Source organism: Rhipicephalus sanguineus, chromosome 10 (genome assembly GCF_013339695.2).
Source record: "Rhipicephalus sanguineus isolate Rsan-2018 chromosome 10, BIME_Rsan_1.4, whole genome shotgun sequence".
NCBI classification, from domain to species: Eukaryota; Metazoa; Arthropoda; class Arachnida; order Ixodida; family Ixodidae; genus Rhipicephalus; species Rhipicephalus sanguineus.
In genome coordinates, this window is record NC_051185.1 from 105,034,558 (window position 1) to 105,106,646 (window position 72,089).

Below are 72,089 nucleotides of genomic sequence, written 5' to 3' on the forward strand. Positions count from 1 at the left end.
TGTGTTGTTAATGGCTTTCGTTATTTGATCCGTGCCTTTCACGAGTGAGAGTGTAATTGTAATTTTCGAGGAAATTTTGATTAGAGAATGTAGCCTGACATTTGTGAATGTCAGTTGGGTGCTCTCTGTTTGCTGTGGCTTGAGTTTGGCTGGTTCATTTCTGCCACTTGCAAGCCGTTTTAGATGCGAAGTATCTTAAGGCGGAGCTAAGTCCGGTGGTGGTGGTGGTGGTGGCGGGGGTGTGCGGCGTGACCACCCTTACTGCGCATGCACATACCCTCTCCACACACCTCCCCTCCACTCACTCTCTCCCCTTCCCCTCTCCACTTTCCCTCTCCCCTCCCCCTTCCCATACCCCTCCCCCTTTCCACTCTTCCTCTGAAACGCGGGCTAGACATGCCGAAATTCTCTCCTGCGCAACGCCGCGATGAGCTCGAGCGCATGCGCGTCCCCTCCCCTTCTCTCTTCTCTTCTACGCTGGCCCCCTCGTCCGCCTGTCGGCCGCGTTCCCCGCTCGCCCTGTGAGAATTAACGGCAAGGCTAGATAGAAGATACGACGCGCGTAGCGTCCCTCTTCGCGTTCCACGACGCGAGGTCGGTTGCATGCCCAACGAACGCCAACGGAACGCGATCGTGCAAGTGCTCCGGCTTCGCATCGCCTCATGGTCCCCTTTAGCGGGAAATGGTGTAATTTTTTCTCAGTTACAAAGCTGGGGCTCAGCCTACGTGAGAACCAAAACAAGGCAGAAGGTCCGCGGCCTCACCGGGGTGCTTTGGTGCTGCATCCCCTTCAAGACCTCGTGGAGCGGCGGCCGGGCTGTTATGATCGGATTTCACGGCTTGGCGCCGCTGGATCGTGGGAATGATTTGACGGCCTCTGCCCTGCTTTCTGCATCGTCAACGTTCACCGAAGAGCGCCTGATACGGCGACAACACGGCAGTGGTGTCCTGAACCCTTTCAAGCTGTCAGTTCCCCACGTCAATCGCCTTGGACACACCCGGCCGAGTTGTACGGTTTTATGGCCCGGAAGTGATGAGCTGTTTGCCGTCATGGCTGCTCGGAAAAGGCTGTCACTTGTGTACTACTTTGTTCAGCATTCTGCGAGATGCACCGGACAGTTAGCCGAGCGCCTAAGATTCCTCGTCGTGAACATTTCTCACACTCCGCGATGCCTTTATGGCTTGGTGACCCGGCCAGGAGCTGGCTGTCGGCAGAGCCCGCGCCGCTATCGATGCAAGGAAAGACTGCACTTGACAACACGGCCAGTTTTCAGGAATTAGCGCCGCCGCGATCACTTCACTGTGTGTATGGTGCCCTATTGTGTCTTCTGTTCACCTCCCGAGCGCCATCTGTCGAGCCGGGCGCGTCCGCTTCTCTCTTTCCTAGGGTGGAAAGGAGGCGCTGCTTGTACTTTCTCCTTTGGGGGCGGAGACGAAGACAACTTGTTGATTGGACTGTCCTGAACTCAATGGTTGTCTCCAACAGGGAACCTGGGGAAGACCGAGGCTTTATAGCGCGAGCGTCGGGACGCTCCGAAAACACGCTAAAAGATAGTCATGTAAATAAGCATTCTTGCAATCAGCTCCAGCTCCTGAGCTCTATTTCTCCCTAAGGCCTGACTGGTCCCGGTCCGATGGGCAACGCCCGATCACATCAATGGATAGTTTTCATGTTTAGGTAGTAGCTTGTTGCACTGGTGCTCGCTTGCTGTAATCTGAACATCGCCGTCGTGTGAGGTAGCCCTTCTCCTTGCGAGGCAGCGAGTTGAGGAGCTGTCTCGCAACAGCGGTCCGCAACAGCAAGAGGAAACGTTGTCGAGATGCACCTTGTGGACTAACCCCAACATAACGCAGCTTGCAAAGCGCGGCGTAGTAGCGTATAAAGTCCCTTAATATATAAAGTAGCGACACTCTCCTCCATATCCTCTACAAAGTGTCCAGCCCTCCTCTCCCAAGTGTCCAAACGTTCTCTATATCCTCTCCCAAACGGCCACTGTGCGGGCGCCGGCCCCATAACCCGGCTTGGGCCACTTTCCTATCAAGAATGCTATGTCACGCTGATAACGCTCGTGTTTAAAATGGCATACGGTTCCCTGGCAAGAAGCGAGGCTTAAACATCACGAACGATATTTATTGTCAACCGTTTCGGTCGATTCTAGCTGCAAGTGCTCGTGAGCACGGCCTTTTCTCGTGGAAGGAGGCGCTTCTTCTTCTTCGGTCCGACACGGTGCTGCGCTTGATTAAACACACTCCCGGCCACCGAGTCACTCGTTCAGCTCGAGCGAATAAAGTTTTTGTATCGGCCTGGTGGTAATAACCCCTTGTTGTTGTTGAATCTTGCAAGAACGTACGTGGCCATCAGCACCTCTGTACACTTCAAGAACCCTTGCAAGTTTCCACATTTGTCGAGGTAATTTCTCAGCTTGGACTATGATGATGTCTCCTGTTTTAACTTCGTTGGTGGTTCTCTTACGCGAAAAGTGCGCTGATCGAAGTTGCAGCAGATATTCTTTCGTCCACCGGCTCCAAAAGTTCTCAGTTAGGCGTTTCCTGTATGCATGCCGTCGTACCGCTTCCGTGCGCGTCAGGTCCATTGGCATGTCGTTGCTGCCCTGTGGTAGCGTCGTTAGTCTCCGCCCAATGATGAGGTCTGCTGGGGTTAATGCACGAGGTTCCGCGCTGTCCGACTCAATGTATGTGAGAGGCCTCGAGTTCACGACCGCCTCTACTTCCGTGAGCACAGTGGTCAGCTCTTCAAAGTTGAGTCGAGCTTTGCCGAGAACCTTTCTCAGTGGAAGCTTTATCGTCCGGACTAGACGCTCCCACCATCCGCCCCACCATGGAGCGCTGGGAAGAATGAACTTCCAGGTTATCCTCTTCTCACCCAAGTATGCCGACACATCCTCTTGGGAAAACACCTGGAACAGCTTCTCTAAGTCTTTCGAAGTCTTCTTAAACGTTCTTGCATTGTCAGAATAAATTACGCGAGGGAGACCCCTTCGTGCTACAAAGCGTCGTAGACACATTAGGAAGGCTTCCGATGTCATGCTGGAAACCAGTTCCAGGTGGACTGCACGTGATGTGGCACATACGAAGAGCGCTATGTAGCATTTTCTCTCCCCGGCTGTAGTCACAACAAAGAGTGGTCCTGCGAAGTCAACTCCAGTGACTTCGAATGGGTTCGTCGATGATAAACAATGACGTGCTATAGGAGCAGTTGGAGCGTTGCCTGGGCTACTACTGAAGCGTCTGCACGTAAAACAGCCATGTATGACTTTCTTGACCAATGTTCGTGCCCGGCAGATCCAATATTGCTCTCGCAACTGCGACAGAGTGTCTCTCACGCCTCTTTGTAGTGTTTCGCAGTGTGCACGCATGGTTAGTAACGTAGAAAAGTGATGATCGTGCGGGAGGATGACTGGATGCTTTACCTCCTCAGATGCTTCAAGGTGTAACAGGCGTCCACCGACCCGAAGGATGTTGTTGACATCCAAGAACGGGTTGAGGTCTTTGATGCGAGAGGTTTCCTTTGCAGATGTGCCTTTCGAAATCGAAGTCATCTCTTCCCTGAAGGCTTGTTGCTGTACATGCCTGATCCAATAATTTTCTGCTTCTTGGATCTCTTCCGCTACTAGAAATCCAGTGTGTGCTGCGTTTGTCTGGCGGCAGCGTTTAATGAACCTGAATATCCAGGCTGTTACCCTGAGTAGCTTTTCAATTCTGCTGTAGCTGTCAACGTTCAGGAGCGATGTCGTCGTCGTCTCGCTGGATATCGCGACGTGAACGGCAATCATTTCAGAAGTGATCCTGTCGTCGGTGCTGATAGGTTCTGACGGTTGTAGAGGCCATCGGTCTTCTGATTCGCATAGCCAATCTGGACCATGTCGCCACGTGCTACTGGACAATAATTTATCTATCGAAACTCCACGTGTGAGAAGGTCGGCCGAATTCACCAGTCCCGGACAATATCTCCACATAGAGGGATCTGTTTTTTCCCTGATCTCCTTCACTCTGTTAGACACAAATTGCTTCCATTTCGTTATGTCGCCTTTTATCCAAGACAGCGTGATTGTAGAATCCGACCACATTGTGCAGTGGATCTCGAAGTCTGTGAGTGCGCTTGACACGTAATGAAGTAGCCTTGCTCCAATCAAGGCTCCAAGAAGCTCTAGCCGTGGCAGTGTCATCGTCTTGATAGGTGCTACACGTTCTTTTGCGGTCAGCAACTCGGGCTTCACTGAGCAGCTCGTTACGACGTAAAGCGCTGCACCGTATGCGGAAGGGCTTGCGTCGCAAAAAACATGCACCTGTAGCTCTCGGGGCGATTTGGGCAATTGAGATCCGCTTCCAAGATAACGCGGTACGGAAACATTCTGCAAGAGCGGTAGTTGACGCACCCAGTCATGCCACTCATCCTGAAGATCCCGAGGTGGCTGCTCATCCCACGCTATTCCACGTGTCCATAACTTCTGGAAGAACATCCTTATAGCAATGGTGAATGGCGCAACAAATCCCATTGGGTCGAATATTCTTGAAGCAGCTTGAAGAACGAACCGCTTGGTATCACACTTTTCTTTCATAAATTCTAGAAGGCTTCTCAATGAAAACGTGAAAGTATCCTGTGGGCGGATTCCATGTAATTCCAAGTACTTTCACACTCGTCTCGTGGAGGATAGCCAGTTCCTTGCCTGCTGACTGTTCTTCGTGCTCGAGTACGTGAATCAGGCTATCTGAGTTGGTCGTCCATTTCCGTAATGTCATTCCTGCTTGCTGCATAATCTCCTTGGCTTCTCGGCAGATTTGAAGTGCTTCTTCATCTGATTCTGCTCCCGCCACTGGATCATCCACGTAGAATGATTCACTAAGTAGTTTCGCGGTTCTGGTCTTGCTTGAATGCACACTCTTTAGATGGTGGAGTATAGTTGCCGTCAGTAGGTAGGGACTACAAGTTGCTCCAAATGGCACTCGCGTCATTCTCCACTCCTGAATCTCCCCTTCTGAGTAATGCAGTGTTTCTTTTTCCTTAAACCAGAGGAACCTGAAGGCATCTCTGTCTTTCTCTGCAATTGAGATTTGAAGGAATGCTTTCTCAATGTCGGCTAGCAGAGCTATACGGTGCGTTCTGAAGCGCAATAGTACCTTTACGAGATCTTGGTACAGGTTTTCACCCTTTTGTAGGCATTCATTCAATGAACGGCACCCTTTTTCGTGAGAAGAAGCGTCGAAAACGATTCTGACCTTCGTGGTTAGTGCGTGCTCTCGGATGACTTCCCTATGCGGCATATAATAAACCTTTGTCGAATCCAGGGGTGGCCCGTCAACTACTTCCGCATGTCCCGCTCGCAGGTATTCCCGGATGGTGGTGTCATAAGTCTCCAAAAGTCCTTGCTTGTTCGAGAGTCGGGAGAGAAGTTTCCAAAGTCTTGTCATGGCGACTTGCTTGTTGTCAGAATGCTCCACGTTTTCCTTCCAGGGCAACGTTACTTCGTATCTTCCGTTCGTAAGACAGACGGATTCTTCAAATTGTTTCAATAGTGGACTGAGCTTTCTCTCGCTGTCAACGGCGTCTGACATTCCTACGCTCTCGAGTTCCCAGAATGAACGCAGGAATTCGTCGCTCTGCTGTACACTTGTTTTCAATACGCAGACCATAATCCGCGAGTCTTTCACATCCGATGCTACGCTGCTGGTGTTGCCTTGAAACATCCACCCTAGTTTGGAGTTCATAGCAATAAGTGTCTCATTGCTTGCGCATCGAGTGACATCTCCCGTCATCACCGTCCACATTTGGTCGGAACCGATGAGAATGCTTATGCCTTCTCCCCCGACAACGGATCCGTATAGTAGTTGATCAGCGATGTCTTTTCCAGACCTCTGGATTTCAGCGACGAACGGTGAGTTGGCGGTAGTTGCCTCGATATCTTGGCATATGTGCGGAATTTCTATGGCTTGTAAGTCAACTTCAGCGTGTGAAAACTGGCTACGCAAACGGAGCTGCACAACACGCCGCTTTTGCGCTGCTCGACTTGACTTGCTTGCAAATGTGTTGAGCGCAATGACGGTGGATCCCACACATGGCAACTTCAGCTTCTTCGATAGCCTCTCTGTGACGAACGTGCGCTGACTGCCTCCGTCTATGACACCTCTGTCATACCGACACGTCCCATCTGTTACTGCCCAAGCCGGAAATGTCTGCAGGAGGACGCTCGTCGATGAATTCTCGAGGGTATGTCGATTCGTCCCCAGAGATGCACACATAGTCGTGTTTGTGCTTGGTTTACTTGTCGGTATTCTGGCATTTGTCCTGCCGGTTTCGCGTGTCTTCTGGCTTAATTTCTGCGGATCACACACGCTCGTCGCATGACGTCCTTGACAGGTAGAGCACGTAATCTTGCGCCTACAATCACACGCTCTGTGACCTTTAGTCGTGCATCGCATCGAAAGCACCTCATGTCTCCTGATAAAATGTGCTTCTTTTGCGGTAGCGGGAGATCCAACGGGCAGTCTTCTGTGGAATGTTGGCTCGATTTACAAAATACACAGTTCTCGGGTACTTTCATAGCATTGTTATGGAGAACTGAAGACGTGGGCTTTGAGCCACGAAACTGGCGCAATTTACTTTGCGCATTCTCCGTATGGCTGTCTCTTCCTCGAGGGTTCGCGAGCTCGCTTTTCTCTAAGCTCTCCAATTCGATGGACAAGAAATGTAATAGGCGTTCTAGCTCCGTGATAGAGGCTGCATTACTGCTGTCGATCGTCTCGCGATTAGCGTTAGACCGGTGGTACTGTACAACGAGATCGTGTGGTAGAGCCCGCAGCAATATGTCGCACAGCATTGCAGAAAAAGACGTCTTGCTCACCCCAAGGGTCTCCAGTCCTCGGATGTTGATGACGACCTGGTCGTACAGCTTGCGAAGAGCTGTCAAGTCGCTTGAACGGACTGAAGGCAACGTACGAAGCCTGGAGAAGTACTCCTGTTCGAGTCTCGTTTTGTCTCCGAAGCGTCTCTTGAGTATGTCGATGGCGTCCTTGTAGCAAGCTTCCGTGGTTGGCAGGCCCACAATAGCTGAAGCTGCGTCGCCTCTTAGGAAAAACCTCAGGTAGTTGAACTTGTCCGTCGCAGTGAGGCTTCCGTTCCGGTGAATCATCTGGTCAAATTGTTCCCAGAAGTCGTTCCACCGACACAGATCACCAGCAAATGGGGCGATGGTAAGCTTGGGTAGCTTGGTACCAGAGGCTCCAGCGGTACTGGCTACTGACGAAGTCTGAAGCTCCGGTGTTGATGAGATGGCCGCAACCATACGGTCGCGCTTGCTAAGCAGCTCACTCATGACGCTGTTAGCGTTGTCCTCGTATTCAACGACGGTGTTGTACTCTTGCTCAAATTCTTCATCCGCTATGTGGCTCTCTAGCTCCTGGTTGATTTGGTTCAGCTCATCGTTGTTCGCCTTGAGACGTCCGTAAATGGCGTTGAGCGGATCTACGGTGGCTGTAGCATCGCCGAGAAGAGCTCTTGCCTCGTTGATAATTCTTGTGTTGAGAGATCGTCTCGACGTCCGCTTCGATTTCAGCCGCTCAATGCCGGTCAGTTCACTCGTAGCCTTCCGTGGTCCCTGGTAGTAGTTCCCGGGTTTCGGCACCAAATTGTTTAAAATGGCATACGGTTCCCTGGCAAGAAGCGAGGCTTAAACATCACGAACGATATTTATTGTCAACCGTTTCGGTCGATTCTAGCTGCAAGTGCTCGTGAGCACGGCCTTTTCTCGTGGAAGGAGGCGCTTCTTCTTCTTCGGTCCGACACGGTGCTGCGCTTGATTAAACAGCTCGCGTTTCCCGGGCCACGGCTCGTGAAGCGGGGAGGTGGAAGGCGGGAGAGGAGGGTGCTTCCGGGCTCCCCCTCGAGAGCACAGCAGCTACTACTGTCGCGGTTCAACAAAATATTGCGAAAAAAGAAAGTGACGAAACGTTTTTATGGCTTCCTTATCTCACACAAGACAATAATAAGTTTCGCATATTGCCATTTATCTACTATGTAATGCTTTTTCCAAATTTATCCGCGCGCACGCAATAGTTTTCAAACGAGCAACCGTTACACTTCGTCGCGAACATGTTGGTGCTCCCGTCGCGACGCGACAGCGCGACGGAGCCCGTTTATCGCTGTCGCTCATCGCCGTCGCTCCAATGTCGCGTGCATGCGATTGGGCCTTCGTGACAGTTTTGCGGCACATGTTTTCACAGTCATCGAGCTAGATCTGTGTCCGGTCTCCTGCGCGTGCAACACCATGCATGAGTAACACTTGTCGCTGAGTTAGTTGGTTGAAATCGACGAAGTACATGTTAGCGCAAACAATGAAAAAGCACGAGTAAAAAGTAGGAGAAAGCAGAACTTTCTGCCCCGTCCTTTCTGTTTTACCCTACTTTTTACTCATGCCTTTCTTTCATAGTTTGCGTTAAAATGTACCCCTTCAACACCATGCATGCTCATTTCACTTGCAGTTGTTACAGTTGTTATGCTTATACGTGTCCTTATGACGGAGAACGCACGCACGAACCCGTGTGCATGTGTGCAAGGGGTACTTGACAGTTCTTGATCAAGGTCATCGTCACCGTGATCAGTAAGTCCCAGTAGCTGGACCGGACATGTTATTCGGATCCGTTCATAATCGCGGCTACGAGGGGTCTGGGTGCAGTGAAGTCTTTTGATGCCCTGTTCACATACAAGCCGTCTTTCGCACACTATAATGAGCAGGCGTTGTTGGGTCTTGATAAATCAATGTTGAAGTCACCAGTAATGATGAGAGGCCTGGTTGTCTGTGTTCAGCTTCCTCACTTTCCTTGCGTCCGCCGCGGTGGTGCAGCGGTTACTGTGCTCGGCTGCTGACCCGAAGGTCGCGGGTTCGATCCCCGCCGCGGCGTTCGAATTTCAATGGAGGCAAAGTGCTAGATGCCCGTGTACTGTGCGATCTCGGTACACGTTAAAGAACATCAGATGGTCAAAATCTCCGGAGCCCTTCACTACGGCGTCTCTCATAGCCATATCGTGGTTTTGGGACATAAAACCCCAGCAATTATTATTATCACTTTACTTGCGTGTGAATGTGTGTGTGTTCGCGGTCACTGTGTTGGTTGAGACTCTGTATCACCTGTGGCGCATACCCGCAAGACATGAACTCTGGTATGCGGGTATGTGCCGCACGCGACTGAGAGAAAGGGTTTCATGACGTACGCGACAGGTACTTTGCGTTATTCATGTCATGACCAGTGGATCGAGTTCGTGATACACTGATCCCCTGTTATGCCAATTTTGGTATATTACAAGTTATGGAGACGACTTGGGTAGCGCCCAGACTTAGGCAGCTAGATAGATAGATAGATAGATAGATAGATAGATAGATAGAAACGCCCAAAATGCCTGAGGTTCACTAAGAAATGCTTCGCATTTAAAACGATTAAGCCGCATGCGCCTGTCACAAGCGACGTTTTCCTAAAAGAAGGAGCATGCGTGTGTTTAGCAATATGCTACTGATTCGTAGTTCAACGGTCTCAATTAAGCGGGAGAGCACTGCGCTGTCCCTTAAAAGCAGTAGGCGATTTAGGGAAGTTTATTTAACAAACGAAAAATTACAGCCACTTCCCCGCAGCGAGAAACGCCGTACAGGCGGAACCGCATGGAGAGTTTTTCGCGAGCGAAAAACGCGACGCGCGGAGAACGCCCGCGTTGCCATGGTCGCAAGTGCACCTTCACGGAAAGAAAACAGTGGCGTTTTCGCGCAGCGTTTGCCAGGCTGCTAGATTTTCGTTAAAAGGGAACGCCAGCATCAAAAGTTTCCACCGAGATGCGTGGACATCAGCGTCGTCTGGCGGCATTGGAAGAAACCAAACAAGCATCTGCACTAGCGACACAAAAATATCGATAGTACTATCGATAGCTTATAGTAACTATCGAGCTATCGATGGTAAAAATACTATCGATAGCGCTATCGATAGTGAAAAATTCGATGGTACGATCGATAGTGTAAAATCAGCAGCACTAACTCACTGCAGAATAAACATGGTTACCCGCTCGCGTGGCACATAGTGGAGATGGAGGAGAAGGCTGAGGGGTAAAAACGTTGACTTATTTGTATTGTTGTCGTGAGTAAGGGGGCACGAGAGACGTGCCGAACGTGGGAATATGGCGATGGTGTGCGGGGCATATAAAATTCTCCGATGATGTGCACGCCTGCCACGTCCGCGCACGCGATTGGCCGGGGAAGAGCTCGTGGCCGTGGCAAAAGCCGTGGTAAAAAACCAGAGGAAGAGAAGCGGAAAAAATAGAAAGAACTAAGTTTGTTAATTGTTAGGTGTAAGAGGTTGCTTTTGGATGTTAATTTATTGATGAACATATTCCGCCATTTTCACTGCACAAATAATTTATATCTATCGCCAAAACTTCGGCATAAATTAAGCGAAGCTTACAGTAGGCTATCGTAAATATTTTGGCAATATTGCCGGCATCATTATTCACACCACTATCGCGAGTATTGCCACGTGGTTGTGAGGCTGAAGAATGCTGCAGCAAGCCTGCGAAATACGGAGCTCTTCATTTGGGTCAACTTGTGGCCAGAAAATCAAAACTCAAAATACAAAGCGTTACAGGCTGCGCACTGATAGCGGCGAGAACAGTCGTCGGCTATCGAGTAATCTGATCGTCGGTGGAACGCGTCGTCTCTAATACATTAGTCATCGAACCTTCCAGCGTTGTCGCTGGTGCTCCCGTAAGCAACGGAATAAACTTGATTATTCAATCGCGTCCGGCGCGTAATCTTAACAGAATGGTCTCTGTTCACTGATCTCTGTTGTTAACAGATTGATCTCTGAACAGTAATCAGCATTGTTTCTTCGTGTTCGTTCTTGTGAAACACAACTATTTGAATTGATGACTGATCTGCACGAAGCCATTCATGGCAGATTATAAATTGATAATTTGATTGATATTTGTTTATTTTGCAAAACCATCTTTTTTTAACAGCGAAGGTGTTCTCAGTCGAGGCTTTCACGACCGGGGCCGGCGTAGAACTGATCACGTGGTCTGTGGCCTTGCATTGTGGCGAGAGTCAGGCTGGCTAGGAAGGGGAGGGCTGCGCCGTAATGCGAGAGGCGAGGGCATGCTGCGATACGCGAGGGGGTGCTGCGAGATGCGAGGGCAACGGCGGAGAATTTCGAGGGGTGAACCTTCGAGAAACGCGCCAAGATGGGGTGACGGTGAGGCGCAATGCAGTGTAAAATTGCGTGTCAGTGTCAGTGCTCAGGAATTTGCGCTTTCAGAATGGATAACTGTTTCTCGTTCTCCCGATGAAGAAACCACCCGATTTGAGCGTCACCGACAGCTGACGCGAGAAAGGGCACGTCGTTGCCGAGCCAACCACGATGTTCGTGCAAGGCAGGCCTTAGCTAACCGCCAGCGCAAGGAAGACTTGAAAAACAGCTAAGTACGATGCAGCTGCATGAAGGACGGGCACAAGCCTCGCTGTTTCGACAGTGTTCGAGAAGTGGAGCTGGCTGGATTTACAAATAAGAGTATTACAAATAAACGCGCGCGTCCCTCCGACCACGTGTGAATTGCGCCTGAAATCGCGCCATGCGATTCCACCATACAGCGAAGCTGTAAGCGCGTGAGTGTATGCGATTGAGCAAGTAAGATTATCATCATTTTTCCTATCAGTATCACCAGTTACCTTCATCATCATTCCTGATAATAATCATCACCATTTAGCATCATCATCATTATTTCAAGCATTATCATTGTGTTTTATTTACTGATCTATTCGCCCCCCCCCCCCTCCCACTCTGGTCACGCGACCTGCGGGACGCCTATTACTGCTACTACTACGCCGCCGACGACGACGGTACATCGTAGAATTAGACAGTTTAGCTGTAGCAATACATGGCAGCAATACAACGAGAGTGACACATACATCAACAAGCCACATCAAAACCTACAACTAAAGTAAAAGCAGTCATTAAGATGACATGCCACCGTGGCAGGAGCTGAGGCCCATCTCCTGAAAGCCGTCGAAATAGCGAAGCTGATGCCCCTCTTCGTAAGGCTATTGCCATTCTATGTTTTTAAAGCTTTTTGTAAGCATTTCTTTGTTCTGCAAGGTCTTTAAAAGTATTTATATGTTCTGAAAGTATTTTCCAAGTATTTGTATATTGTAACATTATTGAAACGCGGCACGCGATTCCTAGCATTAGTTGCTAGTACCATAGATGGGCGCGTGTTCGCAGACGGAGATCCCGACATAGCTGCTCGAGTAAACGTAATACTTCCAGTAGAGATGACGAACTGTTTATTATTAACCAGCCAAAATGGTCAAGCTGGTTATGGCGATTGACTGCTGCCTAACCACAAGAATAATGGTGATGGCACTGCTGCTGGAGCCAAAGAATACATGGCATCTCCTACTTCTGCAAAAACAGAGCCACAGTAATCACTCTCACAAACCTTGCGAGTTTTACGCAAGTATATCGCTAACTTCTGGTCTACCAAAATGCTGAGGCGACATTGTTAAGTCGTTATCCGTGAAAACGTTATCTTTAATCTAATGTTTGTTTGAAATGCGTCTTGAGAGGGCAACAACGTAGTATTATGGGTTATATATTACGTTAAGGGCCTTTTGAAGATGTTATTCCAGTGCAGACTTGCGCCTTTCTTAAGCATGCTCAAGGACTCACCATAGGCGAAAATTAAAAATAAAATCGAAATATGTTTATTGTTTGCTCAAAATGGCAGGACATTTCTTAACGATACTGCTTACACAACACATTTTCGCGAATTTCGATTGAGTGAGCACTACTAGGTTCGCGACACCAACTGACGAGCAACGGCACCCCCTTTTCTCAGGCCGCGCACATCCTGAGCTTTCTGCCTTAAGTGAATGTCTTATAAACGAAACCTCCCCGCGAAAAAAAAAAGTGTGGAGGCGACCCTAATTCTTGTCTAAGGTGTCTGGTAGTGGCACTCGCACTTCGGAATTCGTGTGCCTTAATTGCTGCATTAGAGTGGCCAGTTTTGTTTTCTTGGTACATATTGTTGACAAAATTACAGCGCAAAACACAAACACACTTGCACACACAGACACAGAAAGAGACGCAGACGCAGAGACACACGCGAAAATTTTCAGAAGTCATAGTTTCACGCTGAAAGAATCGTTAACGCTGGGTATACACAGCCCCTCCTCATTTCGGTCACAGATAGTCTTCTCGAGAAAATGCGCAGTCACCCTTAAACGTGTGAAGCCAGCGCACCAGGTAGGCAGAAGGTAGCTGTGGTAACTTATTCTGGTTGACCTCCTTGCATTTTTTTCTCATTTTATTACCTCTTCCACTCTCTCTCTCTTTCTATGTGTATGCGCAATCTTTCACGGAACCTGGAAATGGTGGTCCACCGGTATAACGCGAGTCATACTCAGAGCACTGCACAGGCTGTATAACCTCTGCAGAATGGCTGACCCGGAGGCAAAGATGCAGCAGGTCAGCGGCATAAAACACTGGCGGCCATTTGTGGGATGCGCAGACGGGGTGATGTATGCAATTCCCTTAAAGTGCTGAAAAGTGTATGCTGGCCAAACTGAAAGATGCGTGAACGATAGTTTGAGGGATCATGCCAACAACGTGAAAAATGCTCGCAATGGCAAAAAACTTTCAGTTTCCTGGCTGGCAATCGTATATAAACTGCCAGGATTGGTCATCCTACCTAAAACACTCCTGTGCTTACGAGCTAAAACCCGCATTACTCGAGAAATCGTAGAAGCAGAACGTATTTCCTATGTCAGGGAAGGATGTGTAAGCCTGCCATCCTTACACCTCTCAGACAAACACACAGCGTACTTACGCCTTTGTAGTTGATGATGTCCGTTTCGGACAGCAAGTACGAATGTCTGTGTAATTTTTTACAATAAAAGTTGTTGCAAGTTCAGCCCAAGTCCTTGTCGTTTTCGTTGCGTCCGTGTGTTTTTTGCGCTGCAATTTCTCGAGAACCCTGGTGTATTCCTTCGTTTAACATTGTGCTTCGCGCGCTGCCGAAACGGATCTCAGAGGCCAAGTACAAAAAAGCAGCTGGTAGAGATCTCCTGTGTCAAGTGGTGCAATGATTCCAGCTGCTCACAATGTTCAATGAATTAATGCCCATCAACTCTCCGGACAAATACTTGGCCCCAAGGAGGTTTAACCTCCTTGCTTGGCCCTCATAATGAGTTAAGTTTTGCCACCATATCAAATGTATCTAATATAACTCTTAACTCAAATCAGAACCGTCATTTCTATTTAGAAGACATATTCGGGATATTCATAAAAGAGGAATGCAGTGTTCGACCGGATATGCTTGGCAGAGGAACTAGAGCGGCACTCTGTGTTGGGGCCATTGTGAAGGCCACAGGAAGCCGATTGCGCAGAGAGTGCATTGTCGGGCGGAGCTTCAACCGGGTGAGAGCACAGTGCTGCTAATAATATTATTCATTTGTTTGTTTGTTTACTTAATTATTTGCATACACCGCAGCCCGATTTGTGGACTGCAGCACATAAAAATGTGTACGTAACTATGGAACTGCTTTTGTCAAGGGAGCGATTGAGATCACTGTCTAGAATGTATGATTTGCTAGAAAAACTGAAATGAGCTAGCTTAATTTGTGCCTTACTATGGAAGAGGTCTTTGCGGGTGTATGTAGAGTCGTCGCAGTTGAATGCCGCTGTACCTATACACAATTATCAAAGAGGCGCTTGACTTACATACGATTCAGAGAAATATGGGGGCTCTACCATAGGACACTGTGAATAATGGACGATTGAAAGTACGGTTGGCTGTAACAGCAGTAGCACTAAACACGGCACACTACTGCTGGAGCCAAAGACGTACCATCTCCTACATCGCATCAAAAGCACCCGCAGCAATCACTACAACAAACAATGCGAGTTCCACTCAAGTATTTTACGTCTGATCAACAAAAATGCCAGGACAGCATTATTAAGTCAATGTTCGTTAAAAAAATCCCTTTATTTAATTTTGCTTAGAAGTGCGTCTTGAGAGGCATAGCCGTCCGCACAGTGGGGTGGGGCAGGGGGGCGACCGCCCCCTCTAGTCATCTAAGAGGGGGGTGCAAAATGTGCCCCATATATTGAGCCCCCAAGTTATCTAAGAGGGGGCGGCGCATAATCTGCCTCGTAGGTTGACTTAGTAGGGGTGGGGGGCGTTGCGATGAACCTTCACCCCCCCTGATGGAGAACGCCGCGCACGCCTATATTTAAAGGGCAACAACTTAATATCATGGGTCAAGTTTTGCTCTAAAGCACTTTTGAACACTTTATTTCCGTGCCCATTTCAAACTTTTTAAAGCATGCTTGTATACTCTTATGTTTCTTTATGAAGCCTATAATATAGCGTTCATTTTTCTTTGCCATGACTTGCCTCGTTCCACGCGGATCACTTGTCGTTTTTGACTAAGTAGGCCTACATGAAAGAAAAAAAAACGTGTCGATTTGCTCTTTATTTCTTTTTTGCCAGCCCAGATACAATGATATGTTAATAAAAACGCCAGGCCTGCGCTGAAACCGCAGCACAGTCACAGCGAAAGCTGGAAGAGCGGCGTTTCTAGAGCCCGTTAAGCTCTCTTGGGGCTACAATACAATTACACTAGAAAGGTACCCACTACGCCATAAATCACAATTTTTGTGAAGTTGGGAAGCACCTACTAAGCCATTATTCGTCATTCTGCGGAGAAGCCAGGCACCATCTACACGTCTGTAGGCATTATGAGCACTTTGTTGACGCGACGACTGATGACGATGAAGAATTATGGCCCAGCCCTTTGTAATGGGTTGGAATCTTGAAACGGCCTACCAGTTACGTAATTTGCATTGGGTGACGCCCGGTCGCTATTTCCCTCTCCCGTCATGCTGTATAACATACGTTGAAGTGGGAGAGAGACGGAGGGTGGCGAAGAACTTTACTGAGACCCCGAGGAAATGGATCATGCACTTATGGGCTTCCTTGGCAACCAATACAGGTGCACTTGCGAGGAACCCACTATGCTATAAATCAGTGTAATTTTACTGAGACCCCGAGGAAGTGGATCATGCGCTTATGGGCTTCCTTGGCAACCAATACAAGTGCACTTGCGAGGAACCCACTACGCTATAAATCATTGTAACTTTTTAGAAGTAGGGCAGTAGGTACTGTGCCATTTTTCTTCATTCTACGGAGAGCGTTTGTACCTGCTAAACGCATGTAAGGCATTATGCGCTCTTTGTTGATGCTGTGCCTGATGAAGATGAAGAATTGTGGCAGAGCCCTGTGTAATGGGTTGGAAGCATTCAACAACCTACTCGTTACGCAATTCGCATAGTGTGACACCTGGTTACAGAATTCGCGTTGTGCGACGCTTGGTGATTATTTTACTCTTCTACCACGCTTTATTGCATATGCTAATGTGGTTCCTGCCCGACATGAAGCCTGTATAGGACCTTTTTGCAAAGCACTTTCAACCACCGGCATGGCTAAGAGGTTGAATACTGGACTCCCACGCAGAGGGCCTAGGTTCGAACCTCGTTCCATCCTGGAATTTTTTTCATATTTAGTTTTTTTTTCTTATTTCGAGCGATACTGGTTACGGACACCGGCAGCGGCGGCGGCAACAGCGGCGGCGGCGGCAGCGGCGGCGGCGGCGGCGGCGGCGGCGGCGGCGGACAACTACGGCGGCGGCGGACAACTACGGCGCCAAAAACGGCCGGTGAAATGATCTCATAACAGCTTTCGCTGTAATACTTCTTTAGAAAAATTCATTTACACTATGCACAAAAACGAAAACTTGATAACGCTATGGTAATCAGGGATCCATACACATCGGTATAGCCACGTCAAACATCACTATCTTGTAGCGAACACATCCATTACACTAATATGCATGAGTAGATGTGACATGGAGTACAAAACAACTCAGTGGAATACCATGACACAATAGATACGATGATACAATAGATGCAATGAAACACAGTGGGTTACAGACGAAAGTGATAAACACTGATCGTGATGGTAGGCAGACAAGAGCATCAACAACGACTGTATGGGCGCGGTCTAGCTCCAGGTCGGTCGAAAAGTAAGTTTTACCCTTTCGTGTTCGACGTCGAGAAAGGGGCACGACCAATGCCGCAGAAACTCGCACTGCCCTAGAAAGAACACCTCCTCAGAGAGGAACGCAAGGATATCCTGTCTCATTCGCCTCAATATCGACGACAAAGCATGCCGGCGGCAATTACCAGCCGTGGCATCGCATCTATTTCGCCAAAAGCTGAGCAGCCCCGCATCTATTAAAAGCGCTGAGAAGCGCCCGCACGGAAATCGGCCGTCTGCCACGAGTGGTCGCACACCCTTTCCACGGAAACCTGCAGTGAACAGTGCGCATTCAGGGGTCGCATGACGGTTAGTTTCACCCGCAGTGCAGTTGCGGCACGTGGAGACGCGCACCACTTGTCAACGCTGTAACCGATGTCGAGCGGGGAGTAGGCCCCAGCCCAACCACCAAACAAAGTCACGGAGATGGCCTGGCAGCGCAGCTACAGTTATCCGTTCCATGGGCGGTTCATTATAGATTGACGGTGCTGGAGATCCAATGGCAGCAGAAGGGCGGCCATTGCGTCCACCGCATGAGCTTAGGTGACCTCTGTGTCTGGTCACGTAGCCTCTAGACGTCGGTGAAACGCCAGAAGGGCTCGATACATAAACGGTAGTTGAGTTTACCGGAAATTGCGGTTTATGAGGTTAGCCGGCATCAAGACAGGCAGCAATGGCCCAAGGTGGTAATGAGCCAGGGTTTGTGCGAGCGTACCTTCACTACTTAGTATTCTGAATAAAGTGCGCAGGCACAAGATAGAAGCGGTAGAAGAAACATCGGGAAACGCAAAGCCGCCACGGATTCGCGGTTGAGCTAACGTCGGACGAGATAATAATTATGTGCCACCAGACCAGAAAAACAAATTGATGCAACTTTGTACATTCTTTGAGACGCGGAGCGGGGGTTTTACAGCATGGCAAATGTACCAAAATTTTCCTAGATAAACCGATTGAGATAAGTACCGGCGTTCAAAGAGGAGAAATCACATTGTTTGGCAACTGTGACATTATTTTCGAGAGCTTGTTCAACGAATGACCAGGTGTTGTCATGTACACCGAATGGATTGAATGTGGCGCCGAGGATCGTAGTGGTAGGATACTATTCTGAAGGCGACGTGATAATGACATGACCGTTGGGATTGCCAATTAAGAAATCATGGCTTTTAAAAAAAGTTTAACCTTGCACCTGGGATTTTGCCGAAATGATGAAAAGTATAAAGGGCATCCTCCAGCGACTGTTCATTATGGGCATATAGAGTATTATCATCAGCATATGCAGTGACATTTACTTGCGTATCACCAGATATGCGTAAGCGTCGAATCCGTGGGTAACGTTCTAAGGCCCTTAAGAAGGCTTCCAATGCAAGGACAAATAGAACTGACGGATAGAACACGCCTCATGGACCCCTCGCGTGACTTGAACGGTTTGACTCTCATGGGAATCTAGGTAAAGGGTACTTTCTGAATTGGTATACATGGCGTGAATGAGGTGAATGAATTTGTCCGGGAAATCGAACGCATGTAAAATATTTAGTAAATAGTCATGCTCAATGAAAGCAAAAACCTTTTCCTGATCTAAGGAAACGAGCAGCCGTTGGGCACATCCACCAGTGGTGTACTGGACGATGTCGCGCGTTAACCATGTATGAGTGTCAATTTCTCGCCCTGGAATGGAACAATTTTGGTGGGGAGCGATTATTAATGGAAGAGACGGATTCGGAGCAGCAGGATGTTGGCCAAGAGTTTGTAGTGTACATTACAAAGTCTTGTTTGTAATGCTGGCCGAACCCTTTTTCATTGCGTCTAACGCGTCGTTTATTTCTTCGTCCAATGGCGGCGATAGGTGAACGTCGTATGCATTGCTGGTGTCTTGTAGTACATCTTTCAACAGGGGATGTGCAGAAGCAGGTCCCGGATAACTGAAACTAGCAAAATATTGAGCCACTGACTGAAAGTGTTAAGTGAACGCCTGAAAGTCGCGTAAACCAGCAGCAGGTGGTGCGGTAGGGTCTGCTGAATGGACAGGCGAGCCTGGCGGACGTAGTAGAGCTCGGCGTGCATACCTGAGCACCTCAGGGTGTACACACGGCCCACGACTACAGCTCCAGGCCGCAGCCGAGATCAAAGAAGGGTGCATGGTACGTTGGTATTTTTCATCGAGCTGATCCATAGGATGACAGCCGTGTGGAGATTGAGGTACCGTTCGGGCTGTTCGCCAAGGGGGTTGCCGTGTCACAAAACCTGCCCAAGCATAATCCCTCTTCGAATGACTCGAATATGCTTTTGAACAAGAAGGGCCTTTGTTTTGGTGACCATACGGTTGAAGCTCTGACGCGTCCGGTACCTTGTAAGTTCGGTCCTGAGCTGAAGAGAAGTGCGATTCAGGAAGTGTTAAACGCTGCTGATCCACAAGTTGACAGCCACGTGTATAGTGAGGGACCTGTCGGACTGCTCGCAACGGACGCTGCCGTGTCGCAAAACCTGCGCAAGCATTATCCCTCTTATAACGACTCGGATATGCTTCTGAGAAAGAAGGCCTTTTGTGCTGGTGACCATACGAATGCAGCTTTGACGCGTCCGATGGTTGAGAGTCCTCGCCTGAGATGAAGCGCTGCGCGATTCAGGAAGTGTGAAACGCTGCTGACCCGCAAGTCGATAGCTGCGACAAATGCGATGGCGACGAAATTTTCAAGTGCACTAGGAACCCCCGTAGCGAGGCTCAAGGAAAAATGGGAGTCCGGCCTAGTGTTGCCTCATTCAGAAGGGTTATGTGCTCTCCGCCTGACAGACTGAATGCCTGTTTGCCGGCTACTCTGTTTTCCTTGCTTTCAGTGCCTTACGAGGCCACAGGGCCGGATCTTGTCCTTACATTCGTCTCTAAGTACGGTTCGTTCTGCTTCCGAATTATGGACCTTGTTTTTGAGGGCAATCAAGGTTACGCACCCCCTATCTAATAGCAACTGCTGTCTTTTCCTTCAGCTGGGAGGAGCGTTTGAGCTATCTCAGGCATATTCCTGGGCAATTGCGTGCCGCCGGCTACATTCTGATGGGCAAAATTTGCCATGTCGCAAAAGCCGAGGTGTGTTGTTTGGACCACGATGTTGGGCAAGATAGCGGAAACGCTGCTGGTCTCAGCCGTGCCTCTCCACTTTAACACCAAAGTAACTTTACATACCTTTTTTGTGTTTTGTGTTCATAACATGTATTTAGCGTATTTTATAAATCACTTCCTCTCATTTTTGTATTACCCGTAGCACCTGCGTGCCTTAGAGGATGTGGCTTTCTCTGGAAGTAATACAAAAACGTTAGGCTATGGATTTCGTTCATGTTTAGTGTGTCTGTGTTGCTTATGACATTTGTTAATTGATCCGTGACTTTCACGAGCGAAAACGTAAGTGGTTTATTGCGGGCCCTTGCAAGCCGTTTCTCAGTTCCAAAGCTGGGGCTCAGCCTACGTGAGAACCAAAAGAAGGAAGCAGGTCTGCGGCCTCTCCGGGGTGCTTTGGCGCTGCGTCCCCTTCGAGACCTCCTGGAGCGGCGGGCGGGCTTTTATGATCGGATTTCACGGCTTGGCGCCGCTGGATCGTGGGATAGAGTTGACGGCGTCTGCCCTGCTTTCTGGATCTTCAACGTTCCCCGAAGGGCACCTGCTACGGCGACAACACGGCAGTCATGTCCTGAACCTTTTGAAGCTGTCAGTTCCCCACGTTAGTCGCCACGGACACACAGGGCTGAGTTTGACGGTTTTATGACCTGGAAGTAAGCTGTTTGCCGTCATGGCTGCTCGGAAAAAGCAGGCACTTGTGTAATACTTTGTTCAGCCTACAGCGAGATGCACCGGACAATTAGCCGAGCGCCTGAGATTCCTCATCGGGAATATTTGTCGCACTCCGCGGTGCCTTTATGATTTGGTGACCCGGGCAGGAGCTGGCTGTCGGCAGAGCCCGCGCCGCTATCAAGACAAGGAAGGACTGCACCTGGCAACACGGCCAGTTATCAGGAGATAGCGCTAACGCTATCCCTTCACTGTGTGTATGGCTCCCTATTGTGTCGTCTGTTCACCTCCCGGGCACCGTCCGTCGAGCCGGGCGCGCCGTTTCTCTCTTTCCTGGGGTGGGAAAGAGGCGGTGCTTGACCTTTCCCCTTTTTGGGCGGAGATGAAGACAACTTGTTGATTGGACTGTCCTGACCAAGGTTTAGAGCGCGAGCGTCGAGACGCTCCGAAAACGCGCTACCGAATAGTCATGTAATTAAACGTTCTTGCAATCAGCTCCAGCTCCTGAGCTCTACTTCTCCTTAACGGTTAGTTAGCGGTTAGTTTTCATCTTTAGGTAGTAGCTTGTTGCACTGGTTGTCGCTTGCTGCAATGTCAACATCGACGTCGTGTGAGGTAGCCGTTCTTCTTCCGAGGCAGCGATGTGAGGCACTGCGGCTTTTCTTAAACGCTAAATGACAGCAAGAGGAAACGTTATCCAGAAGCGCCTCGTGGACTAACCCTCACATAACGCAGCTTGCAAAGTGCGACGTAGTAGCCTACGCCTCCGGGCTCCCCCTCTAGAGCACAGCAAATAGTGCTGTCGCGGTTAAACAAAAGATTGCGAAAATTATGGCTTCCTTATCTTACGCAAGACAATAATAAATTTCGCATGTTGCCATTCATCCACTATGTAATTCTTTTTCCCAATTTATCTGCGCGCACGCAATAGTTTTCAAACGAGCAACCGTGACACTTCGTCGCGAACATGTGGGTGCTCCCGTCGTGACTCGACAGCGTGACGGAGCCCGTTTGTGGCTGTCACTCGTCCCCGTCGCTCAAAGAACGCGTGCATGCGGTTGGTCCTTCATGACAGCTTTGCGGCACATGTTTTCATGGTCATCGAGCTAGATGGGTGTCCGTTCGCCTGCGCGTGCAACACCATGCATGAGTAAGACTTGTTGCTGGTGGGTTGGTTGAAACCGACGGGGTACATTTTAGCGCAAACTATGCAAGAAAGGCACGAGTAAAAAGTAGGAGAAAGCAGACATTTCTGCGCCGTACTTTTCTGCTTATTACTACTTTTGCACGCATGCTATTACTTCGACACCATGCATGCTCACTTCTCTAGTAAGCGTATGTTTCCTGCAGTACATGCAGTCGTATGAATCTACGAACCTCACTTGCAAACGTTTAAATATTCGTAAATTTGTCAGCGCTGTCATTGTCAAACGCTGTCATAACTGTCAATGTTTCGCTTGGAGGGCAAGACTTTAAATTTTTCAGAACCCTGCGTTTTTATAGGCGTTTCGACACGCTATTTCAGCAATGTTGTAACTGAAGTCATCACATATTTGCGCGCGTACTTCCGCATTTCAGGATCGCAATCTATATATTCTCAACCGGTAGCTTTCGGTATATCATTTTATGCACGCGCCAAACCAGCGCACTGTATTTTGGTCGCAGACAGTAAGGCTTTCATTTTAAAAAAAATCACCCTGCATATGCATGTTCATGACTGACTCCCTTGTAGCAAGGGAGTCATCTATTTCATGCAGGGGCGCCGACCAGAGTATTGCAATTACCTTTAGGAAAAAAAGGCGATCATCGGCTGCCACAAAGAGTCAGGTAGACGTGAGTCTCTTTTGACTCTTTTTTTAAGAGTGTACTGGACCCTTCGTCGTTTCATGCTGACTTAAAATTTCGTTATTGCAACCTCGCTTCTATCTTTCCACAGCTGCCTAAAACATAGCAGCATGCGACGAGAAAAGAACTGGTGATCTGTACCAACCTGTAACGCGCCAGTGAGACTTTGATTTACACGTATCTATGAAGAGATCTTTCCGGGAAATTATTTAAATCCTCTTCGCTAATTTCCGAGTACAATAAGACCTCTGATTTCAATCACACAACAGAATTCGGGGACTTTCGCGCTAATAGAATGATTAAATCTCATATTTACTTCAACCCTAAATTTTATTGTCTTTCTTTACTGCTGCGTTTTGTTGCGGTTTTACTCTCGCTGGCTTGTGCCAGCTAAGACCCGGGAGTGCAGCTCGCGCTCCTGGAGCGAATCCTGCGGGCGGCCGTGGCCAGTGGAACCCTAGACGTAGGACCCCAGCCATAGTGCGTCTAAGATTCCCCTTTCCTTTGAATAAAGTTCCACTTGCTCTCTCTCTCACAGGGTCTCTCTTGGAGCTTGCGTCTGATCTCCCGCACCGTTTGTCAAGAAAAACGTCTATCATTAGCGTGTCTCCTCTCTTATTTGGGAGGCAGTTCTTACCCTTTTAGGCGTCACCATTCGGGTATAGAGAGACTTTAAAGTGTAATATTTTAATGCTTATTTTATAGTTCAGTGCTTATGTCACTGATGCCTTCTCAGGACTTTTGAAAATGATGTTGGTATGAACCTTAGCCTCCTAGTTTACAAACAATTGATAAGGGAACCGGTGCCACTCTTGTCGGTAAAACGAATAACCTGACTTGATAACCTTGGTAGAGTTGGCTCCATTTGCGCAGTGTGGAACCTCCGTCTTGCGCTCTTAGTTTCTTTGAGCGGCCGCAAGCGGGAAGGCCGCTTCACACTTCAGTGACAGCTTACCACTCTAACGTAGTGCAGCTCGTAATACTTTGAATCATTGTCCTTATTTGCTGCGACGGCCGCCGCATTTCTGATACGGCAAAGTACAATGAACACATGTGTGCTCAGATTTTGTATTCACGTTACAGAATCCCACTTGGTCGAAACTAATCCGGAGTCCACTGCGATGACGAGTCGCATAATCATGCCGTGGTTTCCCCTTGAACCCCCAGCAACTGTTATCAATGAACCGCTCAACTTTTTGCGAAACACAACCCGCAACGCTTCCAATGAAAAACTCCAGTGTTTGGATGGCTTGTGCTCTTTCCTCGTATAGCGCATTGTACGCTGAATTGTCAACCATTGTTGGGGTGGAGCACCTTATGGTATCGGCTTGTCGGTGTCTCATGTCGTTGACATTGTACATCAAGTTCTCAAACTACGGTCTAAAACGCGTGTGTATTTTTTGTCAAAACCGGTTCAGAATAAACTAACACGATTTAAACGAATGGAAAATAAAGGAATAACTAGAATTTAGTCGCATTATTTACCAGAAGTGCGTTAAATTCCATTCCGAAATTGGTTTCAAATGCCAGGTGTTCTGCTGTAAAGCATATTTCATCACATATTGCGGGGTCTAAGACGAATACACCTTACGGCAAGTCTGCCTCGCATTTAAATTATTAAAACAGGTTCAACGCAAGAGAGGGCGCCACCACCTCAGCAATTGCTCCTCCTACCGGCACTTCACCGGCGCCAAATCAGCGCGCGTCAAGAGGCGCGAGAGAGCGAACGGCGCGCGTTGGCCCCGGAAACGCTCTCTCTGCGATAGACACTAAACTCTAAGCAACGAAAGAGTGAGAACGCGCGCTCACCCGCACTAGGACACGTACGGATGGGCCTAGGTGGTAACGCGCGAGTGTCTGCGCAGGCGTACCATCATTATTTAAAACGCGCAATAAAGTGAGGAGGGACAGGATGGAAGCCGTAACGGCCACGTCGGGGAACGCGAAGCCTCCTCGGCTGCGCGGTTGCGCTAACGTGGAGCGCGATAATAATTCCCCACCACCTGACCAAAAGAACGAGGGTGATTAAACGCACTACTTTCTGTTAAACGCGGAGCGGGGGTTTGATTGTGTGACATAAGTACCAAAATTTGCCGAGGTAGACCGACTGCGACAAGTACCGGCGTTCTTAAAAGGGAAAATCGAAGCGCTTAGCAGCGTCTATGTTTTGTCTTAAAGCTTCTATAACCGATGTCCAGATATATCCTTGTATACCGAAAGCATTCTATTTGACACCTAGTATCTCCATGGTTGGAACCAATGCAAAGGCAACGTGATGTTAATATGTCTGGAACGGCTTCCATTGAAGAAATACTGACTTTTTGACAAGTTCAAACGAGCTCCGGAAATCACATCAAAGTGGAAAAAGGCATTCAGGACGCGCTGCTGTGAGTTTTCGTTGTCTATGTACAGAGTAATATCATCGGCATAGGCAGTCACTTTAACTTCAGTGCGGCCCGGGAGGGGTAAGCCACTAATATGTGGATCCCGTTCGATAGCCCTTAAAATTCTTCTAAAAAAAGGACGAATAAGACGGGGGAGAGAGGACAACCCTGACGGACTCCTCGTCTAACCTGGAATGGGCGGCTCTCGCGCGAATCTAGGAAAAGGGTACTCTCGGAGTTAGCGTACATAGCACGGATGAGGCGGATGAACTTGGTAGGAAAACCGAATGCTGGTAAGACGTTGAATAGATAGGTATGTTTAACGAAGTCAAAAGATTTTTCTGATCTAAGGACACCAGTAACCCCTGGGTGCATCGTCCAGTGGTGTACTGTATTATGTCACGCGTGAACCAGGTATGACTATAAATGTCACGGCCTTGAATAGAACACACTTGGCGGGGAGATATTACCGATGGAAGAGACGGACTGATGCGGCGTACCAGAATATTAGCGAGAAGTTTGTAAATCACCATTGAGGAGGGTGATGTGGCGCAAGTCTCTGGGTCGCGTGGATTGGGAGTCTTTCTTGGGTATCCGTGTGTTACGGCCGCTACGGAAAGAGTGCGGGAGGGAAAGACCGTGGAAACAGCGCCTGATCACACGCGACATAAATGGGCCAATAATGGGCCAAATTTGGATGTAGAATTTGACGGGGAGGCCATACGGCCCAGGGGCCGAACCCTTTTCCATTGCCTCTAAGGCGTCTGTAATTTCAGAACTCGATGGTGGCGATATTAGAGTGTCAGAAACCGCGTTGGAGTAACGTGGTAAATCTTGTAGGAGGGGGTGCAAAGAACACCCGGTGGCAGAACCTACGCTAGTAGCTGACTGAGCCATAAGTTCATAGCGGCGCGTGAAAGCCTGGAAGTCGCGTGAGCCAGTAGCGGCAGGCGCTGAAGGGTGCCGCGTGTGTGCAGGTGATTCGCACGGAGGGATGAGCGCCCGGCGTGCATATCGGATGACCTCAGACTGTGCAATGGCCACTGAGAGTGAAGAGGCGCGCATGATACTCTGGTACCTGTCTACAAGCTCTGCTTGCCATGCACGCAGGACGGGAGAGCGGCAAGGGTCTCGGTGGGCAATGCGGATTTTCTGCATTAAAACGTTAGCGTCCTGCATTACACAAACGCGAAGTGCCCTACTCCACGCACTACAATGGTGACGCCATTGTTCTTTCAGATGATCCCAGTCAGTGAGATTTGCGCCAATAAGTGATCTGGGCCGTCTGAAAGTCTTGAAGGACGCGGCAATCCAGGCGTCAAAGCCTCTGAACCGCCGCGTCCCCGCAGGCAGGTGTAGGGTCAGCGCAAATGGGCGGTGGTCACTTATATACACGGGCGTAGGTGGTAATGACAGCACCTCGACCTTGCGTACAAAGGCCATGAGGCCGGGGGATACATATCATCGATCAAGCCGACTGCTCGACGTCGCGCGACACCAAGTATAAACATACCTCCCACCATACGTACGGTCATGCACATAAGTCAGTGAGAACTCTTGTGCGAGACGCTCAAGTTCGCTAGCATTCCAGTTAGACGGGCCTCGACCTGGACCACGGACGTCAGTGTGGGAGTCTAAGACACAGCTGAAATCGTCTACAAGTACCAAATGTCGAGAATTTAAAAGGTGTCGAGGGAGCGAAAAAATGTGGCAGAGTTTGCGGACACCGTCGGCCCATAGACGCCAACAAGTCGGATGCGCGGAGAAAAGAAGGTGCAGTCGAACGCCAGCACGCGTCCGAAGGCACCGAAGGTGATATTGTGGTCACGCAGAATGCTGGAGTTAAAAACAATAAATCCGATGCCAGTCGAACGGATGCTAGCGAAAGAAAAGTAACAATCAATGTTGAATGCCCCTTTGAACGTCAGAACATCTGAGAGCTTGAAAACGTTAGTTTCCTGGAGGAAACGTAGGTCACAAGATAGTGAACGCGCAAAATTTATAACTTCAGCCTGTTTTAGGGGCGAAGCTCCTTATAGCGGCACCCGTTCGTCCCTCGTAGCGTAGTATGTAACCAGTCTTACGCTCTGACCTGCGAGGTGGTGCCGGTGGGAGATTTTTCCTGTGCGTTGTTGAACAATAAAAAATGCGCAGCGTTAGCTAAAAGCCGACTTCTTCTGTCTTTCATTCCCATTAGCAGCCATTCTTTACCTCCAAGGTAGTGCCTGGTGAGATTTCTTCTGTGCGTGATTAAACAATAAAAATTTTGTTCAAAACGCCGTTGATTGATGAAATAAACCAACAAAAGACGCCAGATGTTTTGTAAAAGCAAAACGAAAGAACGCCAGATGTTTCTAAAGCAAAACGAAAAGACGCCAGCTGCTTATCGAAAGACGCCAGATGTTTTCTAAGCAATGGTTTTCTAAACAATGAAAATTCACAGCGTACATGTAAAATTAAAGTGCGCTGCAAGTCGTCATAACTCATCGAACCTTTAGTATAAACGCGCCCGATCTCACATCGATGATGATGTACTGGGCAGAATTCACGAAGAGAGAGAGAGAATAAACTTTATTGAAGAATTAGAGTACGTGGCTAATCCCGGGTGGAGCCCTCTTGGAGAGCCCCACTGGCCACGGCGGCTCGCCGGGCCTGGTCTAGGGTCACCAGTTGGCTCCCCAGTGCCAGCTCGGAAAGCCGTGCCTCCCAAGACCACGTTGTGAGTATTTGTAGTGAGCGCACCAACCTAGATACTGCATTGGCTGGCCGCTCGGTACATTGGTAAGTGATGTGTGTAAGTGTGGCTGTGTGGTCCCTACACCAGGGGCATACCCCTGTTGTGTATATCTGTGGAAAAATTGCGTGTAGTTTTGATATGTGGGGATATGTGTTCGTTTGGAGGCGGCGCCAATCCCGGGCTTGTTGGCTGCTTAAGTTGGGATGTGGAGGGGCGTACTGGCGTCTTATAAGGCGTTGGTTTTCCAATATCTGCCTGCTTGTTACACTTTGTTCTTCATGGTGCCCTGTGAGATGTCCGGAGAGTCCTGCGTCTCGGCCAGTAAGTCCGCGAGCTACGCAGTTTGCCTCCTCGTTTCCCCTCAGGCCGTCATGCCCTGGGCACCAAGTGACGCCATGTGCCTCCATCAACGTGGGCCCCAAAATATCGGTGACGCATCTTGGAAGTGTGCCTCTGAGGTATAAGCGACATGCAGCTTGCGAGTCTGTCAAAATATATGCTGGGCGCCCCCTTCTTTCGGCTTCTCTAATTGCCAAGGCTATGGCTGCTGCCTCTGCGGTGGCACTTGATCTGGTTGGTAGGGACGCGCAGGCCACGACTTTGCTTTGGTTAGTCACTGCCAATGCATATGCTTGTTTCCTGGGCCTTGTGGCGGCGCGGGATAAAGACTGGCGTCGGTAAAGTAGGCGTCTGGATCATTACGTCTCTGCAGGAGTTTTCGGGCTCGCGCTTGACGGCGCTTTTTTTGTAGAGCGGGTGCATGTTTTTTGGAACTGGTTCCACGATGATTTGTTCACGTATTTGCTTGGGTACAATGACCGTCTCATCGCCACAATATTGAGGGGTGAGAGGGTATCCCAGCCTATGCAGCAGTTTTCTTCCCTGGTGCGTTGTGGTGAGTCGTTCTCGCTGTGCGATTAACGTGGCGGCTGCCGATTCTTCATACGTATTATGCATGCCGAGTTCCATGAGTTTTTCTGTGCTTGTGCTGTTCGGAAGTCGCAGTGCTGCTTTGTATGCAATTCTGATGAGCCTGTCAATCTGCTCTATTGCGGGCTTGCGTGTTGCCTGAAAGGGAAGAGCGAACGTGACTCGGCTGAGAACGAAGGCATGTACAAGGCGTACCGTGTCGGCCTCTGTCATCCCATCGTAACTTCGCGCAATTCTAGCTATACGGGATGCGATACTCTTTACGGTATGTTTGAGTTTGCCTATTGCAGTCTTTGCGCTGTTGTTTTCTTGCACGTGCATGCCTAGTATTCGAGCTACTGGGGTCCTGTTTATGATCTGTCCGGCAATTTCCAGCTGCAGCGCGGGTGCACAGTTGGACTGAGTGCGTGGGGGTCTTATTTGCAAATATTCCGATTTGTTAGGTGCGCATGACATGCCTGCTGCAGTGAGGTAGCCTTGAATCATGTCTATAGCGGTTTGCAGTACATCTTGTCGTTCTCCATAAGAGCCCTTTGTTGCCCATAGCGTAATATCGTCCGCGTAAAAGGCACAGCCCAGGTTTGGTACAGTCTCCAGCTGGAGGACTAGTTTCCGTAGACCGATATTGAATAAAAGTGGAGACAAGATGGAGCCCTGATGTGTGCCTTTCAGTGGGAGGTCGTATGGTGATGATTTGGTACCTGCCATGCCAATCTGCGCCTTGCGATTTCCAAGAAAATCAGAGGCATAGTTGAATATGCGTTGTCCACATCCTATGGCGGCAAGACCGTCTAGTATGGTAGAGTGCGCAATATTATCAAATGCTTTTACAGCGAAAGCTGTTATGAGATCATTTCACCGGCCGTTTTTGGCGCCGTAGTTGTCCGCCGCCGCCGCCGCCGCCGCCGCTGCCGCCGCCGCCGCCGCCGCCGCCGCCGGTGTCCGTAACCAGTATCGCTCGAAATAAGAAAAAAAAACGAAATAAGAAAAAAACTCCAGGATGGAAGGAGGTTCGAACCTGGGCCCTCTGCGTGGGAGCCCAGTATTCAACCTCTGAGCCATTCCGGTGCTTGGAAATGCTTTGCAAAAAGGTCCTATACAGACTTCACGTCGGGAAGGAACCACCTTAGCATATGCAATATAGCGTGGTAGAGAGTAAAATAAGCACCAAGCGTCGCGCAATGCGTCGCACAACGCGAATTCTGTAACCAGGCGTCACACAATGCTAATTGCGCAATGAGTAGGTTGTTGAATGCTTCCAACCCATTACAAAGGACTCTGCCATAATTCTTCATCGTCGTCAGGCACAGCATCAACAAAGTGCGCATAATGCCTTACATGCGTTTAGCAGGTACCACGGCTCTTCGTAGAATGACGAAAAATGGCCCAGTGCCAGCTGCCCTACTTCTCAAACATTACAATGATTTATAGCGTAGTGGGTTTCTCGCAAGTGCACTTGTATTGGTTGCCAAGGAAGCCCATAAGCAGATGTTCCATTTCCTCGGGGTGTCAGTAAAATTACAATGATTTAGAGCGTAGTGGGTTCCTCGCAAGTGCACTTGTATTGGTTGCCAATGAAGCCCATAAGGGCATGATCCATTTCCTCGGGGTCTCAGTAAAATTACAATGATTTAGAGCGTAGTGGGTTCCTCGCAAGTGCATTTGTATTGGTTGCCAAAGAATCTCATAAGCGCATGATCCATTTACTTGGGGTCTCAGTAAAGTTCTTCATCCCACCCTGTCTCTCTCCCACGGCAACGTATGTTATACAGCATGACGGGAGAGGGAAATAGCAACCGGGCATCACCCACTGCAAATTACATAACTGCTGGGCCGTTTAAAGATTCCAACCCATTACAAAGGGCTGAGCCAAAATTCTTCATCGTCATCAGTCGCCGCGTCAACAAAGTGCACATAATGCCTTCCAGACGTGCGGCTGGTGCCTCGCTTCTCCGCAGAATGACGAATAATGGCTTAGTAGGTGCTTCGCAACTTCACAAAAATTGTGATTTATTGCGTAGTGGGTACCTTTCTAGTGTACTTGTATTGTAGCCCCAAGTGAGCTAGCTTACAACGGGCTCTAGAAACGCCGCTCTTCCAGCTTTCGCTGTGACTGTGCTGCGGTTTCAGCGCAGGCCTGGCGTTTTTTCGATGTCGAGTGCAACGAGTAGATTGTTGAGACTACCTGGCGCTGGATTAAGCATTTCCTCTTTGAGCAATACAAAGATATCCTGGGTAGACACTCCTCGCCTAAATATGTACATAGATGTTGGTGGAAGCCCCCGTTCTTCGGTGTATTGGTCAAGGCGAGTGAGTATAACTTTTTCGAAGAGCTTGCCAACGCATGACGTTAATGAAATGGGTCGTAGCTGATCAAGGCTTCGCCGTTTACCTGGTTTAGGTATGAGTACAACCTGTGCCAGTGTCCATTCTGCAGGTATCTTCCCACACGGTGTTAGACTTCCTGATTAAAGTGGTCCGTGATGGCTTGTAATGCTTCATTGCTGAGGTTCCGTATCATGGCATTTGTAATGCCATCCAATCCGGGCGCTGTATTTCTTTTGAAGCTTTGCGCCGCTGCATAAACCTCCGCAAAGGTTATGGGTGCGTCGAGCTCAGTGTTGGGTTCTCCATTGTATTCTTGACTTGGTGTTGGGCTAACGTTTCGCTTGCGTTCTCCTGTGTAGCGTTGTTTCAGCTCTTCTATTAACTGATCCGGATCACCTTGAAATTCCCCAGCTAGCCGTTGAAGGGTAGCGTTTGTTTCGGTTCTTGTTGCGGAGGGATCCAAAAGACTTCGTAGAATGTTCCACGTCTTCTTCGTGCTTAATGTGCCTTTTAAGGAATCGCAGAAAGTGCGCCAGTTGTTGTTGTAAAGTTCCTTTGAGTATGCGTTTACTTACTCCGTGATTTTCGCTATACGGAGTCTGAGTTTCTTATTTAGCTTTTGTCGACGCCACCGTTTCGTGAGGCCTCGACGAGCTTCCCAAAGATGCGTCAAGTGGGTGTCAATGGCAGGTGCGTCGGTAGTTGTTTGAAAGATCTTGGTGTTCTTGTCATAGAGACCCTTAATGTACGGTGTCCATTGGGCTATGGTTGTTGGCTTGGGCCCGTCTACTTCTTGTTGCTCTCTATATTTAGTCCAGTTAGTCAGTCTGGCTTTTCCGAGCGGGCGTCGCAGTCGAGCTGCTTCATATGTTATTTGCACAAATTTTGTGATCGCTGCCCAGATTGTCGTCCAGCACACTCCAGCGCATGGTCGCGGCATTGTTGGTTAGGGTAAGATCGGGTGTGGTGTCCCTGTTGACACTGTTTCCTATACGAGTCGGTATGCCCGGTGTCGTGAGGAGTGTGTAGTCGTAGCGCTGTATCGCTTCTAAAAGTCGCGTACCTTTGGGTCTGTCTGCGCTATAACCCCATGTGGTGTGCCAAGCGTTGAAGTCCCCAGTGATGATCTTTTTTTGTCTCTGCATCTTCAACTCTCTTTCTGTGTTTCCCTTTCTTTCTCTTTCTGTATCTTCTTTTTATGTTTTTATTCCCATAATTTCTGTCCATTTCATTACTCTCTTTCCCTTTCTATAGCTTTCTCTCCCTCTCTCAGTGAACCAGTGGTGAGTAGCTGGATATGCCCAATTTCTGTGCCACATACCCGTGGAAGATGATAGTTTTCTCATAGGCCGCACAAAACGGCCAGCTTAAATAGCTTTGCTGTCAAGCGAAACTGTTCAAAGGAAACAAAACATGCTGAATACATTCAAACGAAAGAAAACATTCTGAATACATTCAAGCGAAAGAAAACATGCTGAATATATATATCAAGCTTACTGCTAAAAGAGCCGCGCGACATATTTCCAAACAGTAATAGGATAATCTCAATATCAAAATTTATTACCTGAAAAATGGCTTAGCGTACAAGCTTTTACAAATAAATCAAATACTAGCGTAGTTTACAGCGATATGTCGCACGCTCGGATCGATTTTAAATGCGTAATCATTTGTATGCAGACCCAACGAGAAAACTGTTAGTGCGCCAGACGTTCTGTCATGTAATGCGAATCCCTATAAAGAAATAAATGTATCAAACGAAATCACATGTCTTGGCGGTTGCGAGTTTCAAACCTAGGACCTCACGCGTCTAAGGCAAGTGCCCTACGTACTGGGCTACACGCGAACGCTTGGAGAACGTTAGTACACCGTAACCAGATGAATGCGCTATACCGGCGGTAGAAAATAAAATAAAGATAAAATAACACTCGCTATGGAAGGTTCGCTGAATTTCGCGGTAGGGTAATAAGAGCCCTCTGGAGGAGAAGGTGTTAGGGTGACATGTAGGACTGCAATCACGTGGGAAATTGCGTCTTTGGGGAAATTAAATGCCCGACTCGAATTTCGGTGGTGTTAAGATGCGCCTTCTGTGCGCTCTTTTCAGACGTTTATGAATGCTAAAAAGGAGATGAAAGACGCCATGCCGATGCCGCTCGACAAAGTTCCAAGGAACGCTGCAACTATAGCTGCAACCTACCATGAAACTCTGTGCCTACGCGTTAACTACCAAAGGAGATTATGCGTGCAGTTTTGTTTTTCTCTTCGTTGGTGACAAAGAGCAAGCTGGAAACTGCTCAGATAGAGATGAGAAAGGGGCAAGAAGTTCCGTCAGCGCGCGTCATGACCTTCCGCTATCTCTATTAATTTTTTAACACGTTCGCACACTTGAGGTATATATGATGGCAGGAAATAAAGAAAAAAGACACGAAAAAACACACTAACAAAATAAAAATAAAGAATGCCAAAAAATAAACTGACAGTCAGGAGCTGTGCACGACGTTAAATAGCTTTTAATCTTCTTCGAGATCTTTCAATATTTTCACAAATTTCCTGTGACTGCAGTTGGTGCCAGAGAAAGAGAAAAAGAAGTAAAAGACAAAAATGAAATACAACACGTAAAACTTAAAGAAGAAAAATACTAACAATTAAAAAGTAAACAATAAAAAATTCAACACAAGGAATAGAGATAAGTTGTCTGTAACTCTCCGCACATACTTGTCGGTCAAATTCTTTGCATAAATATTTCGCCAAATGGAAACTAGTGTACAGCCGCGCTCACATTTCGTGCTAGGGAGTGTTGGCACCATCAGTATTTTAACGCGAAATCGTTAAAGAGCTCTATTGGCAGAAATGTCGGTGTCGGCGTCGCCGTGGGTGTCGGCATCGTTGGCTGTGAGCGAAATATCATCTAATCCGTGATCGAAAAATTGAGAAAGATGCAAACAAAATAAATTATAGAAAACTTCAGACCGAGTGATAACCGAACCGAGGCCGTCTGCGTGGCAAGCAGGTGTTCCAACACAGAGCCATGCTGTTGCTTCAAACTGCTTCGAAGAAAAACACTATATGATTGTCATGTGCTGTAAGAAGACTCCGTAATGCATGTAATATTGCATGGAAGAAGCGTAGAATCGCGCCCCGCGTAAGAACATGCGAACTGCGCAACGAGGGCGTATTATAAAAGCCCACCCATTACAAAGCGTTCAGACATGTTCCATCATCATCGGTTGCAAAAGCATTAACAATCTGAGCAGCTGCGTAGCTTGGAGTGTTCTTTACGGACGCGTAGTGGGCCCTTCGCTGATTCGCATAAAGAAGAATGACGGCTTAGTGGGCTCTTAACAACTATACTTACAGTAGATATCCTAGGATAGTTTCAAACGGCCAATGTTACGTGCACAGTCGTTCGTTTCCATAAGGCACGGTTGTGGCATGCACCGAAAAGCGAACGCGGGCTTGCAATTGAGAAGACGATGCGCATGGGGCCCGGTTAAGCTATAAAGTTCTACACTTGAAGGCGAAGTTCAAGCGTCCTGCAAGATATATATATATATATATATATATATATATATATATATATATATATATATATATATATATATATATATATATATATATATATATATATATATATATTGGAATGCAATTTCAGAGTTCCCGCTGCTGGCAGTGCAATATTTCACTCACAGGTACACGGGAACCTCGACCCCTGCTCGGCAGTGTTTTGCGACTCTATATAAAAAGTGTTGCAGGGAGTCTTCAATACTAAATCATGTCTGCGGAATCCAGCAAGGTTGCGGAAGAGTTATAAAAAGGAAAACTGACAACCACCAATTTTTGCAGCCAAAAGCTAGTAGAAAAATCCATACTCACAAAGAAAGCGTTCTCATTGGACTACGAAATCGTCCTGGTCCGGGTATTGAACCAGGGACCAATGTCTTTCCGGGGTGGTCGCTGTGCAAACGGTTTCATTGAGAAACGCGTATGACGTTTCGTGTAGCTTTGCACTGGTAAACGGGTGTTTGTCAGTTTTCCCTTTGATAACGTTTCTGCCACCTTGTGGGTTACCGCAGAACCGATATTGCAGTAAACATTGTGCATGTGCACAGAGTTGCTGAATAATGTGCGCTCGCACTGCCATTTGCTGAGATCCTGGTTAGCTCAATTGGCAGAGCAACCACCCCGGGAAGGCGTTGGGCCTGGCTTCGTCCAAATCCCAATTTCGTGTGGGCTACGACAAGTCGTATACACATGCCGGATGTACTACACACCACGCAGTGAAGAGATGAAAACTTCGTGAACACGGGTTGACCCTGGAGCTAACGTTTCGACAAGTGTTTTGTCTTCTTCAAGGCTGAAACTGACCATGTATTGTCATTGTCGTATCATGCATTGTACTTGTCATACCATACATTGTCATTCATATCCTGCGGGGCCATTGCCAAATTGTGCGTTACTTCTTGCATCGCCACGCCTACCTATTCCGCCACTGAGTCCAGTTGAAGCCATGTGCGGTTTCATGAATTATTAATTTTTTTGTTTCATTACCGTCAGGGCCCGAGCGCCTTACAGAAAGGAGTTGGTTACATTCGTAAGATAACAAAATAATTTCAAGCTAAAGAAGGAGGCTACATGGATATAATAAAAAATAAGAATAAAGGGCGTATATTATAAGGAGGAAAAAAACACTTGATTGGGAACACATAGCATAAAGAGATATTTGCACAACAAATACACAGAACAAGACATGTAGTGCTCAAAACAACTAATATGTGCCAACCAACCAAAGAAGGCATCGTTACTGTACAGAGCGTTTTTTTTTTTCGTGTAACCTTGTGTGACCTTGCTATACTACACTACATGGCTATGGCTTTGCTGCGTGACGCCATATGAAAGCATGAGATGTCAGGGGATTACAGCTGATGACATGAGAATGATGATATTACATCAGATACTAGGCCGGGCCAATAAAGTTGACATCACTTAAAAGGACGACTATGCGGAATACTACAGGAGAGCTCTACGTCGCTAAACTAGAATCAGTGCTTAGCCACATCGAAGATACATATATCTTAGATATTATCTTAGATACTGTTTGAGTAACTTGTACCCGTATCGCGATACGTCTCGGAAAACGAGTATCTGTGTCTGTATTTCTGATCCATTCAATAATGTATCGCGTATCTTAAGATACAAGATACTGCTATCGCAACAACGCCGTGCGTAACAATTTTGGCTGGCTGAACTCCGTTTCTCAAGCTGGAACCAGCGCCACTAAGCCACCTAAATAAAATTAAGGGCAGAGACATAATTTCACCTTTCTGCGAGAGTCCTTTAGGGAGGGCAGGTGATGAGGTCTGCGCGTCGCTATTGGTGGAACAGAGCACGTGGCAGCGCTCGCACAGTCTTGACACAGACAAGCGCCCGAACGTCTACACCCAGAGCACTATCTTTTGCTCGCTCGATTTTTTTTTTTCATTTTAGTCGTGTCAGTTCCATGACACTTGCTCTTACCAGCGGTCCTGTGCCGTGTACTCCAATGAGTGCAGCATCTATCACGCAAATTATTATGCGCTTTCGTGTCGTTAATAAATATTCTCTTGCGTGGTGCTTCGTTGCTAAATCTGAAGCATGTAAGTATGGAGTTGCTTTGCGTCTCATGGCTTTCACACACCGGCGATTTGAAGGACATTGTTGATGTAAGTTTGCTTTACATGTGATGATATTGGCTGATATTCAAAAAAAACATGGCTGATCCCTCCGTCATAGGAATCGGTATAACATGAAAGTGAAACGTGTCTTCACAGAAGTAGTGCTCATTGTGTAGTGATATATGAGAGCTTTTACAATGTCTATTCGTGTTTGCCAGCTATAGCACCGTTTGACGTGGATGCACCCATGTTGACAGCATGTCTCTATCGCGACGACTAGCGCCCATGATCATGATTAAACCGTTGTGGTAGCTGACGGTGTGAACATATATTTGGACACAGCGAATCGTGAATCCCGCGTAAGGATGATATCAACAAGCTCAAAATCAACATTGGTACCCGGTATGCACTTCTTCAAAGCGTCGTCAATTAAGGAGAGAAACGGCACGGTGTGCACTTTCTAGTAATGGCTAGCCGACGCCTGTGCTCATGCAAACATAACACACACTGCGCTTCAGCAACACGGGAGGTAGAGGTTCGTAGCCTGAGCCGCAAACGCATGCGTCCCGCTGGCCTCTGTCTCGCCGGCGCTGCTCTCGCTCCACCAAGGCACGACATTCGCCCGTAGAAATTGCGTCCTTTCTGCAACGCGTATCGCAGCAGTTTTGTTAGTCGGTGCTCTCGCAATTGAAGCAGTCGACGGCTGGAGAAATCTCGTTGGTGCACGTGTAAGCTGCACTACTCCGATGAGCCGACGCACTGCTAACACGAAGCCAAAGGCAAGGAACGTAACTGCGTCAAGGGTGCCTCGGCGACGCCAGCGCGGCCAGTCTACCTCTCTGGTATCGAGGCGCTTTCACCATGACCTCTGATATCGCGTGCAATCTCGGAGTAAGCGCTAGTAAGTGTCGATCGTGAAGCATTACTTCTTTTCACATCTCACAGACGGCGGCACCGCCCTGCTCCCCCCGCCGCGAAAGAGAATGTGTGAAAGATATAAGGCGCGTTCGCGCCCTATCTAGCATTTCCCGAGGTAGCTTAGTCGTTAGGGCGTCGGGCGCTTCCCGTCGCGGCCGCAGCGTCGTGGGTTCGGTTCCCGGCGGGGTATCTTTTTCTTCGTTTTTTTCTTTCTCAAGCGTTGGCGTCCATTTTATCAACGTAATATCCGTGACGGATGTACTTGGTGGACCCCAGCATAAAACACTTTCGTGTTAATAAGCTTCTAAGAATTACAGGTGCACAGATACCGATGTTCGATCCATTAGAACAAGCCTTTATCTTACAAAAGATATCTCGGTGTACCGTATCTATTTCTTTCTGCTTTTTGAAAGGGTTTTTGAAATCGCAATTTGATTGTTAGCACAAATACCTTCTTAGATGTCCTTCTTTTGACTTTGGTACATTACCTAGGTATCTCTTGTTTTAGCTGGTGTTGTCGCTGCAATACATCCTTTGTAACGGGCTGCCAAAATAAGCTGTCTGCTTCATTGTTACTTTTAAATGTCTGCGTTATTTTCGCTACTGCTTACACATCTATACTTCACTGAAGTGTTACTGTTCTGCTAAAGAGATTTTGAAAACAAATATATTGTTACATGGGGGTGCCTTGAGTATAAAGTAATAATGTTTGAGGTTTAACGTCCCAAATCCGCGTTATGATTAAGAGAGATGCCTTAGTGGAGGGCTCCGAAAATTACGGCCACCTGGGGTTCTTTAACGTGCACCTAAACCTAAGTATACGGGCCTCAAGCATTTCCGCCTCCAACTAAAATGCGTCCGCAGCGGCCACGATCCGACCCTGTGACCTTCGGGTCAGCTGTCGAGCACACTAACCACTAGACCACCGTGGCGGGTCTTGGGTTTACAGTAACAAACATTCTGCTTAGGACGGCCAGCGCAAACGGAACACGAACGAGAAAAAGAAACGTCGTTTCTTTTTCTCGTTCGTGTTTCGTTTGCGTCATGAGTATTTTCCAGCTCGCCCAATTCGCTACCTACAACATTCTGCTTACCGCTTAATAAAATGAGTGAAATTGAGTTTGCATTGTAATAATGGAACTTATTGAAGCCACCCTAAAGGGACACTAAATAGAAACAATGAATTGGTTTAGATTGATAAAGTGTGCTCGGAGAACTAATGCGTAGTTTATTTCATCACCATAGGTTTATTACTAGAGGAGAAAACCAAGTTCAAAGTTTCATTTTTAAATTTCGCGCCGAACTTTGTAATTCGTGACGTAAAAGGTTTCAAAAAGCATTTAACGTATTTTGGCGCCACTGCAGCTAGACGAAATTTCCACATACTCGCTATGTCAAGTCTCTGGCTCCCTCAGAGGACAATGTACTTCGATTTAACCGATTAGGAACTACGTAGGTCCAAGCAGGTGCCGTCAAAAATATGTGACGTCACGGCAAATGGCGCGGGAATTCCAACGTGGCGTCGCCACCTGTATTTTCTTCTTGCGCGTTTTCTCCCTTATTAAGAGTCATCTCGCAGCAAGCGTGGTGTTCTTGGTATCGTGGAAGACTACTTCACTAATGCGAGAAAAATCGTTTTGCTCTTTAGTGTCTCTTTAAAGATTTTATAGATGGGGGATTCGAGAAAGGCTTATACAAAAATGCTCCGTTTTTCTCATCAGCGTCCCAACGAGTGTTTTCAGGCAATTTTCAACAGGAAATGAATTTTCTCTTGTCTTACCTGAACACGTAAGTTGATGATGCTTCATCCTTAATTCTCATAGCTATTAGGGGTCCCGCCTGTATCGGGTTCCTATTCTTATTCACTGTGTATTTGATACAGAACCCCGTTTCTGTGTTACTTATACTTTTTTTTTTCCTTTTTTAGGCCTCCCTGCGTTAATTTTACAATAGCTAATCGCTAGATATTCGGAGCTGTAAGTGGCAATAGCGCGATTAGCAGCGGTGTCCTGCGACGCTTTGTGCAACTAGACTGCCACGCGCCCTTATTTCGTCATTTTGGTGTGGGGTTTGCCCCGCCGCAATGGTCTAGTGGTTATGGCGCTCGACTGCTGATTGGAAGGTCGCGGGATCAAATCCCGGCCGCGGCAGCCGCATTTTCGTTGGGGGCGAACATGTTTGAGGCCCGCTTACTTAGATTTCGGTGCACGTTAAAGAACCCCAGGTGGCCGAACTTTTCGGAGCAATCCACTACGGCGTCTCTCATAATCATATCGTGGTCTTGGGATGTAAAACACACAAATGATTATTCATATTGGTGTGCATTGAGTTTAACTTGCAAAAAAACTGTTCACACCGGTCGGCGCAATCCGCGCCGCATTTTTCGGAAGCTTCGCGATTTTTTCTTATTGTTGTGCTAAATTTTCGCGCGGCACACGAGTAGTCTAGTTTATTTGGGAGCTGGCGCGAACACCAGCGATAACGCTAAATGGTTTGATCCCTCATGTATGAAAGACGACGCTTTCAGCCGATGATCGGATTATCGACGCCCGATGACTATGATCACCGCTTTCAGCGTGCTGCGTGCTTAGCTTGTACTTTCAGTTACTTAGTTTTCTTGGCACAAGTTAGCTAAGTGAAGGTTTAATTTCTACAACTGCCGCCTTCTTAATCAGCACTATGCCACGTGACAATACAATACGTCTGAGACGTTTCCTGGTAGCACATGTTCTTTCGTTGAAGAAATTTTTTGAAAAAGTGCACGTTCGTGAGTATGTCGATAACGAAAGTTTTACGCCAGCAGATACGTAGAATGTGAACAGCTATTGCAGTTTTATATGTCCCCTACGAATACACTATGCGTCACAAAAAATTGCGCTATACCAGCTTTGTTGCTCCTGTACGCCTGTACGGTGATCCGGTATTGCGTAGCGGTGATTTACGTATACAAGGTAAGCCTCCAATGGCGTAACCAAGGGGTGGCACACCGGGCCCGTGCCTACCCCCCCTTTGAAACAAATTTCGGCCTACGCCGCTGTTCAAGTCCATGCCGGCATATGCACTATCGTGCGAAGGCTTCTTATTGACGTTCTTGTGATTAGATTGCAACCCACTAGCCAGTCGGTAAGCTAAACAGCGATTTCTATCAATTACAAAGAGACAAGCAAGAACCGCTGTCAGCGAAGTGTATATAGAGATGCCCTATTACGCAGCCTAAACAAACCCTGGTACGATGCTTCGGAATAGAACTAATGTACTTTGAGCAAGACGGAGAAAAATTTTAAGGTACTGAGAGACATTTCATTCAAATGATGCAAAACTTGTCGCGGTTAAGAAATTTCAAGCCGACGTTTTTGTGCATAGTCGTTTGCTACTACATCATATGAACCTATAATAAGAAATTTGCGAATGTATCGAAGTATCTTAAGATACAATAGGCAAGTATCGTAGCGGATATATTTATTGCGGCAGTATCTTGTATCTGTATCTCAAATACTTCTTGCCTGAGTATCTTGTATCCTATTGCGATACAAATTCAAAATATCTTTGCCCAGGTCTGTTTAGAATACTAAAGCATTAAACCTTCTGTGTTCAGAACATTTGCAGGGTGCTTTAGCGCATGCTAAGACAACTGATGGGAAATTTTGTGCGCAAAAACAGACAATTCACCAGAACGAGAGAGGTGGGTCCTGCCTCTCTCGTTCTGGTGAATTGTCTTGTTTTTGCGCAGAAAAATTTCCAATCAGCTATGCACCATTTCGCCGAATTTCAAGTTTTGTTAAGATAACTGCACCGCGAGATCCTTTACGCTGCACTCCTAAACGCTTCCTCTGGTTATTATACCATCAATTACTTCTTAATTACTCTCGATCACTTGTTACTTCGCTTTGTATTGCTTTAGTGGACATAGGCGTCTTGTATGACGTATTGAACTACGAGACGCGCTGGTTGCTTTCTTGCTTTCTTCAGCCATTCTTCATGAAGCCGACGGCTATTTTACGCGTTTCATGAGGCATCCAAGGCCTTCACCATTTAAAAATCGCGGGCAGCTCCCCTCTAAGTCAGTGTGCACCCTGTCCTCGTGTTTCTCTTTTCACAGCAATTTTTTCCGGCCCGCACTTCGGCATCGGCTCGATAACGGCGTTTCGCTTGTGTTTCTCGGGCTCTCACCTCGGTATTTTCCTTGCGTTGTTGCGGTTTGGCTGCTGTGTCCTGTTTTCCTAAAGTAGGGTTGAGCAATCGACGTAGTTGTTCTTCCTTCGCTCGCTTAGCCCTGACGGCGGGATTCGCTCTTCGTCGGCACTGCCGTTCTAGGCGAGCCTTCTGAGCGGAGTCCATGGCGGGGAAGACCAAGTGCGCAGACCTTGCCCAGGGAGAGGGACGCTGTCGACCGTGGGGCAGTTGGCGCGTTCATGCAGTGGCAGCACCGTACACATTCGGTCAGTCGACGCTGTAAACGCGAGAGGGACGCCACCAGCCAGGCCGTAGCCATGGGCTCGTGTGGCCTAACACGGCGGCTCTTTCGTTTGTAAGTGCGTGGTAACGGATGGACGCCGTTTGAACTCGGTCGATGAATGCATGGCACTTAAAAATGGTGGACCATTCAAATAAACGTGTATCCCACAATGGGTCCATGCAGCTGTCCGTAATTACTACGGAAAGAGGAAACAAAACAAAACAGCGCACACCACTGTCACCACAGCGGAAGCCGATTAACGAAGGCTAAAGCCCGCCCCTCATGAAACATAGCCGCATCATCCGCTAAAACTAGTCTTGGGAGTTTTTTCTCGCGTGCTCAGCTACCATTTGATTAACAGGGAATCACAGGTTAGCGAACTTGAATCTTCCACTACGAAAAAAGATATCTTAATTTAGATTACTCCACAACGATTTGAAAGAAAGAAACTGCGCAGTATTATGCATCTTGTTTTTCTTTCCCGTGCTCTCGCGTGCGAGAGAGAGAGATAACAAAACCTGATTGTCGTCCGACATTAGGCAGTTTTAGGATATTGTACGCAGAGATAGCACTCGTTGCGTACGATATGCTATTGCCATAACCGAACGTGGGCACCCAATAGAATACCGTATGACGCATGCGTAGTGGCGACGAGCACGACCGCAAAGCTTTGCATACGCTATTTTAAAACTGTCTATTATGGGGGTAATATTTTGCCTAAGCGAAAGCTATAGATGCCTCTTCAAAGGCGAAAAGTGACCGGTCGTCAATACGAGTGATGCAAAGAAGCATCGTTGCTTAGTGACGACACAGGTCGCAAGAGTTGACGTCCGCATCGGGACGATACGATGACGTCACATCACATGACATTACATGACTACGTCATCACCTGACATCGCCACTTGGTCAACGGTAGGCCGATCACGGCGACTGTGGAAAACCGCGTAAGGTGCAGAAAGCTTCCAAGTCCTCCGATACCGGAGGCCGTGCCAGAACGACGTCTCGTGCGGAAAGCATTTGAGCGGGTCATCACAGTCGAATTTCAAGAAATAGAAGAATATGGCTTTCGCCTACCAGTCGTCTTAGGCAAATGCATAAGGGGCTGCATGACAATATATTACTTTTTCACGCCGCTGTTAGCTTATGAGTTGTCCCGCTCTACGATGACGCCCAAAGACGGCATTATATGCTGCACGCACTCTCAGTGTTCTGTTCTGACGACTAAAGCTACAGCGCGCGTATGGATGGTGGAAGTTACAATTGTATTTGCAGATTCGGTTCATATTGTTATGATGAAAGATGTTTATTTGAAGATGGGCTGATGGGCAAAAGGGGCTGAATGGCTGCCGCCTGGCACCGACACACTCGCAAGACAAGCGCTCTTCGTCCTCCTCTTCTTTTCGCCCTGCCTGTCGCGTTAGCGTAGCACTCCTCCCTCCACAGACGAAGCCCGCCGGGCGAGTAACGGCTACGTGAACGAGGAGTCGCGCGGATGACAGCGCTTTAGGCGCGCGACGTGAACAAGTTGCGTCTGCCGAGAACGGTAGCCGTGGTTTAGGAGACGAGCTATCGAGTACGTCAAGTCACTGAGGCGATCGACGATGACGAAGGGGCCGGTGTAACTGCCAGAAACTTTTGACACAGGCCACGCTTGCGAAGGGGCGTCCAGAGCCAAACTTTGTCGCCTTTGTCGTAAGATACGTCCTTGTGCCGTGAATCGTAGGTGATCTTGGAACGGTCCTGGGATGCCAGCGTACGAAGCTGAGCTACACGCCGTGCCTCCTCTGCGCGGCAGAGAGTCTGGGCAATAGAAACGTCCACATGAGTATGAAATGGCAGAATGGTGTCAAGGAAGAGTCGAGGTGGTCGAACGTAAAGAAGATAGAAGGGGCTGTAGGCAGTGGCTTCATGCCTCGCCGTGTTGTAGGCGTACGTAATAAAGGGGAGGATGTCATCCCAATTCTTATGCCTTGAATTGACGTACATAGAAATCATATTGGTGAGCGTTCTGTTCGTGCGCTCGACGAGACCATTTGTCTGCGGGTGATAAGGGGTCGCGTGGCGAAATCGACAATCACAGAGACGCAAGAGTTCTTCGACCACGTCGGCAACGAACTGGCGTCCACGATCACTCACAATAATGCGAGGTGGTCCATGGCGAAGTATGACTGTAGACAGGAGGAAACTCGAAACATGGATTGCCGTGGCTGTTGGTATTGCTGCGGTCTCCGCATTCTTCGTTCTTCGTTATGATCGAAGACACCGGTTCGGCAATAGCAGCAAGTGCATCAATGTCATCACTATCAGCAGCTACTCGAACTCTGGATACGGAATGTGCCGGGAGGACGACATCTTCAAGGACGGCGAGGGTGCGCGAACAGGTAGAAGGTCGGTCGGCAAGAGGGGGCAGGAAAAGCTCGCCGGTCCCGCAGTCAAGCGTGGCACCGCACTGCTGTAAGAAGTCGAGGCCAAGAATTACCTCATGTGTAGACTGAGCAAGAACTGCAAATTCGGCTTGATATAACTTGTCGGAGAAATAAACGTTCACTGTGCACACACCAAGGGGTCGGAGCAATTGTCCACTTACAGCACGAAATGTGTTAGCGTTGTCCCAGTGAAACATTACTTTACGACCGAGTTTGGTTTTGAAATCCAGACTGATGACAGATACACTCGCTCCCGTGTCTACTAAGGCTGACGTAGCAACATTGTCCACTAAAACACTAATCTTGTTGTGATGCATGGTGACTGGCGGAGGCATAGGGGAATGTGGCTGAAGATGACCGGCGACCTCACCTCCGTCGGTCGCGCCGCCTAGTTTCCCGGCGGTGGGGACGTGAGACGTCGTAGAGGAGATGGAGACCTGTGTTGCCGTCCAGGCGGTGGCGTCAAGCTCCGCACGGAAGCTGGCGAGTCGCTGCGGTAATTCAGCCGATAGGGCGTCCTGCTATCAGGGCCGGGAGGCCAGTGGCCTCTGTCACCAGGGTTATTGTTGCGCCGATAGAAAGTGCGTGGTCGCTCAGTTGATGGGGCTGACATGCGGCGTCGCTGAGGACAAAATCGGGCGACGTGGCCGCGGACGCCACATTGGAAGCAAATGGGGCGCTCACGAGACATGCTGAAATTGCCAGCGGGAGGATACATGGCGCGGCCGTCCCACGTTTGAGAAACTGCAGATGGGCCGCGTACGAAGCCGTCGTGGCCCTCGTAACCGAGATGGGCGTTCACTGCAGTGCTTGGTACCATTGGACGCGGTGCGAAGTTGTATGCATCAACGGAAGCAGCGTTGATGGACGTCACACTCGGATCGCACGAAGGAAGAGGCTCCCGAGCCCGAGGAGACGGAACAGACGCCGCTTCACGTCGGTCGAGCTCTTCCCGCACCACTTGGCGGATAATTGATGCGAGGTCAGACGGGGCTGGAGCGACGTCAACGCTGGCGACAGTCGTTACGTTGGCCAAGCGGCCGAACTTCGGTGTGATGCGCCGAGCTCTCAAGGCTTCAAATGTGCGGCAGTGAAGGATGACGTTACTCACGGACTCTAGATTCTCCTTCGCGATGAGGTACTGATAGACGTCCTCTGCAATTCCTTTCAGAAGGTGACCCACTTTGTCCTCTTCGGTCATCCGAGGGTCCAGGACCTTGCACAACTTGAGCACTTCCTCAATGTACGTTGTGCAGGTTTCCCCAGGAACCTGAGCGCGTTGCATCAGCGTTTGCTCGGCACGCTTCTTTTTGGCCGCTGGATCTCCAAAGCACTTCCTAATCTCGTCGACGAACTTCGGCCACGTTGTCAAGCTCTCCTCGTGGTTTTCATACCACACAGACGCGGTTCCCTTAAGGAAAAGGCCGACATTGGTAAGCTGACCGGTGGCATTCCAGCCATTGAACCGACTTGCCCGTTGGTAGAAGCTCAGCCAAGCGTCCACATCCTCACCGGCTTTTCCTGCGAAGGTTCGTGGCTCGATGTAGGGTTGCCATGGGTGACCTGAGGCGGCCGGTGTCGGGAGACCGGAAGCGGGTGCCAGATGCTCGTTGTCCGTTTCGGAATCCATCTCTGGCGGCAGACCAGCAATTCGTCTACTTCGGCGAATCACGACGTACTGCGTCTCTTCAGTCGGTGCGTCGTCGTTCGTAGGGAGCGCCGTTATCGTACCCAGCACCTCCACCAAACTGTTATGATGAAAGATGTTTATTTGAAGATGGGCTGATGGGCAAAAGGGGCTGAATGGCTGCCGCCTGGCACCGACACACTCGCAAGACAAGCGCTCTTCGTCCTCCTCTTCTTTTCGCCCTGCCTGTCGCGTTAGCGTAGCAATATGGTTCCTCTAGTTTATCGTGCTAATATTGAAGCTTCATGCTTAAGTAGATTGGCGCGGTGTTTGTAAGCATTTGTAAGCTCGCGCGTTGATGCATGCGAGACAAAAACTAAGCTTTAGATGCCGGGCGGGTTCAATTCCTGAAAACGGCAGCCAAGCTGCCGCGGTGGTACGGCTGTTACGACGCTCGGCTGGTGACCCGAATGGCGCGGGTTGGAGCACGGCCGCGGCTGTCGCAGTGTTCATAGAGGACGCCAAATATTAAAGGCGCATGTAATTATATTTAGGCGCATGATTAAGAAGCCCAGGTGGCCGAAATGGCCGGAGCCCTCCACTACGGCATGCTCCATCATCATATTGTTACAAGCCGTGACAAACAAGCAGGAATGCTCCATGGAGTCGATGAAGACGACGATCGCAATGGCGCTCGCGTTGTTGTTGTTGGTGTTCCGCCGTCTTGGCTGAAGGACTCCCCGTGTATATCCTGTAAATATATTTCGTTCATTCTTTCTTTATTGCGGGTATTCCCACTCCCGTGACATTTTGGTGGTGGTGCGGGGTACCAACACGGTATAACGGAGCTCCGAAGCGGCCCACACTTGGTTGAACCCACGATGGCAGAAGAGGGTTCGGCCCCTGCATCGGCAACCGCCACGACTACAGTTGTCCTTCCACAGCTGAAAGACCCAGGCACGTTTTGCGGGACTGACAGTGTAGACATCGCAGAATGGTTGCCGATCATGTACGAACGCACCAGTAAGAATTATCGCTGGGACGACACTCTTATGTTGGCGAACATCCTATTCTACCTGAGAGGGACAGCCAAAGTGTGGTTCGAGGACCACGAAGCAGAAATTGGCAGCTGGGATTCGTGCAAAGAAAAGATGCGTGCTCTGTTTGGCAAATCGACTGGCAGAAATATAGCGGCCAAAAAGGAGCTGGCGTCTAGTGCTCAGACATCGAATGAATCCTACCTGTCATATATACAAGGCGAGCTCGCCCTTTGCTGCAAAGCGGACGACAGCATGGAGGAGTCTGAAAAAGTGGCTCATGTCTTGAAAGGTATCGCAGATGACGCATTCAACCTCCTGATCTGCAAGGACTGTGACACAGTAGATGCCATCATCCGTGAGTGCCAGCGTTTCGAGACCGCCAAAAGCCGACGTATTGCCCATCAATTTACTCGACTTCCTAATAGCAGCAACATGGTCGTGCGAAGACGCCCCCCTACCACAGGCACCACTGACTGCGGAGCACGTGACTAAGATATTCCGACGTGAACACGAAGCTATCTCTCCTGCCTCCACGTGCTCTCGTTCCTGTGATTCCGACTCGCAAATGGTACCACTAGTGCATGCCATCGTTCGTCAAGAGCTTTCGAATGTTGGCCTGGACTGCGTGTGCACGGCCGCTCCCTCCCGATAGAATGACCGTCGTCAGCCACTTTCGTACGCCCAAGGCCAGAGGTCGGTGCTTCCTCGCAATCCCGCCGAGTGGAGGACTGCTGACGACTGGCCCATTTGCTTCAACTGCCGTCGTATTGGCCACGTGGCCCGCTATTGCAACAGCAGGTGGTATTGGCGTCAGGCGTCCAATGAGTCCAACCGTCGCCCAGAGACAAATGATGGTCAATTCCGACCCCACCGTGAGTCACCTCAGTCCACCAGTGATGACGTTTCTTCCATGCCGTATCGTCGGTCACCATCACCGTATGGTCACCAGTCCCGCTCGCCGCAATCTCGTCGCCCGTCGTCTCGCTCACCCCAATTCCGCCGTCCTGCATCGCCTACTTCCCACCTGTCTCGGGAAAAGTAGACGATGCAGCTCCCGGAGGTGACGCTGCATCAACGATTCGCCCGCTAAATCCTCTGACCACACTGCAGACTCGACGCAACCTTATTGACGTTAAAGTGGAAGACGCACATGTTGTTGCTCTTGTGGACACAGGCGCCCACATATCAGTGATGAATTCAGAGCTGCGTCGCCGCCTAAAGAAGGTTTTAACGCCACCCACGGTGCCGCTCATCCAGGTAGCCGACGGCGGAACGTTTCCCGTGCTTGGGATGTGCTCTGCACGTATTAGTGTTGGTGACCGCTCCACAGCTGTACTATTTGCCGTGCTCGAAAAGTGCTGCCATGACGTCATCCACGGTATAGCACACTGAAACGCGGTTCCGAAAACACAGCGCGGTTTATTATTGTATCTCCGCCATTGTTCCAACTACCTCTTCCTTCTCCCCAGCAGACTACCCACTACTAGTTTATGTCCCAAGTGCGTCGTGCCAGAAGAAGAAGAAAAGTATGCCACAGATAGGCCCCCCCTGCAGACAAGTGGCCGTGGGCACTTGAAGAAAAAAAAATGGTCAGACTGAGCTTGTCAGAATGGGTGCCGGCTTGATCCTTTCAATGCTGACTGTGTCTTCATGCCCATTACGCAGGATTGTAAAATGATGTTCAGAACGCTTGATGACTGGGAAAGGACCGTCATAGCGAGGCTGAAGAGCACGGCGAGACGCATCGACACGAGCAAAAACGTGTGAAGATGTCTGTAGGTTTGCCGGCAGAAAAACGTCGTTCTTAGTATGAGCTGAAGTTGGTGATGGGCGCAAGTTTTGCATGAAGACCCGCAGACGCTGGACGAAAGAAGATGGATCCGAAACACTGCGTAGTAACGGGGCTGACGAGGTCACCAGGCAAACGGAGTGTGCAGCCATAAACCATCTCGGCTACAGAGCAGGCAAGTTCTGGCCGAAGTGTGGAACGCAGGCCGAGAAGCACGATAGGGAGGTGTGATACCCAATCTTCGGCGTGAGGCTGCGAGGCGAGTGCTGCTTTTAGATGACGGTGGAGTCTCTCCACTAAGCCATTTGATGCTGGATGATACGCAGTTGTGCGAATACGCGCACAACCCAGTAGAGATGTGACAGAGGTGAAAAGCGCTGACTCAAACTGTCTGCCTCGATCGGTAGTCACCGTTGATGGTACACCGAAACGGCTAATCTAGGTAGCAAGAAAGGTACGAGCAACTGTTTCTGCCGTGATGTCAGGCATTGGAGCTGCTTCAGGCCACCTAGTGTACCTGTCAATACACGTAAGCAAATACGTATTTCCCCGACATGGAGGTAAAGGCCCGACAATGTCCAAATGAATGGTGTCGAAACATGCATCAGGGAGAGGGAATTTTCCCCATGGAGGCTTGGTGTGCCGTTGTACCTTGATACGCTGACACGCTGTGCAAGTGCGAACCCAGTCACGAATGTTAGCGCGTATGCGCGGCCAGACATAGCGTTCAGTGACCAGGTGTTGCGTAGCTCTTACGCCTGGATGGCAGATGGAGTGGAGGGTGTCAAAAACAGCACGACGCAGCTGTGAGGGAACATAGATACGAGTGCAGTTGTGTGAAACATCGCACCAGAGCGTAACGTCGTCGTCGGGAAAGTTGACTTGTTCCAGTCGGAGGGAAGTAGAGTATCGGAGTCGTGGAAGCTCATCGTCTAATGCCTGTGCCTCCGCGAGCGAAGACAATGAAAGGTCGGTGGTGCCTGTCGTGGCATTGATGGTAATACGACTGAGAGCGTCCGCTGCACTGTTAAAACTGCCTTTTACATAACGTATGTCTGTGGTGAATTCGGCAATGAAAGCAAGGTGCCGAAGTTCTCTAGGAGTGTGCGTGGCACTGCAGGAACGTAAAGCCGAAACAAGTGGCTTGTGGTCGGTAAGAATGGCAAATTGTCGCCCTTCAAGGAAGTACCTGAAATGCTTCACCGCAAGGTAGGCTGCGAGGAGCTCCCGTCCGAAAGTACTGTATCGGCGCTCAGTGTCGCGTAACTTGCGGGAGAAGAAGGAAATTGGAGCCCATGCACCATTGATCCATTGATGAAGAGCGGCTCCAACTGCTTCTGAAGAAGCGTCCACCATGAGGCTAGTGGGAGCAGTTGGTGAAGGGTGATGCAGGAGGGTGGCCTGGGCGAGTTTGGTCTTAACGGCGGAAAAAGCTTGATCCGCGACCGTGTCCCAGGGAAGTGCGGCTGACTCGGCTTGAGAAGTCGAGAGTAGTGCTTCCAGAGGCTGCAGCAGTGTAGAGCATGTAGGGATGAAGCGGCGATAAAAATTGACGAGTCCGAGAAAACGTCGCAGACTACGTATGGACGTGGGAGGCGGGTACTCGAGGATAGCTTGAACCTTGTCAGGTAGAGGAGTGATGCCATCTTTAGTGATCTGATGTCCGAGGAATGCTATCTCCGAGACTCCAAACTGACACTTTTCTACATTGATGACAAGGTCGTAATCACGCAGTCGAGTGAAAGGCTCACGTAGATGTGCCTTGTGCGTTTCAGCGTCCTTGCTGGCAACGTCCTTGCTGGCAAGATCGTCGATATAGGCGAAACAAAACGGCAAGCCTCTTGTGACTTCGTCTATAAAACGCTGAAATGTCTGAGCTGCGTTTCTCAAACCGAAGGGCATTCGTAAATACTCATAGAGCCCAAATGGGGTAATTATTGCAGTTTTGGGAATGTCAGAAGGCTCAACGGAGATCTGGTGATAAGCTTTCACGAGATCAATCTTCGAGTATACTGTTGTGCCGGTTAAAAAGGCAGTACAGTCCTGAATATTGGGTAACGGGTATCGATCTGGAACGGTGACTGCATTGAGAGCCCGATAATCACCACAGGGCCGCCAGTCATTGTTCTTCTTGGGAACCATGTGTAGCGCCGACGACCACGAGCTTGATGACGGACGAATGATCTGCAGCTGTAACATATGCTCAAACTCGTTGCGAGCAATGCGAAGTTTATCAGGGCCAAGTCGGCGAGGGCGGCAGTGAACCGGTGGGCCTGTGGTTACGATGCAGTGGGTCACAGTGTGCTTGGGGGTCTTATCCATTGGAGACTGCGTTGTAATCTCCGGAAACTCGTTGAGCAGAGCTGTATATGGTGACGTAGGCGGTTTCACGAAAGTGGGGTTTAGGGCCGTAGCGCGTGACAGAAAACCATTGACCGATAAGCCGGTATAGCTATCCACCAGGCGACAGCGGTTCATATCCACGAGCAGATGAAAATGCCTTAAGAAATCGGCGCCTAAGATTGCGTAGCGTACGTCTGCTATCCAAAATAACCACTGCAGTTTCCTTTTGAGACCGAGATCAAGGGTCAGAGACTTCTGTCCGTAAGTTGCGATGACCGAAGAATTGATCGCTTGTAAAGGAGTAGACTTCTCGCGGAGACGCCGGTCAGTTTTGGACGCTGGAATTATGCTGACTTCTGCTCCAGTGTCCACCAGCAAGCGAAGACCTGTGGTTCTGTCGGTGATGTGGAAGAGGCGGCTTGATGCTTGGCCTTGATCGCCCGCCGCTGTTACTGACGATCGGCCGGAGCGTTTCCCATGCGCCATGAGCAGGGTGGCACACATCTGCGAGCCGCGGCACGAAAACGCCGGTGATAGTAGCATGTGTTCTGCGGTGAAAAGCGGTGCTCGGGCTGGTGGAGGGGCCGTTGCGGAGCAGGCGACGTGAGAGATGGTCGGTGTGGACGAGGATGGTCATTTAAGTTATGAATGCTCAGCAATTGCAGACGCAAGTTAGCGACTTCAGCTGCGAGATCTTTTACCGTTTCTCGAAGGGAATCTGCTTCAGAAATCGGAGAGGTGTGGGCAGCGTTTATGACTGCCGGAGCAACGTCCATCATGTCATCGGCCATTTCTGCCAGCTCCGACAGCGTCTTATCCTGAGCTGGGACAAGAGCCATTCGCACGGTAGGTGGAAGACGCTGTAGAAACAACTCACGTAGTATGGATGTTTCTAAGCCGTCCGGCTGGTCCCCAAGCAGGTGCTGCAGGTGACGTAGAAACTGTGTGGGACGGCGGTCCCCGAGCTCTTCGTTGCACAGAAGTTGCTGAATGCGCCGATGCTTAGGCGGAACGAGTCGGTGAAGAAGAGCCTGTTTGACTGTCGTATATGGAGTGTCACCAGGCGGGCCCACGAGGATGTCGCGTATTTCGGCCATTGCCTGTGGCGGCAACGCTTCAACGAGGAGCTCATGCTTGCGAACTTCTGACGTGATGCGATGAATGCGGAACTTGTTCTCGACTTGAATGAACCATAAGGAGGGATCGGCAAGCCACAGCTGTGGTAGCGTTATGGTAGTAGTACCTCCAACAACGCCGGAAGAGGGTACATGGCCAGGTGCAGTGGCAGCGGTACCAGGGCTGAGGCCGTCGAGATGCTCACGCTGCTCCATGGAAGGTCGCGTTCGTAGTCCGGGTCACCAATAAATATAGCACACTGAAACGCGGTTCCGAAAACACAGCGCGGTTTATTATTGTATCTCCGCCATTGTTCCAACTACCTCTTCCTTCTCCCCAGCAGACTACCCACTACTAGTTTATGTCCCAAGTGCGTCGTGCCAGAAGAAGAAGAAAAGTATGCCACAACGGCATGGACTTTCTGTCCGCCCACTCTGCCCTTATTTACTGTGGAACCGGCTTACTTCAGCTCCACCTGCCATGTTACTACGACGCTCCAGCAACACCTCAACCACGTTTGTGTTCTATCGAGTACGTCCGCCTAGCGCCTCAAGCCGTTACGTGTGTGACCCTGGGCTCTTGTCCTGGCTCTTGTCCTATTCCCGACGGCGATTATGTGTTGACTCCGACCATTGACGTTTGGCTGGCCAGAAATATTGCCGTTCCTCACATGGTTTTCACGGTCACGAATAATCGAGCATCTCTACCGATACTGAACTTCAGCTGGTATGCGCAAGTTATCCCCGATGGCATGACTCTAGCCAACGTCTCTTCTCTTGCTGACCATTCTGTTTCTGCGTTCATTGCAGACGCTTCTTTTCCCCCGCTTCATTCTGTTCCTCACTGAGCCCAGCTGATGGCGACATTGACAAGATGATCGCGCCTGACCTTGTTCCATCACAGAGAGCCGATATCCGGCGTATCTTGGAATCCTTCCTGGACATCTTCGACTTTGACGACCGCCCTTTAGGTCAGACGTCGGTCGTCACTCACAAAATCAATACGGGAGACGCCAGCCCTATCCGACGACGTCCTTATCGCGTGTCCCATGCTGAGCGACAGGTAATACCGCGTGAAGTTGATAAAATGCTCACGAAAGACGTCATTGAACCATCCTGTAGTCCATGGACATCACCAGTCGTGCTAGTAAAAAAGAAGGACGGCAGCTGGCGCTTCTGCGTAGACTACCGTCACTTAAACAAGGTCACGCGCAAGGACGTCTACCCATTGCCAAGGATTGACGACGCTCTCGACTGCCTACATGGGTCTGCCTAATTCTCCTCTATCGACTTGAGGTCTGGATACTGGCAGATTTCTGTCGATGACCAACACCGTGAAAAAACAGCATTTGTGACACCGGACGGACTTTTCCAGTTTAAATAATGCCCTTTGGATTATGCAATGCCCCGGCTACGTTTGAAAGGATGATGGACTCCCTGCTACGTGGGTACAAATGGTCCACTTGCCTTTGTTATCTCGATGATGTCATCGTATTCTCACCGACGTTCGAAAGGCACCTTAGCCGCCTTTCGGCAGTTCTTGAAGTTTTCAGGAGCGCAGGTCTCCCGCTGAACTCTTCCAAATGCCGTTTTGGCCGCCGAGAAATCACTGTGCTCGGCCACCTCGTCAGTGCTCAAGGCGTCCAACCTGATCCTGACAAAATTCGGGTCGTCAAAGACTTCCCTATACCACGTTCCACGAAAGATGTACGTAGCTTTTTCGGCCTATGTTCTTATTTTCGACGTTTTGTCAAGAACTTCGCCCACATTGGTCGGCCTTTGACAAAACTCCTGAGGAAGGATATGCCGTTTTCTTGGGGTCCCCAACAAGCTGATGCGTTTCGCAAACTTACTGCGTTGCTTACCTCCCCGCCCATCTTAGCCAATTTTGGCCCGTCAGCACCCACTGAAGTTCGCACCGACGCCAGCGGACATGGCATTGGCGCAGTTCTCGCTCAGTGGCAGCAAGGCAAAAATCGCGTCATCGCCTACGCCAGTCGCCTCCTTTCCTCATCCGAATGCAAGTTTTCGATCACTGAGCGCGAGTGCCTCGCACTTGTTTGGGCAGTCGGCAAATTCCGACCATACTTATTTGGCCGCCCCTTTTCCGTGATCACAGATCGCCACGCTTTATGCTGGTTGTCGTCCCTCAGAGATCCTACTGGACGACTTGGGCGTTGGGCTTTGAATCTTCAAGAATATAGCTTTGACGTAACCTACAAGTCTGGCCGACTGCACCAGGATGCTGACTGTCTATCTCGTAATCCTGTAGATCCCCCTGACCTGTCGGCGCATGATTCAGACGCCTGCGTTTTCGCCATCTCTGACCTTACCGACATACGCAGTGAACAGCTCAGTGATGCCAATCTGCGGTCCATCATCCAAGGTCTACGTTCTCACGACTCCGACCCGTCCCTCGACTTGTTCGTGCTCCGTGATGGCATTCTCTACCGGCGTAACACGAGCTCCGAAGGCTCAGAGCTTCTACTACGGTTTTCCCGCTCAATTTAATCCAAGCGCCAGCCAATTAATCTAGGCGCCAGTCAATTTAATCCAGCACGCCACTCAAATTAATCCATGTGCCATTCATTTTAATCCAAGTGCCACTGAAATTAATCCAACCGCCAGCCGATTTAATCCAGACGCCAGCGAATTTAATCCTGACGACATCGTGACTTCAAAGCGACCCAGAATTTTCGGGAACGCGTGGAGTGAATAGCTTCGGAGTGAATTTAAGAGGAAATATTATCAAGATGCGTAGAATAAACAATGAATGAGTCACTAGTGACACAATGTGACTCGCGCGACTTCATCACGCCTATCACTCGCGTACTCCTATTCACCACCTTCGACATGCATATCAAGGAAAGGCCGATCACACAGTATAACTTGATACCTATTGCCCAGGAGGCCAAGATCTGATCACTAAGGTTTTCCCGCTCAATTTAATCCAAGCGCCAGCCAAATTAATCTAGGCGCCAGTCAATTTATCCAGCCGCCACTCAAATTAATCCAGGTGCCATTCATTTTAATCCAGTGCCACTGAAATTAATCCAACCGCCAGCCGATTTAATCCAGACGCCAGCGAATTTAATCCTGACGACATCGTGACTTCAAAGCGACCCAGAATTTTCGGGGTAACGCGTGGAGTGAATAGCTTCGGAGTGATTTAAGAGGAAATATTATCAAGATGCGTAGAATAAACAATGAATGAGTCACTATGACGCAATGGACTCGCGCGACTTCATCACGCCTATCACCCGCGTACGCACTATTCACACCTTCGACATGTATATCAAAGGAAAGGCCGTCCACACAGTAATAACTTGATACCTATTGCCCAGAGGCCAATGATCTGATCCTAGTGACTCAGGTGAGGTCATCACGCATATCACCCACACGCGCTGTCTTAACCTTCCGTCATGCATATCAAACGAAACGTCTTTGAGAGAGTAATGACTTGAACCCTGTAATTGGCCTAGTGATGTGATCACTAGTGACTCGCGTTGACGTCATCACGCCTAACACCCACGCAAGCACTCTATAACCTGCCTTCACGCATATCAAACGAAACGCTTTGAGAAGGTAATAACTTGAACGCTGTTACTCGGCTTAGTGACCTGATCACTAGTGACTCGCGTGACTTATCACGCCTATACGCACGCAAGCACTCTCTAACCTGTCTTCATGCCTATCGAACGAAACGTCATTGAGAGGTAATAACTTGAACGCCGTCACTCGCCTAGTGACCTGATCACTAGTGACTCACGTGGACGTCATCACGCCTAACACACCACGCAGGCCTCTCTAGCCTGCCTTCATGCATATCAAACGAAACGTCTTCGAGAGGGTAATAACTTGAACGCTGTCACTCGGCCTAGTGATGTGATCACTAGTGACTCACGTGACGTCATCACGCATTTGAGTCACGCACGCGCGTACAAAACCTTTTTCATACATGTCAAACGAAACGACTTAGTGGTAATAACTTGAACGCCGTCACTGACCTAGTGCGTGATCACTAGTGACTCGCGTGACGTCATCACGCATTTGAGTCACGCACGCGCAGTACAAACCTGTCTTCTACATATCAAACGAAACGTCTTTGGAGGGTAATAACTTGAACGCCGTCACTTGGCCTAGTGACGTGATCACTAGTGACTCGCGTGACGTCACACGCATTTGAGTCACGCACGCGCAGTACAAACCTGTCTTCATACTATCAAAACGAAACGTCTTTGAGAGGGTAATAACTTGAACGCCGTCACTTGGCCTAGTGACGTGATCACTATTGACTCGCGTGACGTCATCACGCATTTGAGTCACGCACGCGCAGTACAAACCTGTCTTCATCACATATCAACGAAACGTCTTTGAGAGGGTATAACTTGAACGCCGTCCACTTGGCCTAGTGACGTGATCACTAGTGACTCGCGTGACGTCATCACGCATTTGAGTCACGCACGCGCAGTACAAACCTGTCTCATACATATCAACGAACGTCTTGAGAGGTAATAACTTGAACCCGCACTTGGCCTAGTGACGTGATCACTAGTGACTCGCGTGACGTCATCACGCATTTGAGTCACGCAGCGCAGTACAAACCTGTCTTCATACATATCAAACGAAACGTCTTTGAGAGGGTAAACTTGAACGCCGTCACTTGGCCTAGTGACGTGATCATAGTGACTCGCGTGACGTCATCACGCATTTGAGCACGCACGCGCAGTACAAACCTGTCTTCATACTATCAAACGAAACGTCTTGAGAGGTAATAACTTGAAACGCCGTCACTTGGCCTAGTGGACGTGATCACTAGTGACCGCGTACGTCATCACGCATTTGAGTCACGCACGCGCAGTACAAACCTGTCTTCATACGTATCAAACGAAAACGTCTTTGAGAGGGTAATAAACTGAACGCCGTCACTTGGCCTAGTGACGGATCACTCAGTGACTCGCGTGACGTATCACGCATTTGAGTCACGCACGCGCAGTACAAACCTGTCTTCATACGTATCAACGAAACGTCTTTGAGAGGGTAATAACTTGAACGCCGTCACTTGGCCTAGTGACGTGATCACTAGTGACTCGCGTGACGTCATCAAGCATTTGAGTCACGCACGGCAGTACAAACCTGTCTTCATACGTATCAAACGAAACGTCTTTGAGAGGGTAATAACTTGAACGCCGTCACTTGGCCTAGTGACGTGATCACTAGTGACTCGCGTGACGTATCACGCATTTGAGTCACGCACCCAGTACAAACCTGTCTTCATACGTATCAAACTAACGTCTTTGAGAGGGTAATAACTTGAAGACCGTCCACTTGGCCTAGTGACGTGATCACTAGTGACCGCGTGACTCCATCACGCCTAACCCACGAGGCACTCTCTAACCGCCTTCATGCATATCGAACGAAAACGTCTTCGAGAGGGTAATAACTTGAACGCTGTCACTCGGCCTGTGACGTGATCACTAGTGACTCACGTGACGTCATCACGCCTGACACTCACGCAAGCACTCTCTAACCTGCCTTCATGCATATCAAACGAAACGTCGTTGAGAGAGTAAATAACTTGAAGGCCGTCGCAGCACGTCTGCTAGTAGAAAACTGACTGCTCGCGCTGCACAGCCGTTCACCGCCAACCCGTATATGTAGGCACCGGATCGTGCGTTTCGAATTCAGTCAAGGGCGTCTTTACATGCTTTCGCTTGACTTGAAGCTTTTCTTGACTCGAGTAATGCGTGGAAGCAACAGTACCTTCAACCAGTATGGGGTACAACCCAACATCAGCGTCCCACCACTCGTTGAAGGCAACAGCTTCTTCTTCATTCAATAATAAGAATAATAAGGCGAAAAAACATTAAGCATTTCCAAACCATACTCGCTATACGCAACATTCAACTCCGATACCGTCACCACTATGCATTGTTGAAAGCTTCCACCCATTACAAAGGGCTCTGTCATAATTCTTCGGTCGTCATCAGCACAGCATCATAAATTGCGCATAATGCCTTACATACGTTTGAGTACCACAGCTCTGCGGCGAATGACGAAAAGTGGCATAGTTCCTGCTTCCCTACTTCTCAAAAAGTACAATGATTTAGCGTAGTGGTTCCTCGCAAGTACACTTGTATTGGTTGCCAAGGAAGCCCATAAGCGCATGATCCATTTCCTCTGGGTCTCAGTAAAATTACAATGATTTATAGCGTAGTGGGTTCCTCGCAGTCCCTGTTATTGGTTGCCAAGGAAGCCCATAAGCGCATGATCGATTTCCTCGTGCCTGTCAGTAAAGTTCCTCGCCCCATTACAAAGGGCTAGCCATATTCTTCATCGTCATCAGTCGTCGCGTCAACAAAGGCGCATAGCCTTACAGACGTTAGCTGGTGCCTTCGCTTCTCCCAGAATGACGAATAATGGCTTAGTAGGGTGCTTCCCAACTTCCCAAAAATTGTGATTTTGGCGTAGTGGGTACCCTTCTAGTGTACTTGTATTGCAGCCCCCAAGAGAGCTTACAACGGGATCTAGAAACGCGCCGCTCTTCCAGCTTTCGCCTGCGACGTGATGCGTTTTCAGCGCGGGCCTGGCGTTTTTTTTTCCCCTCCGCCTTTCCAAGTCCCTCTTGTTTGTAAGCATGCTAATATTTCACACCGAGCACAAGGTATGGCGTAGAAACCCTTTGATTTCTTTCTCAATACGTTTCATAATTATTTTCGAGGTGTGATACTCCGCATGTCCACGAACTCGGTCGTTCCAAAGCTCCATAATATGCCTGGAGAACCAGTTGAACGACTTTCCAACGTCATTCTACTAGGCCACTGTTACTACCCACAAAGTCAGGCATCTATAAACATGCCTGTCCAGGCTGCGCAGTTTTCAAAAGCGGGCAAAGTATCGTGAGCCAATAATTTCGAAATTGTAAACCATTCTCCTCGTTCTTGTCTGGTTCATTCACCGCCCCCACTGCGTCTTCAGCTACTCTTTTTTATGGAGTTAGTGGGGAGAAATGTGTGCATACTTCAAGCTGGTACCACAACCTGGAACAAGGTCTCGCCACTGTACTCCGCCTCCTCTTCTTGACGGAATCCTGTCCCTAACTAGACAAGCCTGTGTGTCATGCCACACTGTTAGATATTCCAAACGCGCGAGCACACGCCGCACATCACGCGAGCCCACCGTAGGAACAGTGTTGGACGGAGGCGGCTCGTCATCTACACGCATCCACCACAGGGCCTTTGCTGCCCCCACTGGGGATAGAGCGGCGCTGCAGTTTACGGAGGAAAGGTCCATTGCCACGCTCTTTGCATGCCCGATTGGGGCGAAAATGCGTTGGAATTTTTACGTCATTCACATACCTCTTGAAAAATAGGCCTTATTTTTGGACAGCATCATGCTCGATCATTTCGACAGCGAAAGAAAACACAAGAAAATGACCAAAAACATGGCTTTATGCGGTGATAAGCTTACAGTAACAGACCGCAACCATATGAGGCTCCAAAGAGCTGGAGGGGTAGGGGATGTTTACTGCTGGAAATGGAGTGTTGGTAACATTCCTCTCTCTCTCTCACATTTTGTGAAATGTGCTCTGCACCATATGTTTTCGCGGCCGTTTTTAATCGCAAATATCCGGCATGCGATAGCCAAGCTGCCGTCATGAGTCAGTGCGACAAATGTTTTCCCCACTTTTGAAAACTCTGTCATGCATCAGCGGGACACTCTTTATTGGCTAAAGTACTGGGCCGAATTTGATGAAGTTTCTTTTTTTTCAACTATTTCTCTGTGGTTGATGCCATAACCGGTTTGTATGTCACCGTGTCAAACTATAGCGGACTTACAAGGACTAAACTTTTCAATGGTCAATGTCGGCCGTGGTCATTCCAAGTTCAAGTTTCGGGTGGGCCATGACATTCCCAGACATGCCGTGCTGATAGTCATACCTGCAAATGTCACTGCCAAATTTTGCATTCCTTTGCGCCTCGCACTCTACAACTTATGCGACCAGATGCATGCAACTGTCCTTATAACATACAATGTACAGCGGCCCTTAGCTACTGAGCACGAGCAGCTGAGCCTGCGTTTAAAATGAGATAACGACTTTTATGGCCATGTATTCTACTATATAATACCTATCACCGCTTGTCCATACTTCATCGATGACACACAGCAGCCGAGCCTGCGTTTAAAAATGACTAACGACTTGTATGACCATGTATCTACTATAATAATAGACCTGCTGCACCGCTTTCCAATCCTCCTTGATCGATTAAGCTGGGTCCTGTTAATGAAAGCCCTGTACTTATTCCTTATTGGCTTTCTACCGTCATAGTTTTTTTCTCATTCAATCATGCGGGTTTACCCTAAGTACAACCGTTGATACTTGTCTAAAACGCGATACCGATAACGACGAATAATCTGTCCGTCAAACATTGACACTTTTAGCAGAGTGTCTTCTTGGTTCCGAATAATAAAATTTCTCAATTTTTTATCTGTTACACTTGTTGAATTTCTGAAAAGCGGAAATCCAATCAACGATTTCCGTTGCGGTTGGCTGATTCAGTACATTTACCAGGGGAATACGGGTCTGGCTTTACCCATGTTAAATTGAATGCTTCTGCTGGCCTTGGCAGTCTGTGGTCCAGTGTGTCTGATAAAAGGAATTTCACTTATCTTATGCACCTCGACAGTACAGCGCACATAGCCCATTGCAAAACACTTAAAAAGTTCGAACGACGGACTTATGTCGGAAGAAAGAATTCTGCGCTGCTGCCCATCGTTGGACTTAAGAGCCCTGAAACACATTTCCAAGTACTCCGCAATGGCTTCAAAAAGAGCTTATTGTCCACATGAATCGACTGGCGAAACTTTTTTTTTAGAATCCGCGAAGTACGAGCACAGTTATTTGTCGTGCCGCCTCAGGCGCTTTCTCCTCTCCCTTTCTTACTAGCGAGCGCACTGAAGCTACGTAGGGAGGGGGATCATAAGGGAGCAGAAGATGCGTCCTTTCGTCAGCGCGCGTCATGACCTTGACACTTTGTTTTTCCTTCTTTTTTCCTTTCCCTTCGAATGCCCGGCTAACTTTATGTGCGATCCGGGCATGCGCAGAACGGGCACTTGACGGCATTCCGCTGCGGCCACGGAGACCATACAGCGCAGGATGCTCGAATCAGCCAATGCCGTGGACTGTGGCTATATGGCGCGGTCCATTCCGGTTATGGCATCATTTTTTGAGACAAGGAACGATCCTACTGATTTTGAGAATTCATTGTATATTCAGACTGCGTGCGGTGCTATATTTTTGGCTCGTGTGTTTCCATGAGCCTCGACTACCAATCGCCGTCACTTTCTCACCATGATGAAGACTGGTTTGTAGGGCTCCTTTAATGTCGTAGAAAAGGCAGTGAAGTGCCTGTGAAACGTCAGAGGATTTTCTGACGACTGCGTTATAATTCCCTTTCTGTGATTGTTTTTTTCCGTGTGTTTATTTTGTGTGTGCATGTAGGTATTGTTTCCATCCCGCAATCTCTCTCCTCTCTCTCTCGGCGCCCTCTTTCCACCCCCTATTTCCCCACTCCTGTGCAAGGTAGCAAACAGGATCCTGGTGAGCGGTCAATGACCGGACTTCCTCTTCCTATCTCCCTCCATCTCTCTCTTCCTGTCTCTCTACACATAAATCTGAGGTATGATTTTTCGGTGTCTTAGGGCATGTGTTTCAAATCTAAACGGCGGGCTTAGACGTTGAAGCCGAGAAGCGATTCAGTAGGAGAAATTCGAATTCTAGCAACAGCAACTGCGAACATCAAGACACCCACTTTTTTTTCTATTGCGAGATATCACTTCCCGAAATCTGCTAGCAAAACGCCAGGCCTGCGCTGAAACCGCAGCACAGTCACAGCGAAAGCTGGAAGAGCGGCGTTCTAGAGCCCGTTAAGCTCTCTTGGGCTACAATACAAGTACACTAGAAAGGTGCCCACTACGCCACAATCAAAATTTTTGTGAAGTTCGGAAGCACCCCACTAAGCCATTATTCGTCATTCTATGGAGAAGCGAGGCACCAGCTACACGTCTGTAAGGCATTATGTGCACTTTGTTGACGTGACGACTGATGACGATGCAGAATTATGGCTCATCCCTTTGTAATGGGTGCAATCTTTACACGGCCCACCGATTTATGTACTTTGCATTGGTGACGCCCGGTCGCTATTCCCCTCTCCCGTCATGCTGTATCGTGACGTGGAGAGAGACGGGGGGGTGGGGGCGAAGAACTTTATTGAGACCCCCGAGGTAATGATCTGTGCTTATGGGCTTCCTTGGCAACCAATACAGTGCACTGCGGAACCCACTACTCTAAATCATGTAATCTTACTGACACCCCGAGGAGTGGATCATGCGCTTATGGCTTCCTTGGCAACCATGCAAGTGCACTTGCGAGGAACCCACTACTCTATAAATAATTGTAATTTTTTTAGAAGTAGGGCAGCAGGCACTGTGCCTTTTTCGTCATTCTACAGAGAGCGTTGGTATACCTGCTAAACGCATGTAAGGGGATTATGCTCACTTTGTTGATTCTGCGCCTTATTGACGATGAAGAATTAGGCAGAGCCCTTTTGTATGGGTTGGAAGCATTCACAACCTACTCGTTGCGCAATTCGCAATGTTTGACGCCTGGTTACAGATTCGCGTTGTGCGACGCTTGGTGCCTTATTTAATGCTCTACACCTATATTGCATATGCTAATGTGGTTCCTTCCCCGACATTGAGCCTGTAATAGACCTTTTGCAAAGCAGTTTCAAGCACCGGCAATGGCTCAGAGGTTTGAATACTGGGCTCCCACGCAGAGCCCCGTCGACCTCGTTCCATCCTGGAATTTTTTTCTTATTTGTTTTTTTTTCTTATTTCGAGCGATACTGTTCGGACAACCGCAGCGGCGGCGGCGGCGGACAACTAGGCGCCAAAACGGCCGGAAATGACTCATACAGCTTTCCTGTAAAACAATCTGCTAAGCAAGACCTTGTCCAATATGGGAAATGGGGACAGCGAAGCTTGGCGTGGGCGCGCGTGACGCTGTATTGTTTTCTTTCTTTCTTTCTTTTCTTTCCTTTCTTTTCTTTCTTTCTTTTCTTTCCCTTTCTTTTTCCTTTTCTCTTTCTTTCTTCTTCTTTCTTTTCTTCCTTTCTTCTTCTGCTCTTTCTGGCTAGGCCGTCCCAAGAACTGTTTCGGGCGGAATCGGAGTGGCGTCTTTCATCTTCTTTCCAGCGTCGCCAGCCTGTAGAACGGCCCAACGAAAGAACCACCACGCGATTACGAAACGCGTTTAGGACATTCAATTTTTCGAAGTCGAATTTCCTGGAAATGTGCAATTCCTGACATCAGCCTTACGCGTTGTCCGCAGATCGCTTTCAGTCCGCGCCATCGCGAAATATTTCAGTGAAGCACCCCAGCAAGTGCACTGCTTCCAAACAGTTTTAGAGCGGAGCTATGAAGCATGGCGTTGCGCGCCGTTACCCGTAGACAAAACTATCATCATCATTCATCAGCACGCGCCTCTCCGACCTCTTCGTCGTCGTCTTCATCTTGAGTTTCTAGCCCAGAAACGTGCGCCGATATTTCCGGCGTGAGTCCAATACCTGTGATGGGTGACAGAATCATTACGGATAGACAGAAAGAAAAAAGCGAGAGAATGAAGATAAAAGAAGTGCGAAGAGAGAGAGATAGAAAAGCGAGAAAGAGAAAGAAATACGGAGAGAGTGAAAGAAATAATACAAATACAACAAAAAAACAAGAACATTGAGAAAAGAAAGCGATGGAATATACAGAAAGAAACGAAGGAAGAAAAAGAAACTGAACGCTTACGTGAGTAGCAGCAGCGCAATGCGAAAGAAAAAAAAAGAAAGAAAAAAAGGAAAGAACGAAAGAAGAAAGAACGAAAGAAGGAACGAAAGAAGAGAACGAACGAAGAAGGAAGAAAAGAAAAGAAAGAAAGAAAGAAAGAAAGAAAGAAAGAAAGAAAAAGAAAGAAAGAAGAAAGGAAACGCCAGGCCTGCGCGGAAAGCGCACACGTCACAGCGAAGCTGGAAGAGCGGCATCAATTTCTAGAGCCCGTTGTAACTTCTTGGGCTACTAATACCAGTGTATATGCAAGGTACCCACTACGCCATAAATCATATTTTTTTGTGAAGTTGGGAGCATCCACTAGGACAATATTCATATTGTGGTGAAGCGAGGTACCTGCTATACATCTATACTAATTTCTGGGGTTAACGTCCGAAAGCCATGATGTGATTAGGAGAGAAGCCTTAATGGAGAGAGGCCAAGATGTGGTGGTCAGCCTTAGCCTGCCCGTCCCAACGTGAGGAGAAGCCTGCGCGCTTAATCGCGTCTCTCAGGGACTACCAATAAAGTTTCACCAACGAACCAACCAACAGTTCGCCAAACGACAAATGGCTGCGAAGCAACGGCGGAGAGCCGAAGGCCCAGATTACGTGCAACGAGAGAATACTATGTAACGGGAAAGGCAACGGCGGCAGCGAGAAAACCCCGAAGCGACGAAAGGCCTACGCCAACGACGACGTGCCCGCAGATTTATGAGAGGTGCGAAACGCTGGGGTTTAAGCGCGAGTTTCTGTCTGGAGTTTGGAATCCGTGTCGAGTCTGTGACAGTCTGTGGTTTAACTCAAACTTCTGCGCTGAGAATCAACGTAGAAACTATCTGCCCGCCTATGCTAAGGGCTAGAAACGACCTAGAAGCAACCAGATTAATCTAAAAACATCCAGTGGGTTCCTCGCAAGTGCACTTCTATTGCTTGCCAAGGAAGCCCATAAGGCTCCGATGATTCATTTCCTCAGGGTCTCAATAAAGTTAATTCCCTCTCTCTCTCTTTCTTTCTCACGTTAACGCATGTTATAAAGCGTGGTGGGAGTGTTAAATAACGACCTGGCGTCACACAATGCGAATTATGTAACCAGTGGGTCCTTTAAAGCTTGCAACCCCATTACAAAGGGTTCAGCCATAATTCCTCGTCGTCATCAGCCGGCGCATGAAACAAGTGTCCATAATGCCTTAACAGATGTGTAGCGGGTACCTTGCTTTTCAGCAGAATGATGAATATGTGGTGGGTGCTTCCGACATCACAAAAAAACGCTAGGCCTGCGCTGAAACCGCAAGCACAGTCACAGCAAAAGCTGGAGGAGCGGTGTTTCTAGAGCCCGTTGTAAGCTCTCTTGGGGCTAGAATACAAGTACACTAGAAAGGTGCCCACTGCGCCATAAATCACAATTTGTGAGAAGTTGGGAAGCACCTAATAAGCCATTATTCGTCATTCTGCGGAGAAGCGAGGCACCAGCTACACGTCTGTAAGGCATTATGTGCATTCTTTGACGCGACTATGATGACGATGAAGAATTATGACTCAGCCCTTTGTAATGGGTTGGAATCTATAAACAGCCCACCAGTTATGTAATTTGCATTGGTTGGCGCCCGGTCGCTATTTCCCTATCCCGTCTGCTGTATAAAATACGTTGACGTGGAGAGAGGACGGAGGGGGGGGGGGGCGAAGAAACTTTAGTGAGACCCCGAGGAAGTGGAATCATGCGCTTATGGGTTTCCTTGGCTACCAATACAAGTGCACTTGTAAGGAACCCACTACGCTATAAATCATTGTAATTTTACTGAGGACCCCGAGGAAATGGATCATGCGCTTATGGGCTTCCTTGGCAACCATACAAGTGCACTTGCGAGGAACCCACTACGCTATAAATCACCGTAATTTTTGAGATGTAGGGCAGCAGGCACTGTGCCATTTTTCGTCCTTCTACGGGAGCGTTGGTGCCTGCTAAACGCATGTAAGGCATTATGCGCACTTGTTGATGCTTTGCCTGATGACGATGAAGAATTATGGCAGAGCCCGTGTAATGGGTTGGAAGCATTCAACAACCTACTCGTTGCGCAATTCGCATTGTGTGACGCCTGGTTACGAATTCGCGTTGTGCGACGCTTGGTGCTTGTTTTTACTCTTCTACCACGCTATATTGCATTTGCTAATGTGGTCCTTCCCAACATGAAAGCCTGTATAGGACCTATTTGCAACGCAATCTCAAGCACCGGCATGGGCTTCAGAGGTTGAATACTGGGCTCCCACGCAGAGGGCCCAGGTTCGAACCTCGTTCCATCCTGAATTTTGCTTTCTTATTTCGTTTTTTCCCTTATTTGAGCGATACTGGTTACTGACACCGCCGGAGGCGGCGGTGGCGGACAACTACGGCGCCAAAAACGGCCGGTGAAATGATCTCAATAAGCTTCCGCTGTAAAATATGATTTGTGGCGTAAGGGGTACGTTGCCAGTGTACATGTATCAGTAGCCACAAGGGAGTTTATCACGTACTCTAGAAATGCCGTTCTTCCAGCTATCGCTGGGCTGTGCTGAGCTTTCCGCGCAGGCCTGGTGTTTCTTTCTCTTTTCAATTTCTGTTAGTCTCCATCACGTTGAGTTATCTTATTAACCCCCGCAAGGGCGTCTGTGCAAGCAGGCGTTTGGTGTGTAGCGACCCCACGGACCCGAGTCAATGGGGGTCTGGCCCCTCCCACGCCTAGCCGTGCGTGGCTGTGCCGTGTCCGGGGAAAATGGGATCCTGGGGGTTGAGCCAACGCCGGGTGCTTGGACCTTTAAGGCCCCCTAGCAGAGGCAACCACGCCCCTTTGGCCCCGGCTTTACGTAGACGGCACCCCCTGGGCTGACCCACCCAGAGGAAACGGCAGTCGCCTTTTCCTATCTCTCTCCGCACATCTTCGTCTTTCTCTCCCACTTTCAATCTGTCCTGTCGTCTTCTCCCTTCCTTTACATCCATTTTCCTGGCGGCGAGGGTTAACCTTGTGTGGTGGTCCTACCTTGGGTACACCATATTCGGTTATAGCAACGATGTACAGTTTGGCATGGCAGGGCTTGCTCCATCACAACCTCTGTCGTGTCCCCTTGTTGGGCTCGGTGGTGGGTGACTGGCATTGTTGCCGAACAATGTACTCATTTAATGGGATCGTCCAACCTTTTCGCAAATGATCGTCCCCCGAAGCGGGGGCGCACCGATGCAACCGCTGAAATCCTCCAGAAAAAGAAAGACACCTCCCCAAGTATCACGTCATCCACTGTGAGAACGCCGACAAAAAAGTCCGTAACATTTCACCTTTCCTAGTGTCAAGGTGTCTCACTGAGACCATCGGAAGCGGCTACAAAGCCACGAAGATGGCCAGTGGGGACCTGCTGGTTGAAGTTAAAGATAAGTCGCAGTATCAAAAATTGACGAACCTTGTAGCGTTTGGGGACCAACCGATAACTGTCACCGCCACAGAACAATGAATACGGTGAAGGGTGTCGTGTCAGACGATGACCTCATGGACCTTACTGATGATGAACTCCTGGCCGGCTGGAAGGATGAGAATGTTGTACAGGTACAACGAATAAAAATCAGACGAGACAACAGGGAATACTCACTAGGCACATAATCGTTACCTTCAACTCTAGCACATCTTCCAGGCGAAATAGAAACAGGCTACTTGAAGTTGCACGTCAGACCATACATTCCGAACCCAAGGCGCTGCTTCAAGTGCCAAAGGTTTGGCCATGCATCACAGAGCTGCCGAGGGCAGCTTACTTGTGCTAAGTGCAGTGCTACGGGACACTCTGCTGATGACAACTGCAATGCTGAAGCTCACTGTGCAAATTGTGATGGTGACCACCCGGCGTACTCGAGATCCTGCACAGCTTGGAGAAAGAGAAGAGATCATCACTATCAAATATAAAGAAAACATAAGCTTCCGCGAAGCCAGACAGCGTCTCTCACCGTACCTTGCTAAAAAGTCATCATTCGCCGAAGTGGTGCAACGGGGGCCAGCACCACAACGGCATCAGGCGGCCGTCCAGGCCACGCGTAGTGCGCTGAGGCGACCGCCCCTCGCCCCCACGGTGGGAGCAGCCACGGCTGCCCTACCCTCCCCTAACGTGGCCCCACTGGAGGCCTCTCCTAGACCTGGCACCAGCCGGGACAGCTCAGAGGCCAAAGAGGTCCTGCCGACCTCTTCTCTGGTGGGGCCAAAGGCCTCGTCTGCCAAGACGAAGCCTACACAACGCCATCATCGCTCGCTAGAGCAACTGTCCGACGTCTTGCACGAGGCGATGGACACTACTTCTAGCCCAGCGGTGCAGGCAGCGCCTAAGGAGCGGCGAGACACTCTCGACCGCTCCAAAAAAAGCAAAACCCCAATTACAGGGCCAGAAAAGGGTCCTGTAAAATAAGTGAACCTGCACCATTTTGGAACTCGCATTTTTTAGTTCTTTTAGAAGCAAGTCACCTTCCATTTTTCTATATCCTACTCACTTGCTCTTCGATTTTAAACTTTCACATTCAACATGGCTTTTATAATTCATTGGAACTGTAGAGGGCTTTTAAACAATTTTGGTGACGTAAAGGAAATACTACACGACTTTTCTCCTTTGGCCTTGTGCCTTCAGGAAACCAACCTAGGTGATCGATATCGAAAGATCCTAAAAGGCTTCACTGTTGTGCGGCGCGATCGTACGCAGGCAGGCCGACTGTCGGGCGGTGTGGCTGTTGTTGTTAGGGGTGGTATAGCAGTGAGAGAAATTCATAATAATAGTCATATAGAGGCCGCTGCCGTTACCATTTTAGCGCACAAAACCATCACCGTCTGTTCCCTCTACATTCCACCGCACACGCAATTCACCGTAAGCGATTTAGAATTAATTTTACACCAATTACCCGAACCTTTTTTGATAGCAGGTGATTTTAATGCACATAACACGCTTTGGGGTAGTAAAACAGTTGACTCTAGAGGACAAACACTTGAAGATTTTATTTTAGCCAACGATGTTTGTCTTTTAAATTCTGGCGCTGCCACTTACTGCTCCCCAAGTTCAGGAGCTATGAGCTGCCTGGACCTTGCACTATGCTCTCCAGCGCTGTTCACAGATTTTAAATGGAAGGTAATAGATAATCCATACGGTAGTGACCACATGCCTGCACTCATCAGTCTAACCACAGCACTTCCTATCGTACCCTCCAGACCACCCCGCTGGCGACTTCATTTGGCAGACTGGGCTCTCTTTACCGATCAAGCTAGTCTGGATAAAGAGAGTCTAGATAATCTGAGCGTAGATGAAATGAATGAAAGGATTACAACGTGTATATTCGCGGCAGCAAAGAGAGCTATCCATCAGTCTTCTGTTGCTTAAAAAAGAATTTTGAAGCCCTGGTGGATGCACGAATGTACAGAAGCCAAAAACTCCAAAACAAAGCCTGGGTATCTTCCGGAGGTACCCGACGTACGATAACCTCATCTCCTTCAAAAAGGCGAAAGCGAAAGCTAGATATGTTCGTAGGCAAGCCGAGAAAATCTCCTGGCAAAACTACGTTTCATCCATAAACAGCTCGGTCACATCCAAAAGAATGTGGGATCAGGTTCGCAAGTTCAATGGCAACTACGCTGCCTATACCATCCCCTTTCTTTCAACAACAGGTACTCAGACATCCCTACAGGAACAGGCAGACCTATTAGGGCTTCACTTTTACAACATATCTAGCTCAGCAAACTATTCAGAAACGTTCTTAAGGCACAAGCAATCTATAGAAAAACAAAAGCTTCCTACAGCAGGTTTCTTAGACTTGCCATACAATGCGCCTTCATCCACCCATGAACTGAACACAGTACTCTCTACAGGTAAAAAAACAGCTCCTGGTCCTGACACAATACATTATGGAATGCTCGCCCACCTGTCGCCTAAAACAGTCGAGGCCCTTCTGTTTTTCTTCAACGTTATTTGGCAAACTGGTCGAATGCCCACGGATTGGAAGAAGGCCATTATAATCCCATTCCTAAAAACGGGAAAAGATTCTACATTAGCAAACAGCTATAGGCCAATCGCACTTACAAGTTGTCTTGCAAAAACCTACGAGAGTGTCATTAACATCAGGCTTACGTACGTCCTCGAAACAGAAAACTCACTAGATATCCACCAATGTGGGTACAAAAAAGGTTGTTCAACAATTGACCACCTAGGTCGGCTTGAAAACACAATACGAGAAGCTTTCTTACACAAACAACACTGCCTAGCAGTCTTTTTTGATCTTCAAAAAGCCTACGACACTACTTGGAGGTATGGTATTTTACGAGACTTGGCGGATCTAGGAATCCGCGGAGGAATGCTTAAGTGTCTCTCCGACTTTTTGTCCAACCGAACCTTCCAGGTCCGCCTTGGCGTGACACTCTCTCGTGTATTTACTCAAGAAAACGGTGTACCTCAGGGGTGCGTTCTGAGCACTACACTTTTTGTTGTGAAAATGAACTCTGTAAACAAAGTTATACCATCCACACTGATGCATTCTCTGTACGTTGATGACCTCCAGATTGCGTGCCGCGCGTCCAACATGGTGACATGTCAACGACAGATTCAAATCACGTTGAACAAACTAACACAATGGGCGGAGAAAAACGGCTTCTGTTTCTCCGGGGAAAAAACAGTTGCCGTAGTGTATTCTCAGAAAAGAGGCTTGCAGCCGGACCCAATTCTTGAACTGAATGAAACAGTCCTACCAGTTAAACAAGAGCACAAGTTTCTAGGAGTCATATTTGACAAGAAACTTAACTTTCAATCACACATTACCAGTCTAAAAATTAATGCGACTAGGGCACTCAATGTCCTCAAAGTTCTGTCGCGGAAGCGGTGGGGCGCTGACCGTAAGTGCCTTCTGCACATATATCGTTCATTGGTGCGTAGCAAATTAGATTATGGAAGTGTAGTTTACGGTTCAGCGAGACAATCCTACCTCAAGAGACTCGACCCCGTACATAACAAAGGGATACGCTTGGCAACCGGTGCATACCGGACCTCGCCTTTTCCAGCTTGTACTCCGAGAGTAACGAACCGGCACTGGACAGCAGACGAACGCAGCTAATGCTTACATATGTCCTAAGAGTTCGCTCATCGCCAAACCACATATGCTACAACATTATCACACACTGTGACAAACGACTCCATTAAGCAAAGAAACCAAACGCAATAAGGCCACTTATACTCAGATTCGAAGAAAAATGTCGCGAGTGTAACGTCCCTACAGATGCCCTTTCTGTTACCAAAAGGCCAAGAAGGCTGCCTCCCTGGAAAAACTTTACGCAATTTCTTGACCTCTCATTGACACATCTCAAAGAACAAGGTACACCACGTGAACACATACTGCAAGAATTTCGCATCGTTCAAGAAAGGTACAGCACATACAAAGAATTTTACACTGACGGCTCCAAAACGGCTAGCTATGTCGGTAGCAGTGTCGTCCAAGGTGCGTGGGAAGAAACAGTCAGATTACCACAGTTTGTTTCAGTGTTTACTGCTGAATGTTATGCCTTGTGGATGGCAGTAAAAAGAATTGAAAGTGCTAGATACAAGAAAGCAATACTTTTTACGGATTCCTTGAGTGCATTGAAGGCCCTCCACATACGCTCTCAATACGAACCCTTCATCGGCGACATTTTAAGCGTATTATCGCGTCTAAGTGAAGGACAAAATATCCGGTTCTG